We start from the raw sequence: 72,089 nt of genomic DNA on the forward strand, positions 1-72,089 counted from the left end.
ACGATACTACCCAAAGCAAACTACAGGTTCAATGCAATCCCTATCAAACTACCAATGACATTTTCCACAGAACTAGAACAAAAATTTCACAATTTGTATGGAAACACAAAAGACCCTGAATAGCCAAAGCAATCTTGAGCAAGAAAAACGGAGCTGGAGGAATCAGGCTCCCTGACTTCAGACTATACTGCAAAGCTACAGTTATCAAGACAGTAATATAGAAAACAGAAATATACATCAATGGGACAAGATAGAAAGCGCAGAGATAAACCCATGCACATATGGTCACCTTATCTTTTGATAAAGGAGGCAAGAATATACAGTGGAGAAAAACAGCCTCTTCAATAAGTGGTGCTGGGAAAACTGGACAGCTACATGTAAAAGAATGAAATTAGAACACTACCTAACACCATACACAAAAATAAACTCAAAATGGATTAAAGACCTAAAGGTAAGGTCAGACACTATAAAACTCTTATAGGAAAACATAGGCAAAACATTCTATGACATAAATCCAGCAAGATCCTTTTTGAACCACCTCCTACAGTAATGGAAATAAAAACAAAAATAAACAAATGGGACCTAATGAAACTTCAAAGCTTTTGCACAGCAAAGGAAACCATAAAAAAAGAAAAGCCTCAGAATTGGAGAAAATATTTGCATATGAAGAAACTGACAATGGATTAATCTCCAAAATTTACAAGCACCTCATGCAGCTCAATATCAAAAAACTAAACAACCCAAGCCAAAAATGGGCAGAAGACCTAAATAGACATTTCTCCAAAGAAGATATACAGATTGCCAACAAACACGTGAAAGGTTGCTCAACATCACTAATCATTAGAGAAATACAAATCAAAACTACAATGCGGTATCACCTCACACCAGTCAGAATGGCCATCATCAAAAAATCTACAAACAATAAATGCTGGAGAGGGTGTGGAGAAAAGGGAACCCTCTTGCACTGTTGGTGGGAATGTAAATTGATACAGCCACTATGGAGAACAGTATGGATGTTCCTTAAAAAACTAAAAATAGAACTTCCATATGACCCAGCAATCCCACTACTGGGCATATACCCTGAGAAAACCATAATTCAAAAAGAGTCAACTACTACAATGTTCATTGTAGATCAATTTACAATAGCCAGGACATGGAAGCAACCTAAGTGTCCATCGACAGATGAATAGATAAAGAAGATATGGCACATATATACAATGGAATATTACTCAGTCATAAAAAGAAACAAAATTGAGTTATTTGTAGTGAGGTGGATGGACCTAGAGACTGTCATACAGAGTGAAGTAAGTCAGAAAGAGAAAAACAAATACCATATGCTAACACATATATATGGAATCAAAAAAAAAAAAAAGGTTCTGAATAAGCTAGGGGCAGGACAGGAATAAAACCGTAGGCATAGAGAATGAACTCGAGGACACGGAGGGGGAAGGGTAAGCTGGGACAAAGTAAGAGAGTGGCATGGACTTATATATACTACCAGATGTAAAATAGATAGCTAGTGGGAAGCAGCACATAGCACAGGCAGATCAGCTCAGTGCTTTGTGACCACCTAGAGGGGTGGGATAAGGAGGGTGGGAGGGAGACACAAGAGAGAGGAGATATGGGGATATATGTATATATATAGCTGATTCACTTTGTTATACAGCAGAAACTAACACAACCTTGTAGAGCAATTATACTCCAATAAAGGTGTTAAGAAAAGAAATTGTACTGTAGCAAAGTCCTTTACTATATCCCTTAATAATGGATTTAAGCTTAAAGTTGAGATAATTTCTTTAACAAAAAATACCTCCAGTGAAACTGAATATTAAAATACCTCACAAAGGAACCTTTTAAAGTAATATTTTAGAGAGAATTCTCAATATAATCTCTTATTTCCATTTCTTCATTATTTTACTTTTATCTCCCCCCCCCCACCCTCCACCCAACACACTTCATAATGCCCAATATAAGTATAGCTTGGAAAATAACACAAAGGTGACATGGGAATTGTGATTGATGGGATACATCACTAAAGCTCTCCTTTGTTGAAATATAGCTATGAAGGTATTAATAAAACTACTGGCTTTCAACTGCCGAGTCATCATATAAACTGGTGCCAAGAGCAGCAGTGTGAAATGCTGTTTATTTCTTGGAAGATATTCAACATAATCCACTCCGGTCTTTAATGAGCAAGCAGATAAAGGTGGCAAGAACTTAACTACAGGATTTTATTTGGTAATATCAAATAATCATGTTAACTAAATGGGTCATTACAAAAAATAATTTGTACTGTTGCTATTTATCTACAATTTGTATCTACTTTCTTAATGTAGGTTCTTCATGGATTGGGGTAAATTTGTAAACAACTGAGTTTCTTCTCTGCAAGTAGCTATTTTCAAAACATATTTTGAAGGAGTAGTTTTCTCTTGTGAGTTTGAAATGGATGGTAAGCAGAATTTAACATAAAATGAAAGAACTTGTGATAAAAACATAAAGTTTTAAAGAAAGAATTTATCTTTTCTACTTTGGATTCTTACCTTTTCCTTCTTTTAAACAAGCAAAATTTGCTGGTTGACAGCAAAAATTTGAAGAAATAACCTATTTATCTTCTAAGAATCACTGTTGTATCATAATATTCCTGGAATTATGAAATGTGTGCTCCTATTACACCTAATATGAGATAGGTGAAATATAAATATTAATAGTCTTTTCTTAGCTTTTTCTGTTACTAACCCTCAGGAATTAAAAGGAATTTATTTGAAGGATGTATACATTAATTCTTAGGACCTGGGCACTATTACAAAAATGCATAAGCAATCATTAAATGTCAAAGCAGGTTTTCTGGCATTTTTATTCAGTAGAATTTTTAAAACATACATCTTTAAATGTGAAAGAAGAATGTTATTTAAATCAGGAGGGAGTGTCACTTTTTGGAAATGCCCTTGTCAAACAACTACTCTAAAATAGTACAGCATGTAATTCTGAAATGCCATAGACTAATAAGAGACATTCAAATCCTGCAATTCAATTCAGTTTTTACCTCTGGCCATGACTTCCTTTTCCATGGTCTTTGGTTTTGTTTCTTAATTCACATATGTGCATATTGACAAATTTCCTTACGTAGTAGAAATAACAAAGAGGAGATGGAAATGAACAGTAAAATAAGACAATGGGGAAACTTCTTCATTCACACAGTTATGCATTTACACTTAGTTTATACACAACCCAGTTGAATTATAATTTTTTTTTACTAATTTCAGAAAAGTATGGGAGAGGGAAGAGTAAGCTTCATGAAGTGAGAGATTAGCATTGACATATATACACTACCAAATGTAAAATAGATAGCTAGTGGGAAGCAGCTGCATAGCACAGGCAGATCAGCTCAGTGCTTTGTGTCCACCTAGAAAGGTGAGATAGGAAGGGTGGGAGGGAGACACAAGAGGGAGGAGATATGGGGATATATATATATATGTGTAGCTGATTCACTTTGTTATACAGCAGAAACTAACACACCATTGTAAAACAATTATACTCCAATAAAGATGTTTTAAGAAAAGACAAAACAGAAAAGTATGGGATCCACAAGCTAAAAATTGGACTCTGGTCAAGGACTTATTTCATAATATGTATAAGATTGTAAAGTAAGTAAGGTTGAGAATAAATGTTTGCTTAGTACACCATAGATTAAAGTATAACTTTGATGTGCACATGCTAACTACGGCTATATAAGTTTAGATAGTGAAATTCAAGAAAAAAGATGTTTAACTTTTCTAGCAAATAATCAAAACTTTAAGAAGGAATTGATATTTTAAAATCTAAGTCAACTAACCATTTTCATTTTGTTGAAAAACAATGTTTGTGTATGGATTTTATTATTTATTTATTTATTTTCAACGTCTTTATTGTTGCTTTACAATGGTGTGTTAATTTCTGCTTTATAACAAAGTGAATCAGCTATACATATATATATACCCCCATATCTCCTCCCTCTTGCGTCTCCCTCCCACCTTCCCTATCCCACCCCTCTAGGTGGACACAAAGCACTGAGCTGATCTCCCTGTGCTATGCTGCTGCTTCCCAGTATCTATTTTACATCTGGTAGTGTATATATGTCCATTCCACTCTCTCACTTCATTCCAGCTTACCCTTCCCTCTCCCCATGTCCTCAAGTCCATTTTCTACATCTGCGTCTTTATTTCTGTCCTGCCCCTAGGTTCTTCACAACCTTTTTTTTTTTTTTTAAGATTCCATACATATGTGTTAGCATATGGTATTTGTTTTCTCTTTCTGAGTTACTTCACTCTGTATGACAGTCTCTAGGTCCATCTACCTCACTACATATAACTCAATTTCTTTTCTTTTTATGGCTGAGTAATATTCCATTGTATATACGTGCCACATCTTCTTTACCCATTCATCTGTTGATGGACACTTAGGTTGCTTCCATGTCCTGGTTACTGTAAATAGAGCTGCAATGACCATTGTGGTACATGACTATTTTTGAATTATGGTTTTCTCAGGGTATATGCCCAGTAGTGGGATTGCTGGGTTGTATGGTAGTTCTATATTTAGTTTTTTAAGGAACCTCCATGCTGTTCTCCATAGTAGCTCTATCCATTTACATTCCCACCAACAGTGCAAGAGGGTTCCCTTTTCTCCACACCCTCTCCAGCATTTATTGTTTGTAGATTTTTTGATGATGGCCATTCTGACAATGTTTTTGTATAGATTTTAAAACAGAAAATTTTATAGTAACATCTAAGCCTAATTTTTTAGAATTTCTGTCATTGTCCAAAGATTAGATTCCTGACTTAACCACTCTCTTAAAGGAAACAGACTATTTAAATGGAATCTTTGATATCTTCTTCTCCTTGATATCCTTTAGTACAGCAGTCCCTGACCTTTTTGGCACCAGGGATCAGTTTCATGGAAGACAATTTTTCCATGGATAGGGGGAGGGGGGGATTGTTTAGGCGGTGATGCGAGTGATGGGGAGCGATGGGGAGTGATGGGGAGTGACAGATGAAGCTTTGCTCACTCGCCCACCACCCACCTCCTGCTGTGCAGCCCAGTTCCTAACAGGCTGCTAACCAGTACCAGTGCACAGCCCAGGGGTTGGGAACCCCTGTGTGAGTGAATCCCATTGCAGAAAGAATATAATCTAAATTATCAATCCATATTTTAAAGCCCTCATCTCAACATTTCCAAACTTATATCCCTCCACATATGTCTGCCCAACACCGACCTTCACTCTCAACCAAGGCCATCTAGTATCCAGAGTCTTCATCGCATGGCTTCCTCTCTGATTCAAGCCGCATCGATACCAAGCATGGTTCTATTCACTCTTAAAGGCCGACCTTAAATAACATCACCATGACACATTTTATTTCCTCCCAATCAGTCAATCACTCTCCTGGAATTCTATAGGATTTTTAAAAATCCATAATAGTAATATTTATCATATGCTGTTTCGTAGCTATTTACTTCATTGTTTTTGCCCGCTAATAAAGTTTGAATTTAGAAGGGCAAAGACTGCCTCTTTTTTATCTTTGCATCTCCTAAAAAACTTTACCCAGTACCTCTTGGCATATTTAATGCTATTTTTTTTTTTCAAAAAAAATATGAATCAACAAATATGTAATTTCCTTGGAAAGTAAAAATGTGTATCACTTTATGTTCATTTTTAGACTTCTTCTGGAAATAAGAATCGGGATTCTTGATTTTCAGAAATGCTTATTTTGAAAACAGAGATGGAAAACCATGGGCCAAATCTGGACCTCCCTCCATTTTGTACAACCTGAAAGCTAAGATTGGTTTTTAAACTTTTCAGTGTTTGAGAAAACATTAAAAGTAGAATAATATGCTGTAACATATAAAATTCAAATTTCAGTGTCCATAAAGTTTTTTTTAATTCACTATATTGAGTTATGATTGACATGTAAAAAGCTGTACATATTTTATGTATACAACTTGGTGAGTTTCAGGATAAGTATATACCTGTGAACCTATCATCACCATCAATGCCAATACCCCCCAATATTTCCCCCAGACCCCTTTGTTTTTAATATCATTATGTTTGTGTTTGTGCAGTAAGACCACTTAAGATCTGCTCTCTTAGCAAATTTTAAGCATACGATATAGCAGTGTTAGCTATAAGCACTATTGCTGTATAGGATGTCTCCAGAACTTATTTATCTTGCATAACTGAAACTTTGTATCCTCCCAAGGTGTCACTCCTCCAATCCCCTGGAAATCATCATTCCACTCTCTGCTTATATGTTTGATTCTCTTAGATTCTACATATAAGTGAGGTCATACACTATTGGTGGGAATGTAAATTGGTACAGCCATTATGGAAAATAGTATGGAGGTTCCCTAAAAAATTAAAAACAGAACTACCATATGATCCAATGATCTGACTTCTGGGAATTTATCTAAAAGAACTGAAATCAGGATCTTGAAGAGATACTTGCATTCCCATGTTCATGATAGCATTATTCCCAGTAGCCAAGAGGTAAAAACAAACTAAATATTCATTGATGGATGAATGGGTAAAGAAAATGTGATATATATACACAATGGACTATTATTCGACTTTAAAACAAAGAAGGAATATCTGCCATTTGTGACAACTTGGTTGAATCTAGAGGACATTATGCCAAGTGAAATAAACTAGACACAGAAATACAAATACTGTATGATCTCACTTTATATGTGGAATCTAAAATAGTCATAAATAAAGTTTTATTGGAATATAGCCCTGCTATGTTTAAGTATGACCTGTGGCTGCTTTTGTGCTATAACAGCAGGGTTCAGTAGTTATGACAGAGATTGTATGGCCCAAGGCACCTGAAATATTTACTATTTGGCTCTTTACATGAAAAAATTTTACCAATATCTCTTTTAGAGTATTTAATTTGCAGAGTTCATCATATGGATTTTCACTTTTATGTTTGCTATAATAAAACATTTGATTATTTGGGCCAGATTATGACCTTCTACTTGAAAGAATAAAAAAGTGATAATATAAAAACAAAACTGGACAGCCAACTTGTACTTGAAGAATTCTCTCCAAAAGTTATACCTTCAAAAGTTATATTATACCTTGAATAACTGAGTTACCCTGGTATTATAAAAGAGATTATAAAATGTCATCACTTTCACATAAAATATATTTTACTTATATATAAAGCCAATATTCAGGAAATGGTCACTAAGCACATACTATGTACAACGAGTAGAAGTGAGCAGTGAAGAAAAGGAGACAAATGTAAGAGAAATTCTAGAAATCAAGGTAACAACATTAGGAAATTGACTGGATGATGGACAATGAGAAGGGTAGGAGCCAAAGTTGTCTGACTCTTCAACCCTGGGTGAGTAGGAGGTTAGTTGTGCCTTTAACAGATGTAAAGTTCACAGCAAGTAAAACAATGTTGAGGAGCATAACAGTCAATTTAGGAGGTACCATTCTGGGGCACTCATGTGATATCCAGAAAGAGGTATTCGGGTGTTAAACAGACAACTGTAAATATGACACTCAAGCTCGGGATATACCTTTGGGTGTCATCCCCGTACACATAATAGTTGAAATCAATGCAAGTATAAAGACAAAGAAGAGTTAAGGAAAGAAATTTGGTAGAATGTATATAAGATCTGCTAAGAGTAAGAATTAATAGAAAAAACAAACAAGTAGTTGGAGCAGCAGAAGAGCATGATGAAATGAAATTTTCAAGAGTACAGAGGTAATCAATGTAGTATTGCTTGTAACAGAGAGGCTGAGGAAATGTAATATATAGACATGTCACTGGATTTAAAAATGAATTTGAAAAAGAATAGATACATGTATATGTATAACTGAATCACTTGCTGTACACCTGAAACTAACACAACATTGTTAATCAACTATACTACAATATAAAATAAAAAGTGAAAAAAAAATGAGGATACCATTGGGAGTACAGGCATACCTTGAAGATATTGTGGGTTTGGTTCCAGACTACTGCAATAAAGCAAATATCACAATAAAGGGAGTCACACAAATTTGTTTGTTCCCCAGTTCATATGAAATTTATGCTTATACTATACTGTGCAATAATGTTATGTCTAAAAAGATGTACATACCTTAATTTAAAAATACTTTATTGCTATCAACACTCCAGTGAGGTATCAACCTCACACTGATCAGAATGGCCATTATCAAAAAGTCTACAAATCATAAATGCTGGAGAGAATGTGGAGAAAAAGGAACCCTCCTATACTATTGGCAGGAATGTAAACTGTTGCAGCCACTATGGAAAACGGTCTGGAGATTCCTTAAAAAACTAAAAATAGAACTACCATATGATCCAGCAATCACACTCCTGTGCATATATCCAGAAAAGAAGAAAACTCCAATCCAAAAAGATACATGCACCCCAATGTTCACAGCAGCACTATTAACAATAGCCAAGACATGGAAAAAAGCCAAGTGTCCATCAACAGATAATTGGCTTAAGAAGATGTGGTATATATGTACTATGGAATATTACTCAGCTGTAAAAAATGAAATATTACCATTTGCAGCAACATGGATGGACCTAGAGATTATTATACTGAGTGAAGTAAGTCAGAGAGAGGCAAATATTATATGGTATCACTTATATGTGAAATCTAAGAAATAATACAAATAAATCTATTTATAAAACACAAACAGACTCACAGACATAGAAACCAAAGTTATGGTTACCAAAAGGAAAAGGGGGTGGGGAGGGATAAATTAGGAGTATGGGATTAACAGATACACACTACTATATATAAAATAAATAACAAGGATTTACTGTATATAGCACAGGGAACTACATTCAATATCTTATAATAACCTATGATGGAAAAGAATCTGTAAAAGAATACATATATCTGAATCACTTTGCTGTACATCAGAAACTAACACAATATTGTAAATCAACTATAGTTCAATTTTAAAAAATACTTTATTGCTAAAAAATACTAACCATTATCTGAGCCTTCAGCAAGTCATAACATTTTTGCAGTAGTAACATCAAAGATTACTGATCACAGATCACCATAACAAATATAATAATAATGATAAAGTTTGAAATATGGCAAGAATTATCAAAATGTGACACAGAGACACAAATTGAGAAAATGATACTGGAAAAATGGTTCTGGTAGACTTGTTTGATGCAGGGTTACCACAAAACTTCAATTTTTAAAAGACACAATAGCTGCAAAGTGCAATCAAACAACGTATGCCTGTACTACCCTAAGACCCAGGGAGGTAGGCTCCCTCACATCACTAGGGAGCCCTTGGAATGTGGTTCCACTCACACAACATTGTGGTAAAGAAGACACAAGCAACTCCTTCTCTCGATATTTGGCCCTCAGCTCTGGAAATATGTGATCAATAACCCCAAATACTGACTTTAATTACCCCAGAAACACTTCTGATCAGGGCTCTATGTGCTCTAAACAATGGCAGTTGAATCTCGGCACTGTCAAAGTCTGTGGGTTGTGCTACTATCAAAGATGGGAAAGGAGGTTGGGAGGATTTGAATGACAGAGAGCTTAGGAAAGGAAAATTCAGAAACTAAACTTTTCAAATCTTTCCTCTCAAATCTCATAAATGCAATAAACTCTTGCTTTATGAAATGTGGTTTCCCAGTGGTGTCGATATTCATTTTCTTCTTTTTTCATTATATTCCAGTTTGTGTGAGGTGCTTACATGTTAATGCTGTATTTGCAGCAGTTGTAAGTGATTGGGGAACATTTGACAATAGTGCATAATTTACTGCTCTTAAACTCTTATATAAGTGGGTTTAGAATAATATGCTTGAACAATAATATCAATTTTTATATTTCTAGGTAGGTAGACATTGAAGTCTAGAATGGCTAATAGTTATATTTTTATGAAGTATTTTTATTTTTAAAAAATTATGATTTAATTAAAATTTCCAATTTTTAAATTTTCTAAATTTTTAGATTTAAACATTTTTCCTTAAAATGTTCATATTTATTAATTATAACTTTCTCTTTACATTTAATAGATTATTTTTTATTTTGGAAGAAAAATACATTTAACATTTAATTAATTTTAACTTTTCATTCTTACATGTACTTAATATTTTTACTAAAATATGTTCAAATTTTATCAATTTCTAAATTAAATTGTACTTAATTTTTAATCTCTCTGATACTGAGAACGAGTACAAGTTGATATATTGATAGAAATAGAAAAGCAGAACTCAAAAAAAATAAAAATCTGAAAAAATAAAAGAAACAGAATATATTTAAAGAGAAGGATTACTTACATTTTTTAAAACAGGAAATAACAAAAGGGAGCTGACTTCTGTAGAGCATGATTTACGCAAATCTTACAAACAGAACATTAAAAATTTTTATTTTAAAAAGTTGTAACTGCTGATCAAAACAATGAGAATGAGCAATATAATTATTCTTATCAGATTCACAAGTGGAACAGGCTTAACAAAATCAATGCAACTTCTAAATATTTAATAAAGATTTTACTGCTGATCAAAATGATGAGATTGAGGAAGATAATTTTTAATATCAGATCTATAACAGTGCAACTCTTGCCTGCTATTTAAAAGATAAAAATTAGTTTTATAAAAACACAAAATTGCAAAAAAGAAAAATTACACCACTAGTTTTGGTATGTTTATTAAATTATGACCCTGGAAAATGACTTTTTCACCTTTTCACAGTATGAGAATGGTTCTAGCTAAACACAATCTGACTCAACTTAAAATTTGAGAATTTTCCATTGGATGAACACAGTAGAAAATTCAATATTTCATTAAACACCCAAATTATTTCAAATGAAGAAAAGACATACAGAACTTCAATATCATATTTCAAGTTGTTGTCACATTTCACAATTTTTAAGATCAGTTTTGGACCAAGCTGTTACTGGAAAAACTTTGATTTTCAATTAAAATAATGTGAAACTTCACTTACACAGAAAAGAAAAGCACACATTTAATTACTAGAACTGAAGTAAAAAGGGATGAATAAATAGCAAATGACCAATAGTATTAAACAAGTATAAATAAACAGTAATATAAAATATTATGTTATTAAAGAATATGTAATTTGGTCAATAATTAGCTAATCATAATGATGCTTTTCAAACCACAAACAGCACAGTGATTATAGAAAACAATAAAAAGTTTCTAGTTCAGTAGAAATCATTTCAAAATTGATGTTAAAGTGGTCAAACATGTGAGATATATTTTAAAAGATAAAATATTATCACTATTTAGAATTGACAAATCAAAATCAGATTATTAACTTAATGGATAATAAAGTGAGAGAAGAAACTTTACACTAAATTTAAAAGCAAGTATTATTTATCTGTTCAGCCCGATTGTACAGGAAAAAATATATAAACTGAAAATGACATTTATTGGGCATATTATTGAATTATCAGAGGAAGAAAATAGGAAGCTGGAAATTAATCAGTATTTCACTGTTTTTACACTTGTTATTTTTAAAAAGTAAACGTTTTGACTTGAAGAACTGAAGGAAACAACTGGTATTTTGAGCCTTGGGTAAAAAGATTATGGAGGCAAACAGTATGATATTGTCATTAGAATGATTGATTAAGGAGGCTTTAATACGAAGAAACAAAATTGAGTTATTTGTAGTGAGGTGGATGGTCCTAAAGTCTGTCATACAGAGTGAAGTAAGTCAGAAAAAGAAAAACAAATACCGTATGCTAACACATATATATGGAATCAAAGAAAAAATGGTTCTGAAGAACCTAGGGGCAGGACAGGAATAAAGACACAGATGTAGAGAATGGACTTGAGGACACAGGGAGGGGGAAGGGTAAGCTGGGACGAAGTGAAAGAGTGGCATGGACATATATGCACTACCAAATGTGAAATAGATACCTAGTGGGAAGCAGCCGCATAGCACAGGGAGATCAGCTTGGTGCTTTGTGACCACCTAGAGGGGTGGGATAGGGAGGGTGGGAGGGAGACACAAGCAAGAGGGAGGAGATATGGGGATATATGTATACATATAGCTGATTCACTTTGTTATAAAGCAGAAACTAACACACCGTTGTAAAGCAATTAGACCCCAATAAAGATGTTAAAAAAAAAAAAAGCTGCAACACTCTGCTCCTATGGCTGGTTAAAAGGCCTGAGTTAGTAAACGTTGTTTACTTCACAACCTATCCTATGGTCCCCTTACACTCTGCCAGCACCTCAGCTCAGACCACTCTTGACACCTACTGTCACAGACTGGCACCTTTGGAAACAGATTCCAAGATTTGTGTGCAGGAATTTTATTTGGACATGTTCGAGATCAGAAGCTATGAAGTGAAGAAGCAGAACCAGGCAGAGGGAGAATTTGAAGAGTGATAGAGTCACAGCAAAGACCTTAGCTGATTCTATGGCTTTGCAATTGGGATAGTTCTTCAGAGATATTCTGTATTGAGACATGGGGGCAGGCCTTACTACCTCTGCATGACTAATTACTGGATTGGGCTGTTCCCAGGTAGAGGGCTTGACTTTAGGTGGGTAGACTTTCTTCAGCTAAGAGCAAGGCTTAGATAGACAAGAACTCAACTAGAAACAGTTGGTTGCCAAGACTCCCAAACGCAGGAGAAATGAACATCTCGGTCCCAAAGGAAATAATCTGGAGAGTGCACCATGACATCTACTATAACCACAGTCTTTCAGGGCTTCCTTGAGAGCTTCTGGCCACTTCTAGCTGGTGCTGGTATAATAATCAGATTTACCTAAACCACATTCATCCTTTCTCCTTCTCCACGGTGGTAAAACAGTGAAACATGTACGATGTTAAACTAAGTCATCCCTTTGAGCTGTTTACTGTGTCTCCCAGAGCAGCTTGGCTTGGGCTCAATCTACTATATGCCATCTCCATATTATAAAGTAATGCTGCTGTGCATATCCAGGTTTATGATTGGGTCAGTCAGATAACATACAGTTTATCCTGGACTGTTTGATTCCCATGAGCACAGGATTTTACAAAGTCAAGCATTCATTTCCCACCAGAGCCCAGTAGCCCTAGAAGCTTTTCAAATGGAAATAGCTGATGGAAGAATAGGGAGCACATTGCATCACTCATAAACTGTAGATGCCTGAGCTGTGATTTCTCTTATTTGAGTTTGGAAGAGTTTCACACAACGTTGTGTCTGTCACAAATACTTTTTAAAAATCATTGGCTGTGTTAGGTTATTAGACTTAAGTGGTAAGGTGGCTTGAACAAAAACCAGCCTTGTTGCAGAGCTCTTTATTATTCAAGATCCAAGTCAATATTAGCACTTTTCCAGGTCTGGATAAGTAAATGGACTGAAGAAGGGTGACCAAGTGTAGTGCATATTGCCTCCAAAATTCAAAGAAGCCAACCAAACTATGTGTCCCTTTTATTGTGTTGGGCAGAATAACTTGTCTCATATTTTAGAAGAGTTATCTAACAATGAACCCCTAACCATGATGTGGCATACCACTGAACTTTTTCAGCATTTATCTCCCACTCTCTGGCACACATAAATCTTACTAGGATACTTACGGTGCTTGTTACTTCCTGTTCGCCACTTTCAATTAACATAATTTTTTCAAGGCAAAGAATTAAGATGATTTTTAGGCCACACCTCAGCTCACTCCCCAGAACTATTGAGCCTGAATCTTCATTTTAATAGAATTCCCAGGTACATTAAAAATTGAGAGGCACTGTCCCAGACTATATTATGTAGAAGAGCAGATTTGACTCTGCATTGAGGTAAAACAGGGTAAGTACACTTTTGTCCCTATTATGTAAGCATCACCATTCTATACATGAAAATTCTATTTCTTTTCCACAATCGTCCATATTTTAGTGTGAGATACTTAGCAAGATTGAGTATTTAATTGATGTTTACAACGAAACCCTGTTAATCTTCAGTCTTACATTCACTATGAATTGAGATGAAGGATTCCTTCAAAACTGCCAACAGGGCTTCTGGATCTTCACAGGTGTTCATAATTGTTTTTTGCTCATATTTTTGCTTTTCCTAAATTTTTGCTTTTTCCATCTCTAAGGATAAACCAAATCCAGAGAATCTAACGATCTCATAATTGCTATTGTTGCCGTAATTACTAGGTGCCGCAGCTCCTTGATCTTCCTCCATCTGTGCTTCATCTAATGATTTGATTTGATCAATTATAATGCAACTCTTTGCTATGAATTACCCATGTCCATTGCCTTTAGCAAGGAGTTGTTATCCCTGTGTTCTTTGCATAGATGAATGATTCATTCTAGAATTCTGTTTTGAGAATCTGCTTTCTGGAACTGTTGCCTGAACCAATTACTGTGTTAGTCAAGACCAAATACGGTAAAGCTAATAATCAATATGGTCCTAGTAAGGCACACTCTAACTAGGATATTTTGAAAAATACTGAACAAAGCGAAGCCACAAGGGGACACTGAATTACCCCAGGCCTAGTAACAATGGAACTATTAATACCTCTGGGAAAATAAAAGGTGGATGGGTAGAGTTCTTATCAGAATCCAGAAGTGAACAGTGTTATAGGCAAGATCACCTTGAAAGAATTAGTAACTTTCAGTTAAGGGTCATAGTGAGTCATAGGCACATGGTGGAATAAGTATACTGACTCCTCAGTCATTCCTCCCTCTTATCTAATTTAGGGTTTCCCATTGGCCAAACACAATAAGAAACTAGTGGACAAAAGGACCCATTGATTTAGTCCACTTAAGTCTGTCACTTGGGGCAAAGAATTGGATGCAAAAAGTGGAAAGTACACTTATAGAGGCAAACATAGCTATCTAGCACATCACGATTCAATATCAAACAAACAATGAGAAGTATAAGTGCCAAGAGTAGGAGAGAGTTAAGTTCTCAGCAGACCTTTTCCTGCCAGAAGTCAAATTACTACAGGAAGGGAAATTATAATCAGAAATTTGCTTGGTGAAAAGAGAAAAAAAGAACAAGGATGTTAATTAGATTAATGATTATAAACACTAATCTGATATACTCATCTTCACTATAGTGACATTCTTCATTCATTTTTTTTAACAACCAGATTTTGAATTTCTATTTACCAGGAAATCCTTAGTTACATATATATACATCCTTTCCATGGAGTCAGCTATTTACATGATAGCTTACTTTGTCAATCATCCCAAGACATTTCACAGATTTTATTCCTAGGTAACATCTTTTGGGTTCAGGACTTAATTGCTGTTATTTTCAGGTTTTAGTTAAAATTAAATGAGGAAGAATTCAAAGCACTAGATCAGCTCTTTAGGAAGCTTATCCAAATGGAAGTAAATATTTTAATATTATTATTATTAGATGGTACCTTAAAAAATCAGCATCATGAATATGCACATAATAGTTAAACATTAGATGGGTGGATAGATACATCAACATAAAGAGATTGAGCCTGATTACTTCCAAATGAGAAGGAACTTCTGAAAGACTGAGATTGACTACTGTAAGCAAGAAATTGATTATACAAAGGAAGAGGAAAGACCAAGTGAGGACACAGCAAAAAGGTGGCCATTTGCAAACCAAGAAGAAAGATCTCAGGAGAAACCAAGCCTATTTAGGTCTTGATCTTGGACTTCTAACCTCCATAACTGTTAGAGAATAAATTTCTTTTGTTTAATCTATGGTATTTTGTTACAACAGACTTAGAACTGAGAAGTGGGGTGCTACTGCAGAAAATATCTAAAAAAGTAGAAGTGACTTTGGAATGGAGTAATGGGTCAAGACTGGAAGAGTTTTGAGGTACATGTTAGAAAAAGCCAAGATTATCTGAAGAGATTTTTTGGTAGAAATACAGAAGATGCTTCTGGGGAAGCCTCAAGTGGAAATGAGGAACATGTTGTTGGACTCTGATGAAAGGGTGATCCTTGTTACAAAGAACTTGTATAAATTGTGCTCTAGTATTTTGTGGAAGGTAATAATCTGTGAGCAATGAAATTGGATATTTAGCTGAGGACATTTCTAAGCAAAATGTTGAAGGTGCTTTATTTCTCCTTACTGCTTACAATAAAATGCAAAAGGAGATGAATTACAGAAAGAATTGTTAAACAAAATGGAAGCAGAACTTGAAAACTTGGAAAATTCTCAGTCTATCCATAATGCAAAAAAATGAGAAAGTGTGTTCAGGAGAGAACACCAAGGATGTGGCTGTGCAATCATCTGATAAAGAGATTCTGGGGAAAAAGAGTATGGAGCCTCCTTAAAAAACTAAAATTAGAGTTACCATATGATCCAACAACACCACTCCTGGGAATATATCTGGAGAAAACCATAATTTGAAAAGATACATGCACCCCTATGTTCATTGCAGCACTATTTACAATAGCCAAGACATGGAAGCAACCTAAGTGTCCACCAACAGATGAATGGATAAAGATGTTGTGTGTGTGTGTGTGTGTGTATATATATATATATATATATATATAACAGAATATTACTCAGCCATAAAAAAGAATAAAATAATGATATTTGCAGCAACATGGATGAACAGAGATTATCATACTGAGAGAAGTAAATCATACAAAGAAAGGCAAATATCATATGATATCAATTATATGTGGGATCTAAAAACGACACAAATGAACTTATTTACAAAGCAGAAATAGAGGCATAGACAGAGAAAACAAAGTTATGGTTACCAAAGCGGGGGGGACTAAATTAGGAGTTTGGGATTAAAATTAAGAACTATATACAAAACACATAACCAAGGACCAAGGCTAAATTAGGAGTTTGGGCTTAAAATTAAGAACTATATACAAAATACATAACCAAGGAACTATATACAAAATACATAACCAAGGACAAAATACATAACCAAGAACTATATACAAAATACATAACCAAGGACCACACACACACACACACACACAACTGAATCACATTGTTGTACACCTGAAACAAAACATTGTAAATCAACTATATTTCAATGAAAATTTAAAAAAAAACAAAGAGATTGTGGGTGTGGCTCATATGTATGAGTCTTATGTGACTCTATCTGCCTGGATTCAATAGGCCATCTCAGCAGAAGAAAGGAATAGAGATGGGGTTATTTCAGTGGAAACACTGTCAATGTGGACTAAAGGGGACAGAGAGGGAATGAAACAAAGGAAGTCTGTCAGACTTCTGGGATTCTAAAGAATAGGACAATAAGGCTATCTGGCTGGGAACATGCTAAATCCTCAAGAAAATGGAAGAATGACCATGAAAGTGACACAGAGCTCATCAGCAGGGTTGCCACCACAGGTGCAAAGGGCACAGGTCCACAAGATGATGCTGTCTCTTCCATGGTGTCAGTGGAGCAGGGCTGTCATCCAGGGCTGAGGGGGCAACACTGCCATCCCAATGGGCCCAGAAGATGAGGCTACCATATAGTAAGCCTGGAGGACAGCACATTGGGGCAGAGAGGATTATCTTGAGCCTTAAAATCTAAAGGAATTTCCCCAGCTAGGTTTTGGACTTGCTTGGGAGTACATTCTCCTTTTTAATTTCTCCCTTTTAAAATGGGAATGTCTCTCCTCTGCCTGTCACACTATTATATTTTGTGAGCACATAACTTGCCTGGTTTCACAGGTTCACAGCTGGAGAAGAATTTTACCTCAGGATGAATCACCCATACTTGATTCAGTCACAGCTAAGAAATCGATCTTAGGAACCTCCAGTTTTTTATAATGGGCTGCAAGAAAGCCTGCTCAACCTTTGCCCTGGAGAAATGCATTATCCTTATTATACTTGACAACAAAGAAACCTGTCATCTGCTCTAGAGAAAAGACCCTTTCTCTATCTTACAAGGCTGTTTGCTATACAAACCTCTTGGAAAAGACAGTCATGAGAAAAATGTGAATACCTCTGATTCCAAGAAATTCAAAACTGAGAGACCCATGGAAAATTTTCTCTCAACAATAATTATTCAATATTTATAATTGAGAGCACTCAGGTACTTACTGAGCATAAGTAAATAAAGAAGCACATAGACCTAGAAATTAAATTGCTTATAAAATTATGTAACCTTTGATGTAAACAGATTGGGACCCTTATCCTACATAAGAAAATTAGTTTAGTTTTAGGCATGGGGAATATGAAGTGCCTATAGGACATATAATAAAACTATCTAGTGGGAAATTGGAAACTGATCCAGCTGTTGAAGAAAGATTAAAAACTGGTTACACCAACATTGGAATCATTCTTATGAGAAAGTCAACTGAAGCTTTCTTCTCCCCTTTAACAAGGTCTTCTAGCCCATGGGTCAGGAAACTAGACCTCTGGGTCAAATCCTTCCCACTACCTGCTTTTTGTATAAACATAAATAAAGTTTCATTGAAACACAGACACACCAAATTATTTATGTATATCATCTATGGCTGTTTTCACATCATACCACAATGGTAGAATTTGGTAGTGTATAACCTACAAAGGCAAAAATATTCACTATCTGGCTCTTTAGAGAAAAATTTTGCTGAGCCCTGTTCTACATTCTTGAATTTATGCTGTCATGCTTGACTCTTTAGATCCTTTCCTGACAATTTTTCCTCATCCAAGCCATTTGTGAAAGTACGCAAAACTCAGGCTTATTTTACAGTCTTATGTCTTGAAACCATACCTACTTTTTCTGTGAAGCTTTGAAGTTTGCCTTCCCATATTTGAGTTTACCCAAGTAATGAGAATCCAGTCAAAGAATGAGTTAAGTGTTATATTTGTGGTAAAAAATGCAATGATAGATCCAAGAAAGAAAAAAATTAATTCACATGGAAAGGATCTGGAATGTTCTCTCAAAAAATATGCTTTGAGGAGGGCCTTAAAGGATAGTTGGAACACTGACTATCAAAAGTTCAGAGTTGGTGAAGGAATTACATGAGCAAAGAAAAGGAGATTGTAGGAAACAAAGTGGATACTTAGAATAGCAGGGAACCAATCTGCAAGGTTAGGTCAAGGCAATAGGATATGAACACACTTTTTCATATTGTTTTGTGATTCTAACTCTGTAACTGCTGAAATGTCTGGGACATATTGTGTGTGCATTATGCAGAACAAGAAGGAAAAGGCAGAGTTAGCAAAAAGAAGTCCAAGATAACCTGCTGTGACAAGCAAAACAAATGAGAAGTTTGTTTGACAAAAATAGATTCTACAGCCCAGTGCCTGTTCCTGATGTTGACAGAGGCAGAGGAGATGGGCATAATATGGAGCATTTATCAAGGTGATGTCAAAGGATGGTGAGAACTCAATCTAGGATTAAGACTTACAAAGGGCAAAGAAAGACTTGAATGCAGAGGTCATTGCAAAAAAGAAAATCTATCATTAAAAATTTTTATCATAGTGGACTTTCTTAAATATGTCAAAACTTGAAAAGCTACCATGAAAAGAGGATGTTTGGGAGAATATACTAAAAATTTTAAAGGAATTTGAGGTAAAAATATCTTCCAGTTGCATCAGACTATGACAAGTAATGATTTCATTAACTCTACAGTTTACTGGTAAAATTTAGTCACATGGTTTTTATCAGCATTGCAAGTTCTGCATTAATATTTAATTCCCTTACTTTATATTTGTGTAGTTACCTTATACCATTTCTATATATGGTGGCTATGAATCTCAACCCATAAACTTGAGTGCTCAAGTGATAGTACCTTATTTTCTGTAACTCAGTTTTATTTCTAATTCCAAGTCCCTTTCCCTCAGTCACTCAGCTTTTCTCCAATCCCCAAGGCCATTCCATGGTTCCAGTATCTTGATTCAGTGCCAAGGCACTGTGGGAGGGGACACTTTCTATTCGCCAATCATCTCTCTTCACTGATGTCTCTTATTCCTGACCACATGGTTGCTTCAAGACCATCAACTCTCTCCAGCTTCCATTCTTGATTGGGAGACAGTTACTTTGAAAGGCTGCCTTTGTTTCTTACTAGAATCACCATGTAGGCAGTTCTCTTTAGAATTTGCGTGTCTCCCTCTAGAGAAGCATTTCCTGAGAAGCAGAAGATAATCTCTACTGTTTTGGGATTCACAGTCCTCTTTTCGTCACTTCATTAATGCCAAGGTAATTTGTTTTATGAGTCTGGGATAGAAATGACTCTTCAGAATGTTCTACCTAGCTCCTTCCCTTTTCCTTTCCTGTGGGAAATCAGTTGCTCAATGGCATGAGTCAGAAGCTTTTGAGCTGGAGAGGAATTTCATCAGCATAATGGGCATATTTTACAAAGCTGACAACAAGGAAACAGCTCATAGGATTTCAGGATTCGTTAAAGACAAGATAATTGAACAAATAAATAAATGCATTCAGAATAGTAGGAACTAGGATAATCAGAGTTATCCTTCTTGGACAAAAAAGGTACAAATATAAGAGAGAAGAAAACCTAGAGTAAATGTAAGGCATCAGTGTGAACTTAACGGTTTTTACTTATAAATAAACATAGATATGTGTACATGTGAGTTTGTGCACCCAGACATATATTTTTTTAACTGCCCTACAAGAAGTCTTAAAAGCAATGGCATATATGTGGAATCTAAAATAAGGGTACAAATGAACTTATCTAAAAAACAGAAATAGAGTCACAGATGTAGAAAACAAACTTATGGTTACCAGGGTTTAACCATAACCCCTGGGTCAAATCCTTCCCACTACCTGTTTTTTGTATAAACATAAATGAAGTTTCATTGAAACACAGACACACCAAATTATTTATGTATATCATCTATGGCTGTTTTCACATCATACCACAATGGTAGAATTTGGTAGTGTATAACCTACAAAGGCAAAAATATTCACTATCTGGCTCTTTAGAGAAAAATTTTGCTGAGCCCTGTTCTACACTCTTGAATTTATGCTGTCATGTTTGACTCTAGATCCTTTCCTGGCAGGGGGGAGGGATAAACTGGGAGACTGAGATTGATATATTCACACCACTATATATAAAATAGATAATTAATAAGGACCTACAGTATAGCACAGGGAACTCTACTCAATACTCTGTAATGGTCTATATGGGAAAAGAACATAAAAAAGAGTGGATGTATGTATATGTACAACTGATTCACTTTGCTGTACACCTGAAACTAACACAATATTGTAAATCAACTATACTCCAATAAAAAAAAAGCAACGGTACCCTGGAAGTAATGAATACACACCTGGTTCCCAAGTTGTGGATTCTAAATCCATTCTCCAAATTAAAAATCAAAAAACCTGGTTTTCCCTGGTGGTGCAGTGGTTGAGAGTCCGCCTGCCGATGCAGGGGATACGGGTTCATGCCCCGGTCCAGGAGGATCCCACGTGCCGCGGAGCGGCTGGGCCCATGAGCCATGGGTGCTGAGCCTGCGCGTCCGGAGCCTGTGCTCCACAACGGGAGAGGCCACAACAGTGAGAGGCCCGCGTACCGCAAAAAAAAAAAAAAAAAAATCAAAAAAACGTAGTTTCTTGGAAAAGTGGCTGATTCCAGGGCTTGAGCTAGGAAACTATAAGATTAACTTAGAACATTCTGTCACGACAGAAAGTAAGAGAGCTTATTCAAATGTTGATAGGGACATTTCGAAAGAACAGAGAAGTTGACCTGAAGGTGCCTTACTGACTAAATAAATACAAATAATAATTTGTTATAGAAATGGATGAGAAATCCCTGCCTCACAGTAGAATGCCAACTAACAACAAATAAAGAAGGAATAGTGGAATTGGAAAAATCACCATTTGGCAATCATCATAATAATAACTGATTCAGGAAAGATTCATCAATGGATGCTAAAATTAATAGATGAAGGTTTGATTAGGAACAGGATATTTACATTTACATGGTCTCAAGGTATCTTCCCACACAATATTTTTATTTACTTGTTAATCAACAAGTTACAAGAAAATTATTAATTAACCTCAGAAGGGAGAAATTTGGCAGACACCATTTTAAACAAGTGGTAAAAGTTAACATCACCAATTGTGGGACAAATTGTTTGCCCCCTAATGGGATGGACTGAGAAGAACACTGCATTACTTCTGTGATATACCTGCCAAAACATGCACAACTGGAAACAAATTATATGGAAACATCATAAACATCTATATCTTAAAGAAAAAAAAATCAAGGCCATGAAAAATAAAGTTGAAAGAACCTGGAACACATGGCCTCTAAATGCAATGTGTGATTCTGGATTGGTTTATGGACCAGAAGAGAAATGAGGAAAAGGAAAAAAAAAAGTTTTATTCTCTAAAGGGCTTATCTGGAAGACTGATAAAATTTGAATGTCTGGGGGTTGGACTATAGTATTGTATTCATACTAGAGTTATAGAGGGGAATACCATTGCTTTTAGAAGCCACATTGAAAAATTTGGGAGTTTTGGGCATTGTACCTGCAACTTACAAGTGTCTCAAGCCAAAAAGAGAGAGAAAAAAGAAAAAGTTGTAAAATGCTAAAAATTGTGGAATAAGTTGAAGGTTTGTAATAGTGTTCTCCAGAGAAATAGAACCAATAGGATATATAAAAGGAGATTTATTATGGTACCTGGTTCACATGATTACGGAGACTGAGATATGCCATGATATACCATCTGCAAGATGGAGAACCAGGAAAGCCAGTGGTAGAATTCAGTCCAAGTCTGAAGGCCCTAGAATCAGGGGAGCTGATGATGTAACTTCCAGTCTAAGTACAAAGGCCCAAGACTCAAGAGCTCAGATGTCCAACCTCAAGAATAAATGGATGTCCCAGCTGAAGGAGAGAGGGTAAGAGAGACTTCACCTTTCCTCCACCTTTTTGTTTTACTTGGGCCCTCAATGGCTTGGATGATACCCACCACTTTGGTGAGTGTGGATTTCTTCACTCAGTCTACTGACTCAAATGCTAAAGTCTTCCAGAAACACCTTTATAGACACATCCAGAAATAATGTTTTACCAGCTATCTCAGTATCCCTTGGCCCAGTCAAGCTGACACATAAGGTTAACCATCACAATGTTGTACTGGAGTTCTTTGTGATGTTCTTAAGACACTTCTGAAAATTTTAAATTATTTCAAAAGTAAAAGTTAATCCAAAATGAAGCTCTTGTTATATCTTGAAACCCAATCTCTCTTTTACCACCTCATTGCTCTTCTTAATCTTTTCATAGGGGCTAACAAGTTTGTAAAACAAATGCCAGAAAACCTCATAGAAAACCGTTACTTTCTAGCCTTCCACATAGCTCTTTTTGAAGTAAGGAAGGAAAATGAAAAATTCAGACACAAACTTCTCACATGATGCATGTTGTCACACAAGAATTATTTCCATTGTCTTAGCCATTATATAAACGAGTATATATATATATATATATATAGATAGATAGATAGATAGATATAGATATATATATATATCTGTAAAACCTATAAAAACATCAATTACTTGGTTATAATTTTCTGCACTACATAAGTTGTTCCAATTACTCTTAGGAAGTAGAGGTGTAATGAAAACATAAATTGAAAAAATGCTGAATAAACAAGTATTAAAGTCAGTACAGTTGTCCCATGGTATCTGCAGGGGATTGGTTCCAGGACCCCCCATGGATACCAAAATTCATGGATGCTCAAGTCGCTTACATAAAATGGCATAATATTGGCATATAACTTAAACACATCCTCCAACATACTTTAAGTCATCTCTAGATTACTTATAATAGTTAATACAATGTAAACATTATGTAAATAGTTTTTAATACAATATAAATGCTATGTAAATAGTTTCAACAAATTCAAGCTTTGCCTTTTGGAACTTTTTGAAATCTTTTTTCCAAATATTTTCCATTCACAGTTGGTTGAATTCAAGGATGCAGGACCCCATGAATACAAAGGGTCAAATGTATTTAATTAAATATGAAGCCAAAGCCACATAATAACAACATAGAATAAGCTTCAGGGTAAAAAAATCAGAAATTGTATTAAAATCAGTTGTTATTACAATTTTATCATTAAAATTTTACTAGTCAGAGTTCTAAAGTTTAACATGACCACGCAAGAACAATTATTTCTCAGTGTACTAAACAGCTAGGTTGCTCCTGTGGGCACACTAATGTGCATTATGAAACCAAACATATATCCACTTTCAACTGAGGTTACTGAAGAAACAAGACAGTTTTTGGCTCATCCTGTTACTATATATGTTACTGCTGCTGATGAAGTTATTCAGCATTGTGTCCTCTCTATAGAAAATACTCATCTTCTCTTTCATTTCTGTACTAAAAGATTTGTTTGATGGTGGTGACGCAATTTCATTGAAGCAACCCCACAAATTAAAGCTTTGTGCAATATTGAAGATGCCTTCTGATTATTTTAAGAAGTAAATTTAAAATAATAACCCTCAAAGTTAAGCAATTCTGGAACCCAATGTAAAGAACTTCAAAATTTGATACCTTCACATAAGCAATAAAAACACTGGATGAACTGTCAAAATTAACCTTTTCAGAAACCTAGAAATTAACCAAAGGTTTCCAATAATCCAAAGGCCATTTAACAGGAAAAAAAAGCTGAATCTTGGTAAGAACAGTGGTGAGATTTATGGCACTTTGACTTACCGTTTTCCCATTCTCTTTTCCCCAGTTCCATGATAACCTTGGAAATCAGCAAGCCACTCAAACAGGGTAGCTGTGAAAAACAGCAGAAAAAACAGTCAAATGGGGGAGGGGTGCAGAATGGGTTTGGAGTCTTCTCCAAAACTGCATCACCAGAGAACCTTTCGGTGTTTGACCTGTCAGGTAGCTAGCTCCCTGAAAAGTCCCATTCACAGGGCTTCTCTTCATTTGACTTGACTAAGAGAACCCTCAGTATAAACAGTATTTTCTCTAGGGCATTTATTAAAAAAAAAAAAAAAAAGTTGGGTAATTATTTGGGCCATTACTTAACATCATAACTGCCTGAATCAGCAAAACTAGTTGGGGCAAACAAAAAGCAGAACAAAAAACATGAAAGAAAAATCCAGGCAATTACACAATTAAAAGTAATAAAACATCCAGATTGGAAGGAAAGAAGTAAAATTATCTCTGTTCACTGATGATATAATCTTGTGTGAAGAAAATCCTAAGGATTCTATAGACACATGAGCACATACATACATACACACACAAATGCTAGTAGAACTAATAAATGAGTTCAGCTAAGTCACAGGATCAATATACAAAACCCAGTTGCATTTCTATATATTAACAACGAACAATCCAGACATGAAATTTTTTAAAAATTCCATTTACGATAGCAACAAAAAGAAGAGAATACTTAGAAATAACTTTAACAAAAAAAAAGTGTAAAAATTGTACACTGAAACCACAAAACACTGTTGAGATAAAGAAGATCTAAATAAATAGGAAAATATCATTTTCATAAATTGGGAGACTTGACAGCTTTAAAATGACAATACTCCTAAATTGATCTACAGATTCAACACAATCTCTATCAAAATCCCAACTACAAAAACTGACAAGCTAATCTTCAAATTCATATGGAAATGTAAGGGACCTAGAATAGGCAAAACAATCTTGAAAAAATCAAAGTTGGAGCACTCATTTTTCCTAGTTTGAAACTTACTACAAAGTTAAACAGTGTAATATTGATATGAAAAGATAGACATACATACACATATCTATATGTAATAGGAGTAGAATTGAGAGTAAAGAAAAAATCCCATTTTGTTAGATTTGACAATTTACTGTCAACTGATTTTTGAAATGGGTGCTGCAACAATTTAATGAGGAAAGAATATTTTCAATTATGAATGCTGGGATAAGTAGATAGCCAGATGTGAAAGAATAATGTTGGATCTTTATCTCATACCATACACAAACATTAACTCAAAGTGGATTATAGAAATAAATGGAAGACGATAAAAGTCTTAGAAGAAAACATAGAAGTAAATCTTTATTATCTTGTATTAAGCAAAGGTTTCTTAAATATGAAATCAGAAGTACAAGCAACATCACATGGTATTTGTCTTTCTCTTTCTGGCCTATTTCACTCAGCATAATGCCCTTAAGGTCTATCCATGTTGTTGCAAGCAGCAGTATTTCATTATTTTTTATGGTTGAATAATACTCCATTATATATATATATATATATATATATATATATATATATATATATACACACACATATTTTTTTTTCATAGTGGCTGCACCAATTTATATTCCCACCAGTAGTGCACAGGGGTTCCCTTTTCTTCACATCCTCATCAAAATTTCTTATCTCTTGTCTTTTAATAAAAGTCATTGTAACAGGTGTGAGGTGATAGTGGTCCAGCTTCATTCTTTTGCATGTGTCTGTCCAGCTTTCCCAATACCATTTATTAAAGAGGCTTTTTCTTATTGTACATTCTTGATTCCTTTGTCATAAACTAATTGACCATATATGTATGGGTCTATTTCTGGGCTTTCTATTCTGTTCCATTGATTTATGTGTCTGTTTTTATGCCAATATTATACTGTTTTGATTACTATAGCTTTGCAGTAGTTTGAAATCAGGGAGTATGATGCCTCCACTTCTGTTTTTCTTTTTGTTCTCAAGATTGTTTTGGCTATTTGGAGTCTTTTGTGGTTTCATACAAATTTTAGGATTGTTTGCTCTAATTCTACGAAAAATGCCATTGGAATTTTGATAAGGATTGTGTTGATTCTGTAGATTGCTTTGGGTAGTAAAGACATTTTAACAATATTAATTCTTCCAATCTGTCAGCATGGAATATTTTGCCATTTATTTGTGTCTTCTTCAATTTCTTTCATCAAAGTCTCATAGTTTTCTGTGTTCAGGGCTTTCACCTCCTTGGTTAAAATTAATCCTAGGTATTTTATTTTTTGATGAAATTGTAAATGGAGTTGTTTTCTTAACTTCTCTTTCTGATAGTTTGTTATCAGTGTATAGAAATGCAACATATTTCTGTATATTAATTCTGTATCCTGTAACTTTACTGAATTCATTAATTAGTTCCAACAGCTTTTTGGTGGAGTCTTTAGAGTTTTCTATATATAATATGTTGTCATCTGCAAATAATGACAGTTTTACTTCTTCCTTTCCAATTTGGATCTTTTTTTTCTTATTGTTGTCTAATTGCTCTGGCTAAAACTTCCAATACTATCTTGAATAAAAGTGGTAAGAGTAGGAATCCCTCCCCTTGTTCCTGATCTTAGAGGAAAGTTTCCAGATTTTCACCATTGAGTATAATGTTAGCTGTGGGCTTGTCATATATGGCCTTTATTATATTAAGTTAGGTTTCCTCTATACCCATTTTTGCTGAGGGTTTTTTTAATCATAAATGGAAGCTGAATTTTGTCAAATGTTTTTTTCTGCATCTATTGAGATAATCAAACGATTTTTATTTTTCATTTTGTTAATATGGTGTATCACATTAATAGATTTGTAAATATTGAACCATCCTTGCATCCCTAGAATAAATCCTCCTTAAACATGGTGTATGATCCTTTTAATGTCATGTTGAATTTGGTTTGCCAATATTTTGTTGAGGATTTTTGCATCTTTGTTTATCAGTGATGCTGGCCTGTAATTTTCTTTTCTTGTGGTGTGCTATCTGATTTTGGTAATGCTGGCCTCATAAAATGAATTTGGAAGTGTTCCCTATTCTTTTAATTTTTGGAATTATTAATTCTTCTTTGAATGTTTGGTAGAATTCACCTGTGAAGCCACCTGGTCCTAGAATTTTGTTTGGGGGGAAGTTTTTGATCATGGATTCAATCTCCTTACTTGTAATCAATCTGTTCAGATTTTCTCCTTCTTCATGATACAGTCTTGGAAGGTTGTATGTTTCTAAAAATGTATCCATTTCTTCTATGTTGTCCAATTTGTTTGTGTATGATTGTAATATGTAAAGGGAATCTAAAAAATTATTGAAAAAGTACTAGAATATTTCCTGTATGTCATGTAGCTCATCTTTGGCTTATGGCCAGTTATCTTGTTATATTATGTTGTTATAATTACTCTGTGAACATATAACTGAATGAATGAATATAAAAATCTCCATGCTTGTTACATTGCCAGTGGCAAATTCATGACACTTTCTATAAAGTTTTTCCATTCTGGAAATATATTTACAATATCACTCAGTGTAATATAAGCTATGTAAGACTCAGAAATCCCTAAGCAATGAATAAGGTAGAAGCATGGAATTAGTCATTATTTCATTCTGCTGTTGAATTTCTTTTTTAAAAAAAAGCAAGTTCCTTCTCTATGTCCCATATAAAAGGTATAACCATAGAGAAGGAACTTCCTTTAAAAAAAAAATCACTAATTAAATATTTTTTATGTTGAACTTTTTTATGTTGAATTTTTTATGTTTCTACTCCAAATTACATATAGAATGTTCGATTCATCTGTAATGCATATTCAGATCCCCAAAATAAATTCAAATGATATACTTGTTTGCATTCCTGAAATTGATTGAATGTGATGATAACCTTTGTGAGCAAATAATTACTGATAATATATTAATTGGAGACAAAAAATATTAGGTATTTAGTATCACACATGCTGCATCTGAACCCCAGGCTGTTGAGGTATCTGTTGCAAATCACCAAGACCAAAGTTGAACTTCGGCCCATACAAAGAAGACACATACAAAGCCAAAGTAAAACATGTCACCCAATATTCTTTGAAAACTTGCCAGGCATTAGCTAGGCCACCTGGATGTTCCAAAGAAGGTGTGAACTTTACAGTTTGCCTGAAACAAATATGCATACACAGAGAGAGGTATTCTTAATGTTCTTTACTTGAGTTAGCCTACATTGTTAAAACTTATTTTCTTGTAATGTCAAAAAAAATTGTGAATAACACCTGCCTTCTCTCACAAATCTGTTTTCAAGAGGCAACAAACTATTTAAATTGCAACAAAGACTCTTCAATCTAATCTTTCACTTTTTTATTAAATGAATTTTTTATTTAATTTTATTCCATTATTAAAATTGACTGGTTTACATCAACTGAGCTGTTGAAATAGTCACCTGTGTAAGGCAACTCGGATTCGGTTCTCTGTGTGTATTCACATTAAACACATGAAGAAATTCAGAATTATTAGTTGCTAGGTTTCCAGAAAGAAGGTGGAAAATGTGAATCTATGTGACTTAAATGGTTTTAATATACTTTGGAGAAGATACTTACTCTATGTCTTTTGTTTACCTTAAAACTTTGGAACCTAAATACCCACTTGACAACACTCTCTTTTCCTAACCTTACCCACTTTATGTAACTCTGCAAAATGCAGCATTGTCATTGACATCCAGGCAAGTTCTAAGCCTTGATGCATTCAGCAGTCTGCGGGGGCGGGGGGGGGGGGGGGCGCAGGGAGCAGGTTTCAAAGAACTCCATTCTCATTGGTTTCATCATAAACATATTTTATTTCCAACTCTGTCAATACTTAAGGCAAGGAGAGAGAAATTCTTCTAGTAAACCACATTTAAAACTATTTGAACCACAAAAGTGAACACACAGGGAATAGATCTATTTAAGTGCTTTGTCAATACCAGCTTTAGTAATAGCACTGGGCTTTATAAAATTTTTAGGACTTAGTTTTGTTGTTGCTGTTTTTGTTTTGTTTCTTTACAGAAGATTTGGAGCTAAGTTTAAGTTATTGTTATCAGTCTGAAGGTGGAGGTATTTTAAGTCTGAGTTATCGTTTGACAAGGGTTTGAGTTACAACTTGCCCCCCATTCAAGAGTGTCCTTTCAGATTTTCCTGTTCTCCCTTTTGACTCCTCCACAGTGTATACCCATTGTGTCTTACTGCATACCAAAACTCTTCCTGAGCTGCCATAATCATATTTCCTTTGGCATGGAACAACCCTGAAAAGGATATGGGATGAATAAAAAAACATTCATGAGTTTTTACAAAGTAAACCCAGGGGTTTGTTTGAAAAACAAACACTAAGTGTTGTTTCAGGAAAGTCTTGCCATTTCAGTAGAATTTGTAAAGGAAAAACATTTTCGACATCACTATCACGTATTGGGTATTGGGTTTATAGAGTCCTATCCAAACATAACCTTTTTTATTTTCTCTTTTTAAGGAAAAAGATGTATCTTCCGTACATACACAAATATATGTATATACACAAAAATATGAGTGTGTATTTAAAGTAATATTCCCTTAACAAAAAGAAGCATGAAACATAAACACTGAGTAAGTATATATGGATTAAATCAGAGTTTAGCAAAATAGTTCCCAGGGATTTCAAGGCTCTAAAAAAAAGTCTTCTTAACCTTATGGAAAACAAGGTTAGCTTCACACTGGCCAGTTGAGTCTCATAGTAAAGCACAGTGAAATAAGTAACATAGAAAAGTGGTGGGGAAATGGGTGTAGCTATGATTTACAGGAACTATAAATTCATTTATTAGAAAATAAAATCTTACAATGCAGAACCGACTAAAAGATTCATTGATCAGTTCTAATGCTTAGAATGGTCAGGCCGTGAAGTTTAGCAATTTTCTTCACACAAAAGGATTCTTCCAAAATTTGCATCCTAACTGTCTCTTAGTAAATCTGCATGACAACTCAAGTTACCTTCTCTTCCAAAACAACATGTTGGATGATTCTGAGCTTCCTCCTCTCTTACCCTCTACTACCCAGAATATTCATCTTTGCATTTCTCAATGGATAATATAGTTTTTTAATTTAACTCCGCTTTTTCTACCACACTGCTATCATTTTGAAAGAGTGGGTATGCCTTCTCCATTTTTGTATTTTCAGTGCATAAACTGTAGTAGTCTCTCAAACAGTGTTGGTTGACAATGCATGAGTGGCAACATGGGAGAAAGACAAAGCATATAGGTACTATGACTGATAGTGTGCTGGTCATGAGCCTACGCCTGTGCTAGACACTTAAGTATTTTACTGATTTGTTTTCCACATCAGTATAGTAAAGTGGCTATTTTACATATAAAAATACTCAAGTTTAACAAGATTAAATACTATGCTCTGGTCTTCACAACTGTAAGTGATGGAGTTTGTTTAAATGCACCAATTATTGGTTCCATAGATCACTGTTCTCTTCCTGAACCCTGCTGTCTCCCAGGGGTAGAGTCAACCTTACGAAGTAGATTAGAGAATTCAAAACCTCATAAGGTTCTACCGAGACTGCCAAGAAACAGCTTTACATCCTTAACCGTCCATGCTTCTGGTTCTCATTTATCTCCATGTCATCAAACACTACCTTTCTAAATATTTTTCACCTTTTGATGTAAGATAATTTTGTTGACTCGAGCCTGGATTCCCTCCTCTTTTGAAAGTTCATCAGAAGTCCATTCTTCTACTAGTTTTGAAACGACTTCTGGTGCAGAGAGTTGACTAATCATAGCCCTAATTTCGTGGTACATTATCAACACCTGCAATGCAAACCCACACCGGCTTTACTTATCATTCATTATGTTCTTGTAGCCCATACCCTTCCCTCTCCTCCCACAGGCAAACAGTCTATCGGGTTTAACATAATTTTGTTCATAGATGTTCTCCCAAAATGCATGTTTTGGTACACACATATTTTTTAATCTATACAAATTATGTTTTTTATATATATTATTCTTCTTTATTTTTTATGAACTCATTTTAAAAATACATCTTTGTTGGGCTTCCCTGGTGGTGCAGTGGTTAATAATCTGCCTGCCAATGCAGGGGACATGGGTTCGAACCCTGGTCTGGGAAGATCCCACATGCCTTGGAGCAACTAAGCCCACATGACATAACTACTGAGCCTGTGCTCTAGAGCCAGAGCTCCACAGTGAGAGAAGCCACAGCAATGAGAAGCCTGTGGGCACCACAATGAAGAGTAGCCCCTGCTTGCCTGAAGACCCAATGCAGCCAAAAGTAAATAAATAAAATAAATAAATGTATAAAAAAATATGTCTTTGTTGATATGTATACATTTAATACATTATTCCATAGTGTGCACCAAATTTTCTATCAGAACCACCCAGAAACACACACCCCTACCATTCTCATCTATCCTATTTGTCAAAGCATATCAAAACCAAATAAATGGGAAGGAAAATCAATTCAGTGTCACCTAATCTTTCACCAATGGAGATTAAAGTAAATTATATATGTTATGTTAATGAAGCACTTTGAGTGTGCTTACACTACACATTCTTAGAACATTCACATGTTCCTATTTAGACGATTTGTAGGAATATTGTGTGGTATGCAACATATAGTATGAGGTGGAGGCATTATTAAAAATCTAGGGTATTAAATAATATGAACTAGAGATGAATTATGGAGAGGTTACAAGGACTAAAAGTATTTTTTTAAATCACTGGTGAATAGGAACATTTACTTTAGAGACAAGGAACTATCATCATATAAACAAGTTTTATAGATTCTTTTTTATAATCTCCTTAATTTCATCTTCCTTTTAAAATGTAAGTTTATGGAGCACTATGATACAGACATTTTAATTCAATTTTGATAACCATCAAGTCTGAAGTTATTATACCGATTTACTAATCAGGAAACTAATATATTGAGTAATATGCAAAAAGTTGTAGCGCAAAGGCAAGGCAGGAATTGATTCAAACCTAGTGTTGAATAAACACAGACTTTAATCAGAACCATTTGACTCAAATCTCAACTATACAACTTATCAATTCTCTGACATTTGACAAGTTACCTACACTCTCTGTGCCTTAGTTCCTCATCTGTAGAATGAAGTTTTTGTTGTCTACCTAAGAGTTACTGTGGATATTAGAAATATCTGCAGTGTGTAGCACAGTCTCTGGCCCATAATTGGCACTCATGTATTTATTTATTTATTTATTTATCCTTACTAAGCTCACACATTTAATAGAAGAAAAATTGCATTAGAACCCATGTTCTGGGGGCATAAATTAAGAACTTTTCCCAGGTGACTAGTTACTTAGTAAATTAATCAACATACAATACCCTTAAAATATATTTCCAAAGCATCTGATGTCTAATCAAATACATCTTGTGTCTTTACTTGCTTTGGTCTATCTTCTCAATCACTACTGTGCAGAGTAATCTTCCTCTACCACCGATCTTCCTTCTGGCTTTTTGCCTTGATCATGTTAATAATTTTCTCAGGAAAGTGCCACACTAAAAACCCTTTACAGATAAGTCAGACAGAGAAAGACAAATATCATATGATATCACCTACATGTGGAATCTAAAAAAATAATACAAATGAACTTATTTACAAAATAGAAATAGACTCACAGACATAGAAAACAAAGTTGTGGTTACCAAAGGGCAAAGGGGAAGGGAGGGATAAATTTGGAGTTGGGGAACAACAGATACACACTACTATATATAAAATAGGTAAACAACAAGGACCTACTGTATAGCACAGTCAACTATATTCGATATCTTGAAACAACCTATAATAGAAAAGAATCTGAAAAAGAAAAAGTATATATATAACTGAATCACTTTACTGTACACTTGAAACATTGTAAACCAACTATACTTCAATAAAAAAAACAAAACAATGCAAAACAAAAAACTTTACAACCTGAACTCCACCTGCTTTCTAAATCATCTGCTTCTATAGCCTGGGCTCCAGCTTGGGAAAGGTCTGGTGTTTATCTTGCCTTCACTTTTACTTATTAATTCACTTGCCCCTACATGGCAATATCCCTGCCTCTTCATTTCAATTTCCATCCATTCTTCAAGGCCACAAAGACCTTTGTCTTCCCTTACCTTTATGTGTGTGGGACAGAGCTCCTTTGAACCTTTGAACTCTGGACAAAGTTTTTTCCTCATCTCATATGGCACTTATATAAAACTTCAAATTGCAGATATTTGGCTTTTTAACTCATTCTCCCTAGTTAATTAAAGCTTCATGAAAACAGGAAGTGTCTCACTCATTTCTTGTCAGCTATTCAACCTAGTATGCAAGACCTTATACACAGTTGGTGCTTATTTAATATTAGTTGAACATAATTAAATTAAAAGCTTGAAGGTTTTCATCCCTGGTCTTCTGGAACTGTGTTTCTGAAACTTCAACCTGCCAGGTAACTTTTTTAAAAGCGAAATTAACCTTCAAGAAGATGATAAAAGGGACTCCCCTGGTGGTCCAGTGGCTAAGACTCCGTGCTTCCGTTGCAGGGGGCATGGGTTTGATCCCTGCTCGGGGATCTAAGATCCCACATGCCACATGGTGCAGTCAATAAATAAATAAATAAATGTACTATTGAAAAGATAACATAGCAACACTTAAAAAAATAAAAAGACGATGATAAAAAAATGATAAATAAAAGAGTTAAACTTTCAGGAAACGGTGACAGCCTTTGTTTTCTTCGCCAGCCAAGACAGACTCAACCATGCAATTAAAAGCAAATGAAGTGAGCTGGGTTCCTTGGTGAAAAAAACGTTGAATAATATCTCACAGTGGCTCTACGTCACCACAATGCAGTGGGTTAAAGCATTTTCCACTTGGAATCCAGGGCAACTTAAAAGGATTATTGATTTTTTTCCTCTACTTATAAATGAGACTCACATATTAGGAGTGAGAGCTGCAGACACAACTTAATGGCCTTTCTCGTTGGCTTCTTTTTCCTAACATAAACAGAATCACTTTCAGTGGTTAAGAGGATATTAAGCAGTAAATCTTGTAATTGTGTGTATGTGACTGTCTGTACCTTGAGAGCAAAACTTAGCAGCAACGTTTTTAATTCTAAAAAGATCAGTTCTGTTCACTTAGCATTAGAAATCTCAACATCGAAATGTGTGCTTTCTCTTCCTGGTCTGGTGTTGGAAATTTGTTCATGCCTCAGCACTAATACACAGGTTCAGCTTGAAACAATCACTTTATTGAAGACATAAGAGCTTGCTTGACCTTGTTTTAGACATGAAGTTTAAAATAAACTTATTGATTCCTACCATGTTATCTTAAGGAGAAAGGTACTAAAATATGAAACAGTGGGGGAGCCCATATTAAAGTTGCCCCAAACAAAAGCTATGAGGTTGTTACTCATTAAAATCAGATTTTCTTTCGTACCTGTTGGATTTTGCCTTCATGATTTAATTAGGGACTTTCTGAAAACAAGTTGAGGCTTGATGGGCTTCCTATTTTTTTGGTGCTAGTTCCTTGCTCAGAGTGTTAAATTATTTGCTCTAGCTTTTCACTCTTTGGGAGTGACCTCTTTCAATCATTTCTTTCTTTGTTTCAGAAAGGTTTTCTATTTCTTCTTTCCTGGCTGTTCGTTGAGGTCTATTATCCCCTATAACTCTAGAATAGTCCCACACTTCTCTCCTTTGTGGTCATCCACACCTACAAGCCATCAGGGCCATTTTTATGATTTGAAAGGTACTGAGTAGACACTCTATCTAAACATACAAGCTTCTCCAACACACACACACACCACACAAACACACACACACACACACACACACACACACACACAGAGTCAGTTGTTATATCTGAAGTTCTCCCACTGAAAATTTGTTCAGTTTAGTTCAGTTTGTTCAGCAACAAATACATTGCACAGATTTTGTCAGAATCATTCTATTAGATACCAGAGTTACAAAGATAATATTCTGCGATTTATCTAGGACTGTGTGCCAAGCACAGAGGTAAGTGGTATGTGTATATATATTTATACTCTTTTCATCCTTACAACATCTCTCTGAGGTAAGTATTATAACCCACATTTTTCATATGAAGAAAGTGAGGTTCAGGGAGTTAAGTAATTTAGCTGAGGTCACAGAGACTCCAAAATTAGCAGGTTTTTTTTTTTTATTCCAAAGGGTGGGGTCTACCTGAAATTATTTCTATGAGTAAGAGAGTTGCTGTCTCAGTGGTTGATGGTCAGGGAGAAAATGGAAATAACTCTTGAGAGTTTGAAAAGAGCCCTCAATTTTGGCAAGGATACCATTTTTATAGATAAGAGCTTCAGAGAATTTTTTAACTTTGTAAGTTTACAAACATGATGTGTCAGTTATCAATCTGTAATTCTCAGCTTCAAATCCACCCTTCACAGCTAGCTATTCAGTAACAGAGATAGACCCTGTGTATTAGTTTGCTAGGGCTGCCATAACAAAGTACCACAGACTGGGTGGCTTAAAAAACAGAAATTTATTTTCTTATGATTCTGGAGCTTAGAAGTCTGAGATCAAGATGTCAACAGGGTTGGTTTCATTCTGAGGCATTTCTCCTTGGCTTGTAGATAGTTGTCTTCTCCTTTGTCCTCCCATGGTCTCCTCTTTGTGCATGTCTATATCTTAATCACCTCTTCTCATAAGGGCACAAGAAATATTGGATTAGGGCCATCCTAATGACCTCATTTAACCTTAATTATCTCTTTAAAAACCACATCTTCAAATACAGTTAATTCTAAGGTACCTAGGGTTACAACGTCAACATATGAATTTGGAGGGACATGATTCTACCCTTAACACCCTGTAAATATTTCTCCTTTTCAGCCTGCATGGTATTAAGCATTGACAGTAGAAGCTGCTGAAGGCACACTGGAGAAGGAGAGGTGTCTCTCTCTCTCTCCCTGGTTCTGGCATGCTCCTCTAGCTACGCTTCTTATCATGGGCAGCACAGCATCTGTGACATCAGTCCCTGCAGCAGGGGTGGTTTCTGTAGCACGTGGTTCCAGCGGCATCCACCAAGCAGCAGCACATGGCAACTCTCCATGGACAGCTCCTCCCAGCTTCCTCTTTGGGGGCTTTTTAGTGAAGAGTCACCAGCATGACACCTACCATGAAGAGTGTCTCCAGGCACCCTCTTGGGTGGCTATACAACAGAACATGCTGCTAGTCTGGTACTTCCCCATAAAATGCTGCACAGAGCGCTCTGAGATGTAGTGCCTCTCCAGGGCACTTTCTGCCAGCATCCTGGAGAGTGTTTTCCCAGCAAAAGCTGCTAACATGGCACCTCCCTGTGGTTGGCTTCCTCTGACCCAACCAGGACTCTCTTGGATGATCTTGCAGCCTCAGCAAACATGTCTGCCATCCAGTGAGCTATAGCTGCACCCTCTCTGATAGTCTGGATCTCAGTCCTGGGAAGAAAGGGTCTCCCAGATTTTTTCCTTCCTTAAGTATCCTTTTTTTTTTCCTAGGGGTACTTGCTGTTTCCTTTACTTGCAAGTCCTCTATTCTCTAGAGTATTTTACTCCTCACTAGTCAATCTCCTGTTACTCCAATCCTCTGTAATAATTCTTTATAATAATTTTTTTTCTCAAATTACTTTGCTATTTCTGTCTCCTAGTTATACTTTAACTGATACAACTGGTAAGCGGCAAACCCAGTACTCAGGTAATCCCATAAGAAAGAAAATTGCATAGGTGCTCTAAAGGTTGGAAAAGAAACTGTAAAACTACATTCTCTCCAGAGGATGATGTCATATATCTAGAACGCCCAACAGAATCTCCAGAAAAGCTATTAGAACTAACAAGAACATTCAATAGGCTAGCTATCTCATGCAAATCAATAGCATTCTTTATGCCTGCAATAGACATAGAAAATGTAAGAGAAAACAATAACAATCTATTCTTACAGTAAAAAAATTGTAAAGAACCTAAGAATTACTTAGTCAAAGAATAAATAAGACCATTACAAAAAACAAATAAAATAAATTGAAAATAAATTAAAATAAATTATTTAAATGACATCAATAAAGAGATATATGCATGTTTATAAACAAGATTAATAAACATAAAAAGTCAATCCTCCACAAATTAAATTCAATAAAATTCCATTCAGAAACTCAGAAGAATTTTAGGGGAATTTGAAACATATTTAATTTAAAAAACAATGATTGTTAAAGTGTTAAATCATCTGTGAAAAACAAAAGCAAAGAGTTAAGGACCGATTTTAACATATATTGATAAAACTGAAATCCAAAATAATTAAAATAATGTGGTATTACAGAACAGATAAGTAGGCCACTGAAATAGAATGCAGAGGTCAAAAATAAAACTATGTATATATAGGAACTTGATATGTTAAAAGTAAACAACAGAGCAAGGGGAATAGAATACACTTTTATGTAAATGACTTTGGGAGAGCTGGCACATTCTAAGAAGAAAATAAAACTGAACGCATGTCTTATGTACAAAGAAAATTCAAAATGATTGAACTACACATAAAAGGTAAATTTATAGAATCAGTAGAAGAAAACGTAGTAGAACATTTTTGTGACCTATGTCTGAAGAAAGACTTCAAGAAGCACAAATGATAAAGAAAACATGATTTGACTGTATTAAAATTTAAATTATCTATTCAAAAAAAGGGCACTATAAATCAAATTAAACACATAGATTATAGACCAAGGAAAATATTTGCAATATCTAATGGGTTAATAGCTGAAAGATACCAAGAGCACAAATAAAAATAATAGAAAATCCAATAGAAATTATAGACAAGGGATGTAAAGGCAATTCATAAAAGAAGATGCCCAAGCATATTACAGGATGCTCAAAATCACTAATAACCATAAAAATGAATATTAAAATAACACTGACATACCACTTCACATCTATCAAAATGGCAACAATTAGAAACCTACATAATACCAAGTATTGTCAAGGTTGTGAGGAGATGGAAACTTTCATGCACTGCTGGTGGGAATGTAAAATGATTTAATCATTGTCAAAAGCAATCTGGAAGTATTTTTAAATTAATTATGCATTTGACCTATGATACCATGATCCCATTCTTAGGTAACTATGTAAGAAAAAGTCTATACGAGGACATATACAAAGATTATCATCCAGATACTGCATTCATAGGAAATTAGAGATAAATTAGTTGTTTATTACTAAGGAAACCATTAATTAAATTGGGGCAGATGCATACTACAGAATACCATGCAGCATGTAGAAACAACAAATTCAGCAACATGGAGGTATCTTACAATTCAATAGACTTGAATGAATATAGTAAAAACAGAATGAAGTTATAGCACAGTGCCATTTATGAACATTTATAAACAACTAAGACAAATTTTAGGATAGAAGTCTTGTGAGACTATATATGAAACTTGTGCGAATAAATGCCTTCAAAACACAATAATCAAAACAGTACACTGCTGGCATAAAGACAGACAAATAGACCAATGGAATAGAATAGAGAGCCCAGAAATAAACACTTGGCTATGTAGTCAAATGATCTTCAACAAGGATGCCAAGACCACTCAATAGGGAAAAGCCAGTCAACAAATGGTGTCGGGAAAACTGGAAACATGCAAAAGAATGAAGCTGGACCACTATCTTACACCACATACAAAAATTAACTCAAGATGGAATAAAGACCTAAATGTAAGATCCAAAACTCTAAAACTCCTAACAGAAAAATATAGGAGAAAAAATTCATAATATTGGATTTGGCAATGATTTCTTGGATAGGACACCAAAAGTACAGGTAACAAAAGCAAAAATAGACAAATGGGACTATATCCAACTTAAAAACTTGTATACCAAAGTACACTACCAATAGAGTGAAAAGGCAATCTACAGAATGGGAGAATATATTTGGAAATCATATATCTGATAAGGAATTAATATCCAGAATATAAAAGAAGTCTTACAACTCAACAACAAAAAATCAAATAACCCAATTTAAAAACGGGCAAAGGACATTTCTCCAAAGATGATATACAAATGGCCAATAAGCAAATGAAAAGATGCCCAAAACCACAATGAGCTATCACCTCACACCCATTAGGATGGCTACTGTTAAAATATAAACTTTTTTTTTTTTTGTGGTACGCGGGCCTCTCACTGTTGTGGCCTCTCACTGTTGCGGAGCACAGGCTCCAGAAGCGCAGGCTCAGCGGCCATGGCTCACGGGCCCAGCCGCTCCGCGGCATGTGGGATCTTCCCGGACCAGGGCACGAACCTGTGTCCCCTGCATCGGCAGGCAGACTCTCAACCACTGCGCCACCAGGGAAGCCCAAAATATAAACATTTTTTAAAAGTGTTGGTGAAGACATGAGAAGTTGGAACACTTGTGCACTATTGATGGGATTGTAAAATCATGCAACTACTGTGGAAAACAATATGGAAATTCCACAAAAACTTAAAAACAGAACTATGATATGATCTAGCAATCCCACTTCTGGGTATATATCCTAAAGAATTAAAAGTAGGTACCAAAGAGATATTTGCACACCCATGTTCACAAAGGCACTATTCACAATAGCCAAGTGGAGGGAGTGACCCAAATGTTCATCAGTGGATGAATGGATAAACAAAATGTGGTATATACATACAATGGGATATTATTCAACCTTTAAAAGGAAAGAAATTCTGTCACATGCTACAACAAGGATGAACCTTGAAGATATTATGCTAAATGAAATAAGCCAGTCATAAAAGACAAAAACTGTATATGTGAGATACTTAAAAGTAACCAAATTCATACAAACATAAGGTAGAATGGTTGTTACCAGGGGAGGGGGGAAAGGGAAGTTGTTATTTAATGGATACCAAGCTTCAGATTTGCAAGATGAAAAAGTCTTGTAGATCTGTTTCACAACAATGTGAATGTACTTAATACTACTGAGCTGTACACTTTAAAAATGGTGAAGATGGTAAATTTCAAATAAAAAATTTCTGTATTTACCACAATATCAAAAAAAGAATGCCTAAGGGCAGAGGGGAATGGAGATGAAGAACATAAATGACAGAAACACAATAAAAAGAAAGAAATGGGTAATAAAACAAAACGCAGTTCCTTGCACAAATTAATAATGTTAAATGGCTATAAATTTATAAGTGTGATTAATTTAACCATCTCGGCAAGTGTAATAAAATTTAATGAAATAAAGTAAAACAAAACAAAATAAAATAAAGGGCTATAGGAGTAAATGAGATCACCTAAGGAGGATTTATAACTAGAGGGAAGACGGCTGATCACAATGAGAAACATAGTAGAAAAGAAATAGCAAGCGAAGGGACTGAAGAGAAATTAACAAAAAAGTAGAAGGAAAATTGCGGATGTATGATGTTGACTCCTAAAGAACAGGGGTCAGCAAAACTATAGCCTATGAGTCAAATCTGACCCTTCTTCCACTCTCTGCCTCTGAACTCTCACCCCACCTGTTTTTATACAACCTCTGAGTTAAGAATGATTTCGTCTACAACAGAAAAGTTCGAACATAGACTGTATGGAAGGCAAAATTTGAAATATTTATTATCTGGCTTTTTACCAAAAAAAAATTTGATGATCCCTGCAGAAGAAGAATGATTTTAAGAAAGTGGAATTGGTGAACTATGTCAAATGTTATTGTGAGATGGAATAAAATGAGGACAAAAATATAACCACTGGTTGCCTTGGATTGTGTGTACTGAATGTGAGCTTTGCATCACTAAATTACAGATATGTAAAAATCTAACCCTTTCCCCCAAATTTGAATTTTACCAACTCTTGAGCTACCATTCTCAAAATTCAAGATATAATCAATCACATATCCATTGTGTTTTCCACAGATTCTTCTGAGTAAATACTTAATCCATTTTAGAGTCCAGATTAAACCCACCTAGGAGTGATCTAAGTTCCAGGCAGTTTACTTACCATTCTAGAATTGAGGAGAAAGACTGCCTGGTCCACAACAACTCTCTTTTCTCCACTGACCTCTACCAAGATGCACATTCCTTATAGATCTTTGATGGTTAGCAATCACCTTTGGTACATTATCTATCCTTTAATCACCATGTTTGATACTAGACACACTCTGTCCTCATCACACCAATTATGATGTCAGTTCAAGTCTTCCAGGTCACTCAAAGTCCCTTTTTCACCCCTCCCACTTGGGCATTAGGAAACCTTAGTATGCTCCGTCATGTACCATACTGAGTAAGCAGAAATCTGTGACCGCTCAGCCATCTACTGACATTCTGCTATTCAAAAAGTTTCTCTGAGGACTTGAATTTACACCAGGCTACACCAAGGAAGCAGAGAACTAGTCCTTTCTAATTTTGTTCTACCAAAACTTATCAAAAATGTAGAGGAAGTGAGTGTCTGGGCTTGAGACTTGCTTAGAGATATTTTCCAAGGTCTGACTCTCCTCCTTTCCTCTGACAATTCTGAAGCTTCCCTCAGTTTTAACATCTCTTCCAGTGGAAGAAAAACTAATTCTTACCATTTTTTAATTTGTTTTAAATTCTATTTAGTATGGCAAAATAAGGAATGGAAGAGGTGACGTTATAGCATATTCCACACATATTTAAAAATTAATAAAAGAATATTTCTTTTAAAAAAAGAATATTACTTTAAAAATGTAATGCCCATAAACTCAACAACTTGGATGAAATGACAAGTTCCTTAAAAGGCATAAAATGCTAAAACTCTCCCAAGAAGAAATAGATAACTTTGATAGCCCTGTATATTAAATAAAGTGAATTTTTAGTTAATACTTTTCTCCAAAGAAAAACCCAGTTCCAGATGTCTTCACTGTTGAATTCTATGATGCATTTAAAAAGGAAATAACACAAACTCTTTTAGAAAACTGAAGAGGATGAAATACTCCTGAGCTTATCCTGTAAGGTCAAGATTACTCTGATACCAAACTAGAAAAAGACATTACACAATTTTAAAAATCAACAGAATATATCCTTCATAAATATAGATACAAATATTCTAAACAAAATTTTAGCAAATGGAATCCAACATAAGCATTTGGTAAATTATAACATTCATTTCTGACTAAAACTATCCATAATACAGATGGAAGGGCACTTCCTCAAACTGATAAAAGGTATCTATGAAAAACCTACAGTTAACATCATACTTAATGGTAAAGTCAGATTAGGAGCATAATGTGAATTGTGTTGATGTCAGGTTAAAAACTAAGACTTTATCCATAGACCAGAGAGATGATAAATTGATTTCCTCTCTAATACCAACTCTGATAAACTACATTGACGAGGATTCTGAGACCACATTCAGCCTTCATAAGAGAGTCTTGATACTAGAGTGCTGTGAGGTGGTATGTATTTACATGTTAATTTTGCTACAAGCAACGGGAAGTCACTGACTGTTAGTGAGTATGGGAGTTGCATCGATAGAAAATAATAGAATCTAAACCTTGAAGGGGCATACACACTTAAATCTGTGGTTTAGAAGAGTGTACTGATGAGAGAATGTAGAATAATTCAAAAAAGAGACCAGGGCTTCCCTCGTGGCGCAGTGGTTGAGAGTCCACCTGTCGATACAGGGGACACGGGTTTGTGCCCCGGTCCGGGAGGATCCCACATGCTGCGGAGCGGCTGGGCCCGTGAGCCATGGCCACTGAGCCTGCGCGTCCGGAGCCTGTGCTCCGCAACGGGAGAGGCCACAACAGTGAGAGGCCCGCGTACCGAAAAAAAAAAAAAAAAAAGAGACCAAATACGAAGCTATGTATTATAATATACGCCATAATGAGGTGCCTTCCTAAGAATATAGAAAGAGGTATATAAGATTGCTTATGCCTGTGAGCATCAGACAAGAGATATGCCAAACCATACTAAACAACCAGATGGTCCTTAGACTAAGACTTTATAGGAACTCAGTAGAAGATTTTGTCATAGCTCAAGAAATAATTATAATCAAAAGGGGGTAGCAATTATTATAATTATAGAAAGTGGAATGCCAACAAAGAAGGAAGTGTCAATCTATCCATAGTACTCTTCAAGGGAAAGGAGGTCCTGGACCATGAAAGGTATTGCCTGATACTAGTGACCACTGTGACTCTAAAGGTGATACAAATCCATTAGACTTTCACAGCTCCGTAACACTAGCCATTCACATCATCTGACCAGCTCATCTTCTCTGATTCTATTCCTACCACCAACTTGCTAATTATCTTTTGGTTTGCATGTAATTAACCTTTAGAAAGAGTATACTGACTAGTGAACTCTGATCTCTGGTCTGTTTGATTTTTATTATAACTTTTAAAACTAGCATTAAGTTCTATATATTCATTTATTATAACTTTAGCCAGTTAAGCCCCAGAGCCCTCTAATTTCCACCTGTATTAATTCTCATATTTCTAAGACTACAGAGCTGAGACCCTCAACCTGAATTGCAATGGGTACATGAAGATATTAACACTATAGAAATATATAGCTCTGTCTTACTGCTTACCTTCAAATTGTAACAGAGAATAACACATACTGGTTACATTGTAATATAAAGAAGTTAAAGGCAGAAGATATACCTAAGCAGAGTGAATACCTTAACACTAATTCTGTTGTCATATACCCCAAACACAGATAAAATTGAGTTACATAGCACTATAAGACTAATGCAGCTATTATGTTTAGAAACAAAAACTCTATCATATATTTGTATTTTAGAATTTAAATTGACAATTATAGAAGATAAGAAAACATTGTCTAGAAATCTGATGAAGAAATGAAATATATTTCACTTCTTTGCCACTCCTGGTATTGAAAAATGACATTTTTGAAAGGATAACTGTCTCACTTGAATATAATTATCCATTTTGCATTAAGTTTTAAATAATTTTGACAGGCAAATATTAACATATTCCCTTACAAAAATATCAAACATTTAAATTATTGTCTCCTTTAACAGTTCATATTCTAAAAAAAAAAATTATTTTTGCAATTCTACCCTATATTGGCTCTTTTATTTCCTGACTCCCATGATATATTTCTTTGAGTATTAATGCCTTCCACATATTAACCTCAGTTCATGTTTTCTGAAATTAAAAAATGTATATGAATAATATCAGGCATGTTTTTGGCATTTGTACATTTTGAAGCTTACAAATATAGTTCAAGATAAGAAACTGCCAGAGACTCCGGGGAAAACAGATAACAAACACTGAATTGTTTGCCATAGGTCATATTGACATCATGTACATTCACTAAGAGAGAGATAACAACATCCTGCTAAATCATTCTAGGAAAAAAGGACAAAAGCTTAATAAAACAATTAGTGGAATATTTTTTCACCTATTTAAAGGCTGATTATGAAATGACTACTTATTACCCCCAGAGTTGTTAGTATAATACCCAGAGAAAGAAGTATGAACATTTGTTTAGACAGTGGTTATAATCAGACCAGGGTCGTATTTTATGTGACTTATGAGGAAATCTTGAAATAGTACAAAGACAGTAAATTGATATCTGTTACACTTTTGTATGAAAAAATATAATATTATCCTCAGGAAATTTGGAGATAAAATTTAAAGTTCACAATTTACATAAATCTATGTAGCTTCCCTTTCTTCTCTTTAACAGTAAACCTACATATATGAGCTAACTTATAAGAGTTCCAAGAAATAAGAAAAAGATGAAAACTATACTAAGAAAAAAACTGTCTCATATCTGATTTTGAGGAAAAAAATTCCTCTCAAAGACCTAGTTTAGTAGCGGTAGACAGTACTATTATTTTAGAATTTGCCTGATGAGCTGGAGGTGTTGCAGAGGGGTGTCTACATCATGGGACCAATAAAACTCATGTTCTCAGATTCAATCAGCATTTAGCCCTCATAGTGTGGAGTACAAGTTTAGGGAGAACAAAAATACATATGCAGAAGTTCCACCATACCATGCTAAAGTAAAATTTAATAAAAAATAATGGGTGTTACATGGCTGGAATTTTCTCCACTTAATTTCCAGACTTATTATTCAAATGCTTAACTGACAGTTTGAAACCAGACAGCTAAAAACTCCATCTAGACATGTCATGAACTGCAAACCCATCATGCTGAAAATTAGATTCACTACATATTCATTTAAAAATTATTTTGAGAAGTTATTCTGTTCAAGGCAATCTGTCTTTTTCCCCTCCCAATTCTACTCCCTCTTTCAGAACACCTAAATCTCAGGGCAGTGGACTGAAGGCTAAGTATTTCTGTTTATATATACACCAAAGTTAGCTACTTTATCAAACACTTTTACTTCTTTATAAATATGGACACTATTCAGTAAATAATTGCACAAAATAACCTGCTAACTTGGCCTGGTGTCTTCAGTTCTCTCTACACCTTCTCGTTTCAGAAGCTTATTGCATTGGTATTGGTACAATATCCACAGGTCTCTATTTATATAATTGCTACAGTGGCTCTCCATTAGTGCCAGGGTTTTAGTTGACAATAATAGAATCAAAAGAATATAACTATCAAACACAGGAAGAGTAGACTTTGGTTTCAATCATACTAATTTTTTGGGTGATTGAGAAAATCACTGCTTTAGTGAGGGTATTTTAAAACTTTGGTTTATACCTAAAGACAGTAGGAGAATAAAAGATAATTGATGAATTCAGAGCATAAATTCTAAGTAGGGTTGTTTTGTTCCTTTTTAACTACCAAAACACATCTGTTATAATTTCCTGTCTCTGAACAAGCACACACACACACACACACACACACACACACACACACACACAGAAAATTACATGAATCACTTTTTTTTTTTAACTGGAACCTGAAAAGGTTTTGCTCTATTTAAGGTCTATGATACTTTACACAATTACATAATAAACCCTTTTTCTAGCTTAGTTTTCTTCCACTTTGCTTCAGGATAAATTGTAACAGTAACTATTTACAATATTCTGACCAAGATTTTAGAAAAATAAAAGAAAAGAAAAAGAAGAAAATGTTAGATCTATTACTTCATCTACCCAGGCTGCTGTAACAAAATACTATAGACTGGGGGGCTTAACCAACAGACATTTCTTTCTTACAGTTTGAGAGTCTGGGAAGTCTAAGATCAGATACCAGCAGATTCAATTTCTGGTGAGGACCCTCTTTCTGAGTTGTGGGTTATCACCTTCTTCTTTATTTTTTTTTAAATTTTTATTGGAGTATAGTTGCTTTACAATGTTGTGTTAGTTCCTACTGTATCGCAAAGTGAATCAGCTATTCATAGACATATATCCCCACTTTTTTGGATTTCCTTCCCATTTAGGTCACCGCAGAGCACTGAGTACAGTTCACCATGCTACACAGCAGGTTCTCATTAGTTATCTATTTTATACATAGTAGTGTATACATGTCAATCCCAATTTCCCACTTCATCCCACCCACAACCCCCCCGGTATCCGTACGTTTGTTCTCTACGTCTGTGTCTCTATTTCTGCTTTGCAAATAAGACCATCTATACCATTTTTTTTAGATTCCACACATATGCATCAATATATGACATTTGTTTTTCTATTTCTGACTTACTTCACTCTGTATGACAGTCTCTAGGTCCATCCACGTCTCTACAAATGACCCAGTTTCATTCCTATCATCTTCTTCTTGTGTTCCTACATGGTGGTGACAGCTCTGATGTCTCTTCCTCCTTTATACACGTGCTAATCCCATCATGAGGGCTTCAATAGATGAATTTCGGGAGACACAATTTAGTCCATATCAGTCTGCTTATAGTATTAATTTGATCATCCTCAAAATCACTTCAATGTTATTGAATGATATGGAAAAAACTGTCATATTTAACAAGGCCAAGTTTATTACAACCTATTTTTCCCCTTTATAAATCATTTTTCAGTAGAAGAAGAAATTTATAATACTTGTAAATCCATCAACACAGATCAAAATATTGGCAAAAATAATACCCTGAAAATATTTGTTATATTTACTTATAGTTAGTATGCTTTCTTTTGAAAATATTAAAGAAATTAATTTTGTATATTATAAGATTGTTTTTATCCATTTCTAATGATAGTAACTACTTGTAACTTGTAACTACTTCTATAAGACATGGCGCCACTAGTGAAAGACAAATGCATCAAATAGGAATATTATATGATTTAGGTAAGCTAGGCTGAAGTAGTAAACGGACGTCAAATTTTAGCAGCTTAAGACAATTCGAGCTTGTTTCTCAGTCATGGGTATGTGCCCCTGGCTGATGGAGACTCTTCTTCATGCTACAATTTAGGGACTCAGACTCTTTTCACACTGTGACTCTGCTATGCCCTCAGGGCTTCAATATTATTACCTGGCTTTAGGATGCACAAGAAAAACACTCTTACTTCTTAAAAGTTTTACCTGGAATGTGAACACATAATTTCTACTCACAAGGTCATACCCAGATTCAAAGGGGATAGACAAATACAGTTCCAGACTAAGAACAGCCATCATTCTACATCCTGAAAGGGTGAATACATTTTGCTGAACATTAAGCTGCCTTTTCCACCATTATGCTCTATAAGCATAGAAGCATTCATTCAAGAAATATAAGTTTTGGAAAAGAAAGAAAAAAAATTCTTAAAAGTCATAAACCCTTCTGGAAAATATATATTTGATATCTACATGTGGCATAGTTGTTTTATTTTGATAGTTCTTAAAATTGTTTGAAATCACTGCTTTGTTGACTAAGGACATAAATTTATTCATTTTAGTGTTTGGCCAAACAGAAATATTGCAGAAACATGTGTAATGGTGCAACAATATGACCCTGATTCATTCAGTTCCCTAATCATGATTTCTAAAACATTATCTACAGACGGAAAATATAAATGCACATCTGTTTCCTGACTCTTTTTATTTGTATATCAAAAGTCAATAGGTATCTAGGATCCTGACTATGTAAACACTGACATTAAAAACTAGGATGGAATACCAATGAATTTCTCACAAGTTTATTTACTAGTTACAAACAAGGAGTTTCAATATCTATGTTTCTAGCTGCAACCACTCACTCAAACTCCAAATGAATTTCCAGTTGATTAAATTCTCTAACAGTGTAATGTACTGTTTACTCAAATTTAATAAGTCTAACACTAAATGTATCTTCTTCCCCTTAAACTTGAAACTTGCTTCTCTTCAAATATCTTGGTAAGTGAGGCAATAATGAATTATTGGCACTCATGTAAGAGGTGTCAGATCCTCGTCAATATGTTATCAAGGAAAGCATTTTAGGAAAACAGAATCACACAGTGACAAAAAGCAAAGAAAAGAAAAGCAATGCAGCTACCAATACTGATCAAGATAGTTCTTCAGGCAGGCATGATTATTAAACAAAGAAGGATCACTAAACATTTAAACAGATTCAGCAGCAAGGAAGAGACGAAAGAATAACAAATCAAACTGATCCTATATAAAAGCAGCAATAACTCAAGAAGAGAAAATAGTTTCATGTAAAATCCAATGATTATCCTCAAATAGATCAAGAGACCATTGAATTCATAAAAAGAAACTGCTTGAGGTATAAAAGAATAAGAAAACAAAGAGTTCATAGAAATTAAAAATACAAGTTCCATTCAATCACCAAATTTTCTGAGTCTAAAGGACCATGCTAGTAGAATTTTGAGATAAAATACAAGACACTCAGCTAGATTTGAGTTTCAGATGAGCAATAAGCAGGGTTTTTTTTTAGTGTGAGTATATCCCGAATATTGCATGGGATATCCCTATACAAAAGGTCATTTGTTGTTCTTCTAGAGTTTGAGTTTGACTGGGTGTCCTGTATTTTTATTTGTTAAATCTTACAGTCTTATGTGCTAGAAACTTCAGGAGTGAGGGGTGGATATCATATGCAAAGAGCAACACAAAGAAACTGTAAAGAACATTTGTATTTTTTTGATGTTAAAAATATAATTTCCAGATTAAAAATTAAATTGCTGAGTATAAGAATGACATAGCTCAAGACTTCAGTCTAAAAGACAGGGTCAGGGAATTTTCTTATAAGTTGGATCAAAAAAGATAGAAATGAAAACCATGAGGGAAAAATTACAGGATATGGAGATTAGATTTTAAAAGCTAGAGGTAACAACAAGGAAAATGGAGAGAAAGAGGGTTTTTTTAAAGTACTGTGTTTTCAGAGTTCAAATATCCCCACAACTAAGGCACCTGTTTGATGCTAGTGGGGGACCCTGAAGCCCCAAGAGAAGGGAAGAGCCCCCAAGAAAACTGGTAGGGGGACACTGATGAGGGAGGAGAAGTGGAGGCCGGACAGGACCAGCACCCCTGAGGGGTGACTGAGACAGGGGAGAGTTTCCCATGCCTGGAGGGACCCTCAGGGGCTCCAATCAGGGGGAAGTGGGTCAAACATTTCCCCTACCCAATCAGCCAGGGAAGGCTGCCCAAATCTCGGCCAGATCCTAAACCCTCAGAGGTCCCCTCTGGGCTGGGTTGGTCCTGGCAGCATAGGAGGGAGGCCAGGAGAGAACAGGAGAGGCAGGAGGGGCTCTTCAGGACCAGAGGAGCGGGAAAAGAGCAGAGGGTGTTTGCCTCACCCACTTGGGCACTGGAGGCCTGCTGGGCTCCCAGGTGGGGTCCCCTGCCCTCTGAGACCAGAGGTGGGAGGCACACCTGGGCCCCTTCTGTTCTGTTAAGCCTAAGACTCACCCCCCACACCCCCCAAACCCCCCACACACACCCGCAACACCCCCTTCCCACCTTTTCGAGCCCTGTAGGTCCTAAGCATAGGCCCTGCCCACTGAACAGCCCTCACCCCTGCTTAGGCCCTGCCCTCCACAGCCAAGGTTTTTTCCACATTTTCTTTTTTCTCCTACTCTTTTTTTACTATTGTGGTTCTGTTTTTTGTTGTTTCATCTATATTTTTATATTATATTTTTTCTAACATAGCTGTTAGTTTCAGGGGCTAATTTTATTTTTTACTTTGTTATTGTTCTCCTTTTTTTTTTTTTTTTTGCTGCCCTACATAGCTTACAGGATCTTGACTCATGAACCAGGGGTCAGGCCAAAGCTCCTGTGGTGAGAGCTCCAAGTCCAAACCACAGGACTAACAGAGAACCTCAGACCCCAGGGAATAATCATCAGAGTGAGGTCTTCCAGAGGTCCTCACCTAAGCACCAAGACCCAGCTCTACCCAACAGCCTACAAACTGCAGTGTTGGAAGCCTCAGGCCAAACAACCAGTAAGACAGGAACACAATCCCACTCATAAAAAAAGGAAAAGAAAATGAGACAGCAAAAAAATATGTCACAGATGAAGGAGTAAGGTAAAAACCTATAAGACCAAATAAATGAAGAGGAAAGAGGCAATCTACCTGAAAAAGAATCCAGAGTAATGATAGTAAAGATGATCCAGAATCTCAGAAATAGAATGGAGGCACAGATTTAGAAAATACAAGAAATGTTTAACAAAGATCTAGAAGAACTAAAGAACACATAAACAGAGATGAACAACACAAAAACTGAAAAGAAAATTATACTAGAAGAAATCAATAACAGAATAACTGAGGCAAAAGAATGAATAAGTGAGCTGGAAGACAAAATGGTAGAAAAAACTGCCAAGGAGCAGAATAAAGAAAAAAGAATGAAAAGAATTTAAGACAATCTCAGAGGTCTCTGGGACAACATTAAATGCATGATAATTCTAATTATAGGGGTCCCAGAAGAAGAAGAGAAAAAGAAAGGTTCTGAGAAAATATTTGAAAAGATTATAGTGGAAAACTTCCCTAACATGGGAAAGGAAATAGTTACCAAAGTCCAGGAGGCACAGAGTCTCCCATACAGGTTAAACCCTAGGAGAAACACACCAAGACACATATTAATCAAACTAACAAAAATTAAATTCAAAGAAAAAATATTAAAAGCAACAAGGGAAAATCAACAAAAAAACATACAAGGGAATAGCCATAATGTTATCAGCTGATTTTGCAGCAGAAACTCTGCAAGCCAGAAGGGTGTGACAGGATATATTTAAAGTGATGAAAGAGAAAAACATACAAACAAGATTACTCTACCCAGCAAGGATCTCATTCAGATTCGACAAAGAAATCAAAAGTTTTTCAGACAAGCAAAAGCTAAGAGAATTCAGCACCACCAAACCAGCTTTACCACAAATTCGAAGGAAACTTCTCTAGGTAGGAAACACAAGAGAAGAAAAGGACTCACAAAAACAAACCCAAAACAATTAAGAAAATGATAACAGGAATGTACATATCAATAATAACCTTGAATGTAAATGGATTAAATGTCCCAACCAAAAGACACAGATTGGCTGAATGGATACAAAATCAAGACCCATAAATATGCTGTCTACAAGAGACCCTCTTCAGACCTAGGGACACATACAGACTGAAAGTGAAGGGATGGAAAAAGATATTCCATACAAATGGAAATCAAAAGAAAGCTGGAGTAGCAAAACTCGTATCAGATAAAATAGACTTTAAAATAAAGACTGTGACAAGAGATAAGGAGGAACACTACATAATGATCAAGGGGTCAATCTAAGGAGAAGATATAACAATTATAAATGTTTATGCACCCAACATAGGAACACCTCAATACATAAGGAAAATGCTAACAACCATGAAAGGGGAAATTGACAGTAATACAAAATAGTAGGGGATTTAACACCTCACTTACACCAATGGACAGATCATCAAAACAGAAAATAAATAAGGAAACACAAGCTTTAAATGACACAATAGACCAGAAAGATTTAATTGATATTTAAAGAACATTCCACCAAAAAGTGGCAGAATACACTTTCTTCTCAAGTGCACATGGAACATTCTCCAGGACAGATCACATCTTGGGCTACAAATCAAGCCTCAGAAAATTTAAGAAAATTGAAATTGTATCAAGCATCTTTTCTGACCACAATGCTATGAAATTGGAAATCAATTACAGGAAAAAAAAAACTGTAAAAACCACAAATACATGGAGGCTAAACAGTGACCTACTAAATAACCAAGAGATCTCTGAAGAAATCAAAGAAGAAATTAAAAAATACATGACATGAAAACACAATGACGCAAAACCTATGGGACACAGCAAAAGCAGTTCTAAGAGGGAAGTTTATAGCAATTCAATCTCACCTCAAGAAACAAGAAAAGTCTCAAATAAAAAATCTAACCTTACACCTAAAGCAACTAGAGAAAGAAAAACAAAGAAAACCCAAAGTCAGTAGAAGGAAAGAAATCATAATGATCAGAGCAGAAATAAATGAAATAGAAATGAAGAAAACAATAGCAAAGATCAATAACACTAAAAGCTGGTTCTTTGAGAAGATAAACAAAATTGATAAACTCTTAGCCAGACTCAAAAAGAATAGAAGTGAGAGGACCCAAAACAATAATATTAGAAATGAAAAAGGAGAAATCACAACTGACACGACAGAAATACAAAGGATTTTAAGAGACTACTACAAACAATTATATGCCAATAAAATGGACAACCATGAAGAAATTGACAAATTCTTGGAAACGTACAATTTTCCAAGACTGACCAGGAAGAATGAGAAACTATAAACAGACCTATAACAAGTAATGAAATTGAAACTGTAATTAAAAATCTTCCAACAAACAAAAGTCCAGGACCAGATGTCTACACAGTAGAATTCTACCTAACATTTAGAGAATAGCTAACACTGGTCCTTCTCAAACTTGTCCAAAAAATTGCAGATGGAGGAACACTCCAAAATTCATTCCATGAAGCCACCATCACCCTGATATCAAACCCAAAAAAGATATCACAAAAAAATAAAATTATAAACCAGTATCACTGATGAACATAGATGCAAAAATCCTAAACCAAATACTAGCAAACAGAACCCAACAACATATTAAAAGGATCAAACACCATGATCAAGTGGGATTTACCCCAGGGATGCAAGGATTCTTCAACATATGCAAATCAATCAACGTGATACACCATATTAACAAATTAAGGAATAAAAACCATATGATCATCTCAGTAGATGCAGAAAAAGCTTTTGACAAAATTCAACACCGATTTATGATAAAAACTCTCCAGAAAATGGGCATAGAGGGAACCTACCTCAAGATAATAAAGGCCATTATGACAAACCCACAACAAACATCATACTCAAAGGTGAAAAACACAAAGCATTTCCACTAATATCAGGAACAAGACAAGGATGTCCACTCTCACCACTCTGATTCCACATAGTTTTAGAAGTCCTAGCCATGGCAATCAGAGAAGAAAAAGAAATAAAAGGAATACAAATTGGAAAAGAAGTAAAACTCTCACTGTTTGCAGATGACATGATACTATACATAGAAAATCCTAAAGATGCTACCAGAAAACTACAAGAACTGATCAATGAATTTGGTAAGGTTGCAGGATACAAAATTAACGTACAGAAATCTCTGGCATTCCTATACACTAACAATGAAAAATCAGAAAAAAGAAATTAAGGAAACACTCCCATTTACAATTGCAACAAAAAGAATAAAATATGTAGGAATAAGCCTACCTAAGGAGGTGAAAGACTTCTACTCAGAAAACTATAAAACACTGATGAAAGAAATCAAAGATGACATAAACAGATGCAGAAATATACCATGTTCTTGGATTGGAAGAATCAATATTGTGAAAATGATTATACTATTCAAAGCAATCTACAGAGTCAATGCAAACCCTATCAAACTACCAATGTCATTCTTCACAGATTTAGAACAAAAAATTTTACAATTTGTATGGAAACACAAAAGACCCCGAATAGCCAAAGCAATCTTGAGAAAGAAAAACGGAGCTGGAGGAATAAGGCTCCCCAACTTCAAACTACACTACAAAGCTACACTAATCAAGACAGTATGGTACTTGCACAGAAACAGAAATATATATCAATGGTACAAGATAGAAAGCCCAGAGAAAAACCCATGCACATATGGTCACCTAATTTACCACAAAGGTGGTAAGAACATACAATGGAGGAAAGACAGCCTCATCAATAAGTGGTGCTGTGAAAACTGGACAGCTACCTGTAAAAGAATGAAATTAGAACACTCCCTAAGACCATACACAAAAATAAAACCAAAATGGATTAAAGACCTAAATGTAAGACCAGACACTTTAAAACTCTTAGAGGAAAACATAGGAAAAACACTCTTTGACATAAACAACCACAAGATCTTTTTTGACTCACCTCCTAGAGTAATGGAAATAAAAATAAACAAATGAGACCTAATTAAACTACCAAGCTTTTGCACAGCAAAGGAAACCATAAACAAGACAAAAAGATAACCCTCAGAATGGGAGAAAATATTTGCAAATGAAACAATGGACAAAAGATTAATCTCCAAAATATACAAACAGCTCATGGAGCTCAATATCAAAAAAACAAACAATTCAATTAAAAAAATGGGCAGAAGACCTAAATAGACATTTCACCAAAGAAGACATACAGATGGCTAAGAGGCACATGAAAAGCTACTCAACATCACTAATTATTAGAGAAATGCAAATCAAAACTACAAAGAGTCCTCACCTCATACCGGTCAGAATGGCCATTATCAAAAAATCTGGAAACAACAAATGCTGGAAAGGGTTTGGTGAAAAAGGAACCCTCCTGCACTGTTGATGGGAATGTAAATTGATACAACCACTATGGAGAACAGTATGGAGGTTCCTTAAAAGACAAAAGATAGAGCTATAATATGACCCAGCAGTCCCACTTCTGGGCATATACCCTGAGAAAACCAAATTCAAAAAGTGTCATGAAAAAAAAAAAAAAGTGTCATGTACCACAATGTTCATTTCAGCACTATTTACAATAGCCAAGACATGGAACCAATCTAAACGTCCATTGACAGATGGACACATATATACAATGGAATATTACTTTAGCCATAAAAAGAAATGAAATTGAGTTATTTGTAGTTAGGTGGATGGACCTAGAGTCTGTCGTACAGAGTGAAGTAAGTCAGAAAGAGAAAAACAAATACCGTATGCTAACTCATATATATGGAATCTAAAAAAAAAAAAAAAAAAAAAAAAAAAAGGTACTGATGAACTTAGTGGCAGGGCAGAAATAAAGACGTAGACACAGAGAATCGACCTGAGAACACAGGGGTCGGGAGGGGGAAGTGAGAGGTGCAGTGAGAGTAGCATCGACATATATACACTGCTGAATGTAAAATAGCTAGTGGGAAACAGCAGCATAACATAGGGAGATCAGCTCAGTGCTTTGCGATGACCTAGAGACGTGGGATAGGGAGGGTGGGAGGGAGGCTTAAGAGGGAGGAGATATGGGGACATATGTATGCATATGGCAGATTCACTTTGTTTTACAACAGAAACTAACACAGTATTGTGAAACAATTATACTCCAATAAAGGTCTATTAAAAATAAAGAAGAAAGTACTGTTTTCATTTTACATAGTGAAAAGTTAGTAGAAACTTTCTAAATTTGAAAATCCTTAAATAAATTATAAATATATTTTAATGTGTTTCAAGAAACCAGTGAATGAATTTATAATGATAATATATCTATCAAGGTGGAAGAGAAAAAATGCTAAAATAATTCTCTTTCAAATGGGAAGAATATAATGTCTCAAGATAAAGGTATTTATTATTTAGTCCTGTAGTGAAATATTTAGTCTGGTTTCCTCCAAAGCAGGGCTTCAGACTAAGGCTTTAATAAATGTAGTTTATTTGGGAAGTGATTCCAAGAATGAGCAAAACAGTGAGTGAAACAGAGAGGAATGAAAAGCAAACATATGAGCAGGTTATTGAGTTGGCTACCATCACAGGTGATTAAAACTCAATTCTAATGCGTTTCTGAGGAACATTAGAAAAATTAGTTTACATTAATCTCCCAGGAAATGAAACAGGAAAACATTTATCCATCCACTCCCAGGCCCATTGGTAAAGCCAACATGTGTTCTATCTAATGTCAACACAATCAAGAATCTCATCAAAAGCAAAAGACCTCAGGCAAGTGAATGTGTACAAACTGTTCTTTCTATGTGAAAACAAGTTGAATTTAACCATCCACTGATTGGCATTATAAAGATTACATTCACCAAATTAATAGCTATAATATGAAGTACTAGAGGTTGTGTTTATATTTTTTACTAAAGATACCATATCCAATAAAGGAACTGAGAGTACCATTTGTTTAATGCTCTGTTATTGCATCCTAATCTGTCATGATCAATTTGTGTTTGCAGGGGCCATAGAGGAAAATTAAATGGAGATATGATGTTGCCAACTCCTCTCTCCACAATCCTTTCAATCACAGTAGCACTAATCTATGTAGTTCCTCTGGGGATGTATTGTTGCTTCTGATTTTCTGTTTTTGCTGGGAAACAGGAAACAGATTAAGGGGTATCCACTTGACCCTTCCTACAATTATGGCACTTATTTCACAGGTCAGGAAATAAATTTTAGAGTTCTGCCAGTCATAAAATATATACTCAGTGGCCATGGAAATATCCTCGGAGTAGATACATGGACCATTGAACTCATCAAGAAAGTAACTTGAGCCAGAGTGCCATTTATATCCTGGACTCCATCAGCTCCCACCTTATCCAGAGGACCATAATGACATTTTGGGTCCTCTGATATCAGTGTTATCTCAGATTTTTATCCAAACAATCATCATAGAGTCTAGTTATTACCCTTTCCCCAGAATAGCTTACTTGGTAAATAACTATAGCCAGCTGGGGAAAAATTAGAATTTCTCTCAGAAATTAATGTGTTGATGTTGCAAAGACTTTTCTCAGTGGAATCTGGCCTCTTTTCAATCAATGGGTGCTGGGTGTGTGAATTGACTTACATCAGGAAACTGGGTGAGGCACTGTGATTTTTCCATTGCAGTGTCTAACTTCAGACTTCTGCTCACCAGACATTCTGTTTTTGTTGTTGTTAAGATAAGTCAGATAGTACTATATTTAACTGATGGAATAACATGTGCTATGAGACACCGTAATCTTTTAGTTTTACCCAGAAATCGTTCTGAGACAAAATATCCTGATTGTTTTTCTCTAGCATGCAGACTCTTTCTCTAGCACAGAAAATTTAGGGAAATCTGAGCATTCAGTATTCTCAATTCTGCTGCACATTTTAGTAATTGTATCTAATTTATCTCTGCAAACTTTGTGTTTCAAGCTGGCGTCCACCATTCTTGAACCCCATTATCCTTGATTCTTGGGAGCCCAGTCTCATAGCATCATCTTCTACTCCTAATCTCAACCTCCAGATGTTAACTACAACTAATTCTCCAAGAAGCTAGTATAGTTCTCACTAGTACATTTCTTATTGTCTAAGCAAAGAGAACATCCTCTGGGACCTCCTGGGAAACAGCCAATAGATAGGTTCTCTGGTCTCACATAATGAAACCGTTCAAACATTCCCATTTTCCTGAGCTTTCTGGCCCCTTGCTTATTACTATGTCAAAGTTGTCCCAGTATTTCCATTTTATCATTGAAGATCATTGTTATATCCAATGTATAGGAAGCCATTCTGAGGTATATTTAAGCAGATTAAATACAATGAGTATTAAACAATTAATTAAAACAGATTAAAGCAATGAGTTCTTCCCTACCCAGGCTTATAACTTAGGATGAATTCTAACATCCTCAAGATCCCACACATTTTCCTCTGGTTCCTGATGGCATATGTTAGCCAAATCTTAAGATTTCTTTAGTTTGTGAGCTCTTTTCTCCCATAGCAAGAACTTTATTTTCTATCTATTTTCTCTTATCATGATGGGGACTGGCAAGGGCAGAAGTTGCAGACTTTACAAAATATCAAGTTTTGAGATGCTGTTTTTCTTGAGGCTTTTACAGGTTCTCCAATCAAGAGTAGTCTTTTTTTCCCCTCTAGTATGCAGATTATTTGCTGGCACAGAGAACTAAGGGCAACCTGGCTGTTCAACAGTGCCAAGTTTGCCAGTCCTAATGTCTTCTTCCCACGATTCTAGCTCACCGTCCCTTCTTATCAAGGCCTTGTCTCTGACACCAGGCAACCATTAAGGCTATGCATTCTTTACTGATCTGCTATACTTACAATTAGATGCTGGGCCTAATTTTTCAGAAAAATTCCCTGCAAATACAGGTGAAAATGTCCTTAGAAGCTGCCATATAGCAACTCTGGTTTTGACAGTATGCCTAGAGTTGATCATTAACTAAAATGAACTAGTCATTTTCTTTTTTCAGTGCATCCAAAGTAGTTTCCAGTAACCAGACAGCTCCACAATCCTTAAACTGTCCCTTGTCCCCTTCCATTCAAGTGCAATAGTTTCTGCATAACCCAATACTTTCTCTTCTCCCTACACTTTCATTTAAATCCATCCCAGGTGTGTGATTGTGATGGTTAATTTTATGTGTCAACTTGACTAGGTAATGATGCCCAGATATGTAGCCAAACATTATTTTAGATGTTTCTGTGAGGATGCTTTTGGATGAGATTAACATTTAAATTTGTGGGCCTTGAGTAAAGCCAGTTGCCCTCCATAATGTGGTTGGACCTCATCAAATCATAGCAAAGACTGACCATCCTCAAGTAAAAAAGAAATTCTGCCAGAAGTCTTTGGACTTAACTGTAACATTGAATCTTCCTAGCCTGCCAAACTTCGGGCATAAATTGTAGCAACAGTTCTTCCTGGGTCTCCAGTCTGCCAGTCCACCCTACATATTTGGAATTGCCACTCTCAATGATGTGAGCAAGATTGAAGAATACGAAGTCCTGGGTCCTAGTCTCCACCCCCAACAGAAATTATATATGAATGAGGGTGAGAGAGAGAATTTGTGAGAATTATGGAACCCAGGGGAAATGTTACAACACACCAGTGGAGCAAAAATAAATGAGAAAAGCTGCATCAAAATGGGTAAGAAGAGTACTTTATCCATATCACTTATCCCTCAATCTACCACAGCACAGTGCCGAAAAGGAGCCCCTGGGGCCACAGTTTCTGCTATAGGTGAAAGAGAGACCAAGGTAGACATCCAACTTCCTCAGCATTTGACACTGCCTTAGTGGCTCACTTATATATAAATTCATGCAGAACACTAGGGGATTTGTCATGGCTAGCTTGCCTGAGGGGAGCTAGGAACAAATAAAAGGATCAGAACTTTCAGCTGCCAGCAAGTGTGAATCTTGGCACCAGCCCACTGACCTCTACCAGTAGCTTTGCCAGCGCTGCCAAACTGAAGTCCCTCCAAGTCCTTGCCAGCTTTACCCAATCAGAGAGCCTCCCCTGGCTCTGCAGATGCCAAAAGGCCAAGAACTCCCAGAGCCACCCCACCCAGTGATGGAGGCTATCAGTAGCCTGTGTCCCACAAGGGAGCCCTGTCAGCAGCCTTGCAACTAAGTGGACCCCTTACTAGGCATACCCAACCACAGAGTCCTGTCAGGAGCCCTTTCAGGAACCTCAGGATCACATAGCCCTGCCTACTGGCTCTGCCCAACCGTGGAGCACCATCAGGAGCCTGATCTCACCACAGAGCCTTGCCAGCAGCTTCATCTGACAAAGGAATCCCATCAGTAGCCTTGCCCAACCTTGGAATCCCACCAACATAACTGCAGACCCCTGTCTACTGGTTTTGCCCAACTGGCAAGGCTCCATCAGTAGACTCACCTCACTATGGATCCCTGCCAGTGGCTTGCCTGACTGTGGAGCCTCACTAGCCAGCCCCACCTGACTATGGAGCCCTAGCTGCAGGCTCTGACCAACTGTGGAACACTGACAGTGGGTTCCATCTGACCATTAACCCTAGTAACAAGTCCCTCACAACCTTAGAATCTGATCAGCAGGCCCCATTCACTGACCATAGCCCCCAGTAATAGGTTCCACCCAATTATGGAGACTGCCAGCTAACTCATTCAGAATCCTAGGCCAGATGATAGGTGAGTGCCTTCTGCTGCCAAAGCCAGCCTGTAAAGTCCAATGCAAGGAAACCAATGCAAGGATACAAGGGTCAGGAAGAAGCAGAGAAACATGACATCACCAAAGGAAACTAATAAAGCTCCAGTAACTGACCCTGAAGAAATGGAGATCCATAAACTACTTGATATCAAAATAGTCATTTTAAGGAAGTCCAGTGAACTTCAAGAAAACACAGATAAACAATTAGAAATCAGGAAAACAATGCATGAACAAAATGAGAAGTTCAACAGAGAAATAGAAACCATAAAAAAGACTGAACAGAAATCTTAGAACTGAAGAATACGATGACTAAACTGAAAATGTCAATATAGAACTTCAGCAGCAGACTCTATCAAGTAGAAGAAATAATTAGTGAATTCAAAGATGTCATTTGAAATTATCCAGTCAGGGAAGCAAAAAGAAAGAAAAACAAAAAAGAGTGAAGATAGCCTATGAGACTAATGAGACACCTTCAAGAGAAACAATACACACATTATGGGAGATCCAGAAGGAGAAGAGAGGGAAAGAGAGGGCAGAAAGATTATTCAAAGCAATAATGACTAAAAGCTTCCCAAATCTGCAGAGGGAAATGTACATCCAGATTTATGAAGCCCCAAAGTTTCTAAATAGGTTGAACCTGAAGAAGTCTATACAAAAACCACATTGTAATTAAGTTATCAGAACTCAAAGAACCTAGGGGCAGGACAGGAATAAAGATGCAGATGCAGGGAATCAACTTGAGGACATGGGGAGGGGGAAGGGTAAGCTGAGATGAAGTGAGAGAGTGCCATTGACATGTATACACTACCAAATGTAAAATAGATAGCTAGTGGGAAGTCACATAGCACAGGGAAATCAGCTCAGTGCTTTGTGACCACCTAGAGGGGTGGGATAGGGAAGGTGGGTGGGAAATGCAAGAGGGAGGAGATATGGGGATATATGTATACGTATAGCTGATTTACTTTGTTATACAGCAGCAACTAACACAACAATGCAAAGCAATTATATCTCAATAAAGATGTTAAAAAAAAAAGTCAAAGATAAAGAGAAAATCCTAAAAACAGCAAGAGAAAAGTGATTTATTAAATTCAAGGGAACCCCATGAGACCATTAGCAGATTTTTCAGGAGAAATTTTGCAGACAAGGCAAGAGTGGGTTGATACATTCAAAGTACTGATTTGAAGGGAAAAAAAAACACAACTGCCAACCAAGAGTACTGTACCCAGCAAAACTGTCCTTCAGAATTAGAGAAGAGATAAAGATCTTCCCAGGTAAACAAAACCTGAGGGAATTCATAACCACTAGACCTGCCTTACAAGAAGTGGATTTGCAAGCCTCCATAATTGTGAGACCAATTCCTCAACATAAATCTCTCTATGCATACACACATCCTATTTGTCGTTTCTCTGGAGAATCCTGACTAAAATAGATGAGACTCAGTATTTTTATGCTACAACAGGACTGGAGAGATCTTCATTTTCTTAAGATCAGGGACAGGATTACTATTCCTTTTTTAACAGCAAATGATCCTGTTCCAAATTCCCATACAGAGTGTGTGCTATTATTCCTAGAACTAGTTGTCTTAGCATGGGTTCTCCACAAATCACAGCCTGGGGCAGGGTTGTGTGTGCATGTAATTTATTTGTTAATAAGCTCAGGAAGTAGGAGTTAGTCATAGGGGTTGTGAAGGAGGAGAGTAGGAAAAGCTAATACAAGGATGAACAATGAATTTGGCTACCACTTCAGGCAACTAGTGTCCTTTCCTGCCAGATCATCTAGCAATTTTTATGAAATGAGTCAGTTAGGTATTAACTCCCAGCTACTGTTGGCTCATAGTGGCCCTATGGGCTTGGAGTCCCCACACATCTGTGTTCCACATATGAGTGCTGAGTAGGTTCTCTGTAGCATCAGTAAGCCTTGGCACAGGGAACAAGTTAGCATAGGGCCAAGATGAGATGCTCTCAGATTACATCTGCATGAGGCTAGTGGAAACCTGCACAGAACTGACTGCCAGAGCAGAGGCTGGAAAATGTGGGGGATGAGATGTTTTGAAGCGTTATACAAGAGGAGTCTCTACACAGATTGTAAGCCTCCAGAGACCTAAAAGAGAATCAACTAAAAATGTCTGAAAATGGGAAGTTGGACTGAGAGGTATGATAGGAATAAGAAGGAAGATATTTAATTTTCATTTTATTTCCTTTTGAATAATATGATTATTTTTCATCACAGGAATATATTACTTTTTAAGTTAAATAGTAATAACAAACTGGCAAATAAAATATGATTCACTTTGTATCATTCTTTCAAAGTTTCTCACTTACTTTGGATATAAAAATCTAAGCTCTGCATTCAGAATCTGAATTGATGTTTCTCTCCAACCTCATTGTTTTCCCGTCCCTTCTTCACACCTTACATACTTCACATGTAATACTTGGCATTTTTCAACTGTGCCATGCTATCTCTTATTTTCATACTTTACACATGTGATTTAACCTCAGTAGAATGTCTTTGTCATCATTACATTTAGATGATGATAACAGTAATAATAATAATAAAATTAAGGATATGGTTTATTTTTAACATGCCAGGCCAGGCACATTTTTAAAATGTAATTCCTGCATGTTTTTCCAGTTACATTCCAGACAAAGCTTCTTCAAAGCCTCATTTCCAAACTAACCTAGATTTGATAACTTCTTCTGAGACCCCATAAAATCCTTTGCATACCTCTCTCAGAAAAATATATTTATTCCACTCTTTGTGATTAGTTCTTCTCTATTTCTCTCATTAGTTTGTGAATACTGATATCCTTTAGAATAGAGATGTGTGATCTTGATTTGTCTAGCACATAGCATAATGTTAACATTGAAAACTGCATACTTTAGCAATGTCAGCTTATAATTGTAATTATAGTTTATAGCCACCTTGATACTAAATTACTTTACTTTTCAGGGTACGTAGAGTTTTAATTATTTTCTTTTCCTCCTTATGTCTGTATAGATGGGTCCTTTAATTCAATAACTATGTAATTACAGTTTCCTTAATACTTACATAAACTTATTTTAACCAATATTTTTATTCCACTTATTTATGCATTGTTGTAGAAGTCTTCTTTGCAATTTCTCTTACGTTGACTTTCAGAATTCTCTTCCCTGACATTCCTAATTATGTTTGATAACAGTATATTAGAACTTTGATTATATCTGCATAATACCTAAAATGCATTCACTTTAGAATATTATTTTATAAGTATGTTAAGTATTGACTCAAAGAACAGCACAGAAATTTCAATAAAGATTGCACTATCCCAGTGGGAATAAATCTCTACTTTATAACCTAGAGCTATCTGAGTCAAAGTAATTTTCTATATATATCCCTTTATAAGTAATTACAATATTTTTATACTGTTCTACAAATATTAGAGGAAACACTTGAACTCTGATGACTTAACATTACTATAGGAATGAAACAAAAGAAAATGGAATCATATCAGCAGCTCTATTTAAACCCCATTCAAAGAAGTTTGGGTCATGTCTCAAACTGTGTCTGAAAGTAGATATTTATAAATTGCTTTGAATTATATAACACCTTTCTTCTCCCAAGGAGCTTATTCTGATAGTATTTATACTGTGGCATTTCAAATAATTGATTTGTTTCAGTGTGCATGTCCAGAGGCCCCAAGGACATGGCCATGTTTTTCACAGACCTAATAAGTAAAATTAAATTGAGGCAAAAACCAATGAAGGTAAGCTAATGTAATCTAGAGCGGGGAACGAAGACTCAGTATGTTGTATGTCATTCATCTCATGAACTAGTTTTCTGTGTGCTACAAAAATATTGAAGATATATAAGTTATTGAATTTTCTATTTCCATCCCTGGTCCTGTGCTGACTCAGTAACTGACAATGGGCAAGAAGTCACTTCACTTTTTGCAGCTGCAGTACATTTACTTAGTAGAAAATATGTTCTTGGTCAGTTGTGTTTTAACAGCATTACCTGCCAGACATGATAGTGGCTGATGAGATCATATTATGAATAAATTTAACTTCCTTAGATGGTGAGAAGTAGCAAATAATAACTCATATCTTCTTTAGTGGAGAAAAGAGACCTCCTGCCACAGCTCCACTGCAGGCAGGCCTACCCTAACGTTACTTGACCAATGAAAATTCCTTAGATTCTCTAATAAACCTTTGTCTCAAGAGAATCTTACAATATTGTCTGAGTCGAGGCACCAATGATCAAAGATCTTATCTAACATAAAAGATTTTGGAAGAGAAAGTGGTGTTAAAACTTCTAGTTCTCAGTAAGTACATTTAATAAGACATTGACACTGTCCCTAGAATTTACAGCTTAGCTATTTTCTATTCTCTGCCTGAATGTAACTCTAAAATATGGCTGAATTTAGCAAAATTAGGATTGTATGAAACACTGTAACCTGAAAAAAAAGACAAGCACATTTTTAAGTCACCATTTTTGTTGTTTCAGCCTGAATCTAGAGTTTATTTTTACCCTCAACAAAGTATTTGTTTTGTTTAATTTTAAGTAGATTTCAAAAGTTCATACATTTCCTAGGAGTATATGTCTCAGCATTATTATATGCTCAAGCTGTCAATGTCAGAATTAGAAAAGAAATGAGCAAAGGAGTATGATGTGCATAGGCACATTTATTTTGTACCAAGTTAATGGTGACTCAATCCCACTTGAAATGGAATGCAACTGAAATATTAACATAAAACACTATCTTCTACTTTTGGTAAAATATCAGCATGAATAAAAAGCAACATAATTTAATAAAAGATTTTTTTAACATAGTCTATTTTCTAAAGACTATTAGAAGACACAAAGAAGGACACTACATAATGGTCAAGAGATCAATCCAAGAAGAATATATAACAATTGTAAATATTTATGCACCCAACATAGGAGCACTTCAATACATAAGTCAGATGCTAACAGCCATAAAAGGGAAAATCGACAGTAACACAATCATAGTAGGGAACTTTAACACCCTGCTTTCACAAATGGACAGATCATCCAAAATAAAAATAAATAAGGAAACACAAGCTTTAAATGATACATTAAACAAGATGGACTTCCTTGATATTTATAGGACAATCCATGCAAAAACTACAGAATACAATTTCTTCTCAAGTGCTCATGGAACATTCTCCAGAACAGATCATATCTTGGGTCACAAATCAAGCCTCGGTAAATTTAAGAAACTTGAAATTGCATCAAGTATCTTTTCCGACCACAACACTATGAGACCAGATATCAATTACAGGAAAAAAACCTGTAAAAAATACAAACATATGGAGGCTGAACAATACACAACTAAATAACCAAGAGATCACTGAAGAAATCAAAGAAGAAAGCAAAAAATACCTGGAAACAAATGACAATGAAAACACAACTACCCAAAACCTATGAGATGCAGCAAAAGCAGTTTGTAGAGGAAAGGTTATAGCAATACAATCCTATCTCAGGAAACAGGAAATATCTCAAATAAACAACGTAGCCTTACACCTAAAGCATTTAGAGAAAGAAGAAAAAAAAAACCCCAAAGTTAGCAGAAGGAAAGAAATCATAAAGATCAGATGAGAACTAAATGAAAAAGAAATGAAGGAAATAATAGCAAAGATCAATAAAACTAAAAGCTGGTTCTTTGAGAAGATAACAAAATTGATAAACCATTAACCAGACTCATCAAGAAAAAAAAAAAAAAAAACTCAAATCAATAGAATTAGAAATGAAAAAGGAGAAGTAACAACTGACCCTGCAGAAATACAAAGGATCATGAGAGATTACTACAAGCAACTATGTGCCAATAAAATGAACAACGTGGAAGAAATGGGCACATTCTTAGAAAAGCACAACCGTACGAGACTGAACCAGGAAGAAATAGAAATAATAAACAGACCAATCACAAGCACTGTATCGAAACTGTTATTAAAAATCTTCCAACAAACAAAAGCCCAGGACCAGATGGCTTCACAGGCGAATTCTATCAAACATTTAGAGAAGAGCCAACAGCTATCCTTCTCAAACTCATCCAAAATAAAACAGAGAGAAGAACACTCCAAAACTCATTCTATGAGACCACCATCACCCTGATACCAAAGCCAGACAAAGATACTACAAAAAAAGAAAATTACAGACGAATATCACTGATGAATATACATGAAAAAATCCTCAACAAAATACTAGCAAACAGGATCCAACAAAACATTAAAAGGATCATAAACCATGATCAAGTGGGAGTTATCCCAGGGATGCAAGGATTCTTCAATATATGCAAATCAATCAATGTGATATACCATATTAAAAAATTGAAGAAGAAAAACCATATGATCATCTCAATAGATGCAGAAAAAGATTTTGACAAAATTCAACACCAATTTATGATAAAAACCCTCCAGAAAGTAGGCATAAAGAGAACATAATAAAAGCCATATATGACAAACCCACAGCCAACATTGTTCTCAATGGTGAAAAATTGAAACTATTTCCACTAAGATCAGGAACAAGACAAGGTTGCCCACTCTCACCACTATTATTCAACATAGTTTTGGAAGTTTTAGCCACAGCAATCAGAGAAGAAAAAGAAAGAAAAGGAATCCAAATTGGAAAAGAAGTGAAATTGTCAATGTTTGCAGTAGACATGATACTATACATAGAGAATCCTGAAGATGCTACCAGAAAACTACTAGAGCTAATCAATGAATTTGGGAAAGTAGCAGGATACAAAATTAATGCACAGAAATCTCTGGCATTCCTATACACTAATGATGAAAAATCTGAAAGACAAATTAAGGACACACTGCCATTTATCACTGCAAAAAAAAGTATAAAATACCTAGGAATAAAACTACCTAAGGAGGTGAAAGACTTGTACTCAGAAAACTATAAAACACTGACGAAAGAAATCAAAGATGACATAAACAGATGCAGAAATATACCATGTTCTTGGATTAGAAGAATCAATATTGTGAAAATGATTATACTATCCAAAGCAATCTACAGAGTCAATGCAAACCCTATCAAACTACCAATGTCATTCTTCACAGATTTAGAACAAAAAATTTTACAATTTGTATGGAAACACAAAAGACCCCGAATAGCCAAATCAATCTTGAGAAAGAAAAACGGAGCTGGAAGAATCCGGCTCCCTCACTTCGAACTATACTACAAAGCTACACTAATCAAGACAGTATGGTACTTGCACAGAAACAAAAATATAGATCAATGGTACAAGATAGAAAGCCCAGAGAAAAACCCATGCACATATGGTCACCTAATTTACCAAATTAGGTAAGAACATACAGTGGAGGAAAGACAGCCTCATCAATAAGTGGTGCTGTGAAAACTGGACAGCTACATGTAAAAGAATAAAATTAGAACACTCCCTAAGACCATACACAAAAATAAAACCAAAATGGATTAAAGACCTAAATGTAAAACAAAACACTTTAAAACTCTTAGAGGAAAACATAGGAAAAACACTCTTTGACATAAACAACAGCAAGATCTTTTTTGACCCACCGCCTAGAGTAATGGAAATAAAACAAAAATAAACAAATGGGACCTAATGAAACTTAAAAGCTTTTGCACAGCAAAGGAAACCATAAACAAGATGAAAAGACAACCCTCAGAATGGGAGAAAATATTTGCAAATGAAGCAACTGGCAAAGGATTAATCTCCAAAGTTTATAAGTAGCTCAATATCAACAAAACAAACAACCAAATCCAAAATTTGGCAGAAGACCTAAATAGACATTTCTCCAAAGAAGATATACAGATTGCCAGCACACATATGAAAGGATGCTCAACATCACTAATCATTAGAGAAATGCAAATCAAAACTACAATGAGGTATCACCTCACACCAATCATAATAGCCATCATCAAAAAATCTACAAACAATAAATGCTGGAGAGGTGTAGAGAAAAGGGAACCCTCTTGCACTGTTGGTGGGAATGTAAACTTGTACAGCCACTATGGAGAACAGTATGGAGGTTCCTTATAAAACTAAAACTAGAACTACCATATGACCCAGCAATCCCACCACTGAGCATATACCCTGAGAAAACCATAATCCAAAATGAATCACGTATCATAGTGTTCATTACAGCTCTATTTACAATAGCCAGGACATGGAAGCAACCTAAGTATCCATCGACAGAAGAATGGATAAAGGAGATGTGGCACATATATACAATGTAATATTACTCAGCCATAAAAAGGAACAAAATTGAGTTATTTGTAGTGAGGTGTATGGACCTAGAGTCTGTCAGACAGAGTGAAGTAAGTCAGAAAGAGAAAAACAAATGCCATATGCTAACACATATATATGGAATCTAAAAAAAAGAAATGGTTCTGAAGAACCTGGGGGCAAGAGAGGAATAAAGACGCAGACATAGAGAATGGACTTGTAGACACAGGGAGGGGCAAGGGTAAGCTGGGATGAAGTGAAAGAGTGTCATAGACATATATACACTACCAAATGTAAAATAGATAGCTAGTGGGAAGCAGCCCCATAACCCAGGGAGATCAGCTCAATGCTTTGTGTCCAGATAGAGGGGTGGGATAGGGAAGGTGGGAGGGAGATGCAAGAGGGAGGAGATATGGGGATATACGTATATGCATAGCTGATTCACTTTGTTATACAGCAGAAACTAACACACCATTGGAAAGCAATTATACTCCAATAAAGATGTTAAAAAATAATAAAAATAAAATAAATGTACTTTAAAGGGAACAAATAAATTACTATGGATAAGAAGCAGAGACTACATTCAAGGGAAGCATAATTATTCAAATATTTTTATTTAAAGATTTTGTTGGTCTAAATATCAATCATGTTTTAATTAACGTTTCATAAAATTTGTAGCTGTACTTAAAAAAAAAACATAGTCTATTTTCTATTAAAAGCTTTTTTTTTTTTAACATAGTCCATTTTTTTTTCCCATTAATTTAACAGTTCTGTGGGACTCTGCCCTGGGCCAGTAGCTAGGCTCTGATCTCACATGTCTAACAAATATCTGCAAGTGGAGGCAATAGATCTAATGTTACCCACCAGTTCGGTTTAGTCCTAACCTCTACTTCTAATTGCTCTGATGTCCTCAGGATCCCATGTGCCAAAATGAGCTTGTTTCACCGCCCCATGTGTCTGAATCAGTTTCCAGAAATAGTTTCTGCACTAAGCCTTTTTGCAAACACATAGGTTTGAAAGGAACTGTGTGTATTAAATTCACTTCTGCAAAGTTTACTGTGTCCAGTTATGAAGATAAAGATTCTGTAAGATTCTTCAGTTTGTTCTGTTAACTGTTTTATTTTCTTTAATAACCTTGGTATTAGTCTTCTACCTTAATAGATATATGTTAATGATATGGATTTTAAGGGGGGACAGTTCTCCTACCTGTGTGTGTTTCTCCTGTGATGTTCAACTGCACAGGTGTAGACACCAAGTATGTCGCAAGTTGGATTTAACCTAGGTTGTCTTCTACAATGGGTAGAATAGAAAAAAAGACCTTAAATGTATTGAAGGTATATACAACAGCATTAAAAATAATTGGTCACTTGATGCTTTCTAAATTTGAACTACTTGAAGCAGACTTCTCATTATGTCTAGGGTAAGAATAGCATTTAAAAAGTGATCTGTTTTTACTTCTGCCTCCAGGAATAAGGAAGTAACAGGTCTAAGATTTACCATACTGCCTTAAGCAACTAAAAAAGCCCAGCAAAATATTTTTTTTAAAAAACAGTGGTTTTCAGATATTGGACAATAGGCAGTACAGAACAATGATCCTTGGAGGGAACGGAAACAAAACAAGGTAAGACCTATGATTGCCCCACCCTGCTGTCTAGGGAAGTTTCCACAATACAGTACAGGGAAAGGGAACTGAAAGAGAATCTGCAGGTATTCCTGAGTTGAAAGACAAGTTCAGAGTCCAGAAAGGTCAAGATACCACAGATTTGTAGGGCGGAGAGACAGCTACACAAGAGCAAACCTCAGAAGTCTACAGAGAGTTCCCCTTGAGCTTCGGTTATGAGCATGAGCCTAATTCATACATTCAGAGTGGAGAGCTTCCTACATCATGGGGCACTGGGTAGAGTCCTTAGAAAGGTATTGTTTTAAGCCACACCTAGAGAAGATCAACTTGTTTCCAAGTAACTTACTGCTTCCCTGAATAAAGTCCAAAAAATATTAAAAGAAATGCAAATACTGTAGCACACCACATATAAAATTCACAATGTGACATCAAGTCAGGAAAATACCAGGAGTGCGAAGAAGCAAAAGAAGAATCTCTCAGTACAAACAGATGCAGAAATAACACACATGAAAGAATTAGTAGACAAGAATGTTAAAATAGTCACTACAAATATGCTTTGTATGTCTAGGAAAGTGGATGAAAGTGGACATGATAAGGAGAGACATGGAAATTTTTTTTAATTTTAAAAATCAAAGTCAAATTTCTAGAGATTAATAAAACAGCAAAATACACATTCTTTTGGAATATTTACCAAAATAGAAAATATTTGGGGCCATAAAACAAGTCTCGATGAATATAAAATTTTGAAAATATTAGAAGTATGTTGTCTGACAACAGTTAAATTAAACTAGAAATCAATAACATAAAGTATATGGAAAGTCCATAAATATTTTTAAACAAAACAACATGCTTGTAAATAATTGATGGGTCAAAGAAGAAATCACAAAGGAAATTAGAAAATATATGAAATAAAAATGAAAACACATTATATCAAAATTTGTGGGAGGCAGTTCATAGAGGGATAATTATAGCTTTAAATGCTTATATAAGAAAAAAAAACAGAAAAGGCTGAAATCAACATACTAAACTTTCACAATAAGACATTAGAAAAAGAAGAGTGAGTAATATTCAAAGTAAGCAAAATTTTAAAAAGAGCATAAATCAATAAACAAAGTATATATAACTATATATATACAGAGAGAGAGAGAGAAAGGCTGAGAGAGACAGAGATAGAGACAGAGAGATACAGTATACAGACAGAGAAAGAAAGACAGGGAGAGAAACACAAAGAGAAACACAGAGAGAAAATCAATAAAAACAAAAGCAGGTTATTTGAGAAGGTCAATAAAACTGATAAAATTCTAGTCAAAAAAAAGGAAAGAAGATACCTATTGCCAATATAAATGAAAGAAGGAAACTCACTACAGATGCTACAGACATTAAAAGAATATTATGAAAAATTGCATTGCAATTGTTTCAACAACTTAGATGAAATGAACAAACTTCTTAGAACAATGAAACTACTAAAGTTCATTCAAGAAGAAACAGACAACCTGAATAGCCCTATATCTATTTTTTAAATTGAATTTGTACTTAACAACCTTCCCAAAAATTAAATTCTAGGCATATATAAGACTTCACTGGTGAATTCTACTAAACATTTATGAAAATCAACGCCAATTAATATTTCTGCTCATTCTGAGACCAGTGTAACTCTGATACTAAAACCAGACAAAGAGATGAAAGAAAGAAAGAAAGAAAGAAAGAAAGAAAGAAAGAAAGAAAGAAAGAGGAAGGAAGGAAGGAAGACAGAAAGAAAGAAAGAAATTAAGAAAGAAAGAAAGAAAG

The sequence above is a fragment of the Tursiops truncatus genome, chromosome 4 (genome assembly GCF_011762595.2).
Source record: "Tursiops truncatus isolate mTurTru1 chromosome 4, mTurTru1.mat.Y, whole genome shotgun sequence".
In the NCBI taxonomy this organism is placed as follows: Eukaryota; Metazoa; Chordata; class Mammalia; order Artiodactyla; family Delphinidae; genus Tursiops; species Tursiops truncatus.